At 33.6% G+C, this 53784-nt stretch overlaps 4 protein-coding genes and 1 pseudogene across 8 annotated transcripts; all 5 read right to left on the bottom strand.

Annotated features, from left to right (window-relative positions):
* Window positions 1-7150: 7150 nt before the first annotated feature.
* LOC108339135 (cysteine-rich receptor-like protein kinase 25) lies at window positions 7151-11385 on the bottom strand. The gene is made up of 8 exons (XM_052877928.1): window positions 10880-11385; window positions 9979-10267; window positions 9004-9120; window positions 8783-8916; window positions 8484-8697; window positions 7857-8094; window positions 7591-7741; window positions 7151-7511 (listed from the first exon to the last, which is right to left on the bottom strand). The coding sequence occupies exons 1-8, from the start codon at window positions 11345-11347 to the stop codon at window positions 7203-7205; spliced, it is 1920 nt and encodes a 639-aa protein (XP_052733888.1). The 5' UTR covers window positions 11348-11385; the 3' UTR covers window positions 7151-7202.
* A 3568-nt stretch (window positions 11386-14953) lies between these two features.
* LOC108339050 (putative disease resistance RPP13-like protein 1) lies at window positions 14954-20288 on the bottom strand. Of its 4 annotated transcripts, XM_017576203.2 has the most exons (3): window positions 16182-20287; window positions 15465-15542; window positions 14954-15279 (listed from the first exon to the last, which is right to left on the bottom strand). In XM_017576203.2, the coding sequence occupies exon 1, from the start codon at window positions 19750-19752 to the stop codon at window positions 16261-16263; it is 3492 nt and encodes a 1163-aa protein (XP_017431692.1). In that variant the 5' UTR covers window positions 19753-20287; the 3' UTR covers window positions 14954-15279; window positions 15465-15542; window positions 16182-16260. The 4 variants fall into 4 exon arrangements, with proteins under 4 accessions (XP_017431692.1, XP_052733885.1, XP_052733884.1 ...); XM_052877925.1 differs by having other exon boundaries at window positions 15465-20288; XM_052877924.1 differs by having other exon boundaries at window positions 14954-15994; window positions 16182-20288.
* Window positions 20289-21857: 1569 nt separating this feature from the next.
* Window positions 21858-25389, bottom strand: LOC108339044 (putative disease resistance protein At3g14460). Its single transcript, XM_052877927.1, has 2 exons — window positions 25289-25389; window positions 21858-25187 (listed from the first exon to the last, which is right to left on the bottom strand). Exons 1-2 carry the CDS (start codon window positions 25372-25374, stop codon window positions 22121-22123), a joined length of 3153 nt encoding a protein of 1050 aa, XP_052733887.1. The 5' UTR covers window positions 25375-25389; the 3' UTR covers window positions 21858-22120.
* Window positions 25390-25664: 275 nt separating this feature from the next.
* On the bottom strand, window positions 25665-41031 carry LOC108339957 (putative disease resistance RPP13-like protein 1). 2 transcript variants are annotated; one of them, XR_008248996.1, is made up of 2 exons: window positions 37279-41031; window positions 25665-26865 (listed from the first exon to the last, which is right to left on the bottom strand). XR_008248996.1 is itself a non-coding variant. In XM_052877926.1 (2 exons), exon 1 carries the CDS (start codon window positions 40929-40931, stop codon window positions 37473-37475), a length of 3459 nt encoding a protein of 1152 aa, XP_052733886.1. In that variant the 5' UTR covers window positions 40932-41031; the 3' UTR covers window positions 25665-26865; window positions 37454-37472. The 2 variants fall into 2 exon arrangements, 1 of the variants encoding a protein (XP_052733886.1); XM_052877926.1 differs by having other exon boundaries at window positions 37454-41031.
* Window positions 41032-47824: 6793 nt separating this feature from the next.
* On the bottom strand, window positions 47825-52552 carry LOC108339047 (putative disease resistance protein At3g14460; annotated as a pseudogene).
* Window positions 52553-53784: the final 1232 nt, after the last annotated feature.

Below are 53784 nucleotides of genomic sequence, written 5' to 3'. Positions count from 1 at the left end.
TTGAATATTAGCCTGATTAACTTATCCGACACGCGAGCAACTGTTTGATTATTGAAACCAGCATTCTTACGTTGGGAGAACATTTTTGTAATGAAAGTGTTTGAATTGAACATAAATATTAGGTAAGAAGAAAAGGTGTTTTACTTTAAAAGCAATAAAAATTGTCACTCGTCAACAAAAACATCACCAACATGCATTTTTTTAACACGGATCAGATCATTTAAATTCGCATGTTGATTTTATTAAATTGTTAAATTCTAGAACAATATAAAAAATCTTATTATTAAAGTGTAATGGAAATTTTAAAAAAATATAAAAAATAAGGATGATAAAAATATCCGAATATTTGTAGATAAAATTTGCGGGAATATTATATGTAAAAAATTAAAATAAAAATTTAATTTGTATTTTATTAAATTAAATTGAATTAAAACTTTTATATTTTATTATGTTAAATTTAATTAAAATTGAATTTTAATTATATGTATATATAAATAAATATTTTAATTTTATTTTCAAATTTTATAAAATATATTCTTTTAAATAACCATGAGTATCCAAGAATAACTGAATTTTAAAATTTCCATAGATATTTTTTAAATAGATACTCAGTAAATAATACGACAAGTAATGGGTGAATTTTTTTTATTATAAGTTAGGTAGCAAGTAGATACTAGCTAACTCATTGTCACCCTTAATAAAGTTGAAGATAAGAGAAAAAATCATAACATTCCACATAGAACATTATACATAAATTTTAGCTAAAATTTTTTAGAATGAGATGAATCTATGAATATTTATGTATACTATCATTTTTAATCATTTTTAGCTAAAAAGACCATGCCAAAGACTAAGACCCTAGGTTGGAACTAATGGATACGGACACTTCAAGACATTCAAAAATAATACTTAGAAGGATTCACATGAAGAAGCCGAACGCTTGTGAATACTTAGCTCGTTTGAGTTTAATATTAAGAAATTCGAATGTCAATCAATGGCCGAGCACTGTAGGGAGAACTCTATTGATTTTGGACGAACGCTATTTTCATCATATAGATTATAGAAAGAGAATGAGCGCTTGGTGTAAGACCGAGCACTACTTAGTAAGAGCGCTTGGTGTAAGACCGAGCACTACTAAACTTATATTAGAAAGCTTGATAAATATAATAAGATATTATTGAAGTAGTGTTTACGAATAAACGAAAATATACAAATACATATATATACATATACTTAAGTTTATAACCGAACGCCAATAACCAACTACGCTTGGCCGAACGCTCATGCACAGTATTTCGAAGTGAAGACGCTCGTTCTCAACTAGGATTCTTCCCGAATGAAAAAATCAAATTCTAACCAAGTTTACTATGAAAACCGAACGGTCAAGGACCGTCCAGTTACGAACGTACACTCTCATAGGGGAATTTCATACTTAGAAGTCATTTCTATCAATTCAATTTCTCAACATTTATCTATGTAAGTTCATACATTTATATCATATAAATTTCATATATTTCATACATCAGAACATAGCACAATCATATTTCATTTCCAATCATCAAATCAACGAACGTTCATGCAGCACAGTAAACATACAAATTAAATTAAATAAGCTTCTCTTACCTCTAAGTGTGAACGAACGTTCCTAGAGGCAGAATTTAGGTCCGTCTGACTAAAATTCCTTCTACCCTCAACGCTCAACAGTTCTTCAAAAACTAACCAAACAAAAAACCAACAATGGCTCAGACGAGATGAAATCATGCAACCAAAACTTGGTTTGCATGTACCAGATAATGAACGGCTAACGAGAAGAAGAACTTACCAGTTCAGAACCCGAAACCGTTCGGTTCAAACTAAAGGTCTGGACGCCGGAAGTGCTTCTACGGTGCCTGAACGGTGATCGGAGAAGAGAAAGGGTGAGTTTTGGTAGAGAGAAGGGAGCTTTTTTAGAGAGAAGAAAGAGAAATGAGAATTTCAGAGTTTGGAGAAGAAGGGTGCATGCAGAGAGTGTGACGTGAATTTTCAGAAAATCAGTTTTGCTTCCCACGTCAAAACGAACATGCGCTCATCTGCTGACACCTGCCTTCCACTATCTGATTTTTAGATTCTCGTCGCTTGACACCTGGCGTCCGTTCAGAGGAGTTTTTGGATGCGTTTTGAATGATTCTGACAATCAACAACTTACATAAAATTACAAAATATACTACTTTAAACTATGGCTAGTATTTTTACAATTTTCTCTATCACATGAAGTATTTCCCAGTCTCAAAATACTATCATATTTCTATATATTGACGTTTTGGTACCTTTTGTATTTCTAAATTTATAACGGTTGGTTCCACCATCTTTGCTAATTAAATTTATTATTTTTCATGTAAGAATTACATAAATTACCAAATTTTGTGTTTGGATTTTCATAAATTTTGTTGTCTATATTCGTCGTTGATAAATATTTACTATTTCTTATTTCATCCACTAATTAAATTTCATTGAGTTTGTTAATACCAAGTAATTAACTCTCATCAGCTTCATTATAGTTAAAAGTGATATTTGTGCATGACTTAGTTCACATTTACTTTTAGGAAGTAATTAAATTTAAATGTTTTAAACAATAAAACTTTTTCATATGTTATTTAGAATATTCACTGCAATGTTTGAAAGAACTTTCTCTTAATGAACAATAATTTAGTATGGTAAGCTCTTGTGATCAAAACTAAAATGCAACTACATGGTTTATAAAAGAAGCAACGAATTAGAGTTAAACAATAAATGCACAAATATTTTTATACTGGTTCACTCCAAATAAGCTACGTCCAGTGTTCTCTATCCTTAGAGGGTTCCACTATAATCTTCAACAATATTATAACTTAGTTTTCTCACCAATCCTGGTATTCTTAGACACTCCTGGTATCCCCGATACGTTGGCTGGTTGAGTTTCACTCACTCCTAGTTATGCAGTATTCTTCATCACTCTTGGTCTCTCCATAACTCTTGTTACCCTAGACTGATTGAGTTTCAGCACTCCTAGTACTAGACAATCCTAACACTCTCTGATACACTGTCTATATTTCCTTAACTTGCCTGAGTTACACAACAAGTGTTTTAATTCTCCTCAGAATTGAAATCAACTGATTGCTTACAAGTTGTTTAGACGATTACTCCCGTAGAGAGGATATGTGTTCAGGATAATATTCTCTTTTCTCTCTTCTTACAACAGTAAGTAGATATTACAACGAATTCAGAGAGTGTTGCTTAACTTTTTTCTTTCTTTTCTCAGATACTCTCTTTGAGCTTGAGCTTTTCTTTGCTTTTTTCCAAACGTTTTTCGTAGGATTGATATTTTCGTTGTAACCTATCCTCTGGATTCTTCCTTTTAATGATCTTCTATTTAAAGGCTCTTTCAAAAGATATTTGTTAGACTGAGCTCTTCACCTTGAATCTTGTGTCTTCTCTGTCATGCGTGTGAAGTAGTTGTTGGTTAAAGTCAACTTGTCAGAGTAGGCTTGCTTTTTCAGTACTTTGCTCGAAGTAGGTTGTACTATCTTTCAAACATGACTTCTTAAGAGGATAACATTCCACAAATGTCTTCTTTGTCTATAACGTCCACTTCTGATATATTTCAAATAAAGCAAGGGGATGCGTGTAGTAGGTTATCTGCATAAAATAGAGTAGATTGTGCATGCATCAAATATGTCTTATCTCTAAGCAATTTTGTTGTTTTTGAATGTTGAGCATTTAATGATATTTAATGTTTGTTCATAACAACAAAGTGCTTTTTACATTTTCTACCGTTGAGGTAGAGTTTATCATTTAAATTTTTCATTATTTTAAGCGTTGAGTAAGAACTTTATCATTGGACAAAGTAAAGGTTTTAGCTCATGGTATCGTCTAGTCTATTGTAAACGCTTTTTGGGATATTTCCTTTTTAGAGAAAGAGCATTTGAGTTTTGTTTTGTACATGTGTTTGAATCTTTATTTCATACTGTTAAAGGTTTTAGTCAGAGACATTGTCTCGACATCTTTTCACTTCTTGAGAGTTCAACTGATTACCATTAAGTACAATATAGTTTACGCGTTAGCATAACTCTTTTAGATGCTTGACTTGTAAGTCATTTAGCATTGTGTTTGGAAGTTTTAACTTAGATGTTTTGCTTTTCTTATAACCAAGTGTTTTCCTTAGGCTTTCGTATGTTGCTAGAAGATTGAGGGTTTTGAGCCTAACTTATATTTCTGCCTATCTTATTCTTCTAGTTAAGCATTTTAGATTCTCATATCGTTTAATGTTATTTGATTCTCATCTCGTTTAAACATGAAAGCGTGTAGACATATAAGTCTTATGGACGATTTTGTCTTAACACACTTGACACTCTTATTGATGATTTCATTAAATGTATGCTACAAATTATTCAACCGTTGTAATGGTAAAATTTACTACAACCTGTCATCGATCAAAAATATTATTCCCATCTCCACTAATTAATTTATATATATATATATATATATATATATATATATATATATATATATATATATCAAAATTTTAGTTTATTTTTTTTTTAGAATTCCAAATTAATTTACCTTTTATCTAAATCAAATCAAACTAAAACATAATGCAAATTTAAAATCATAATGAAACACTGAGTTCCAAAACTTACTCATAAATCCAAAAGTAATGTAAATAAAGTAAACATACAAATCACATATCACTAGACAAAAAACATCAATTGTTTATTCTAACTAATAAACATGACTCTAACACAAGTAAACACCAAGTTATTCAAGAATTAATTAAAAGCTTAGAATATGTCTTAAGAGAATGGTTGTTTCTTACTCGATTGTTATACACTAAGGTGCGTAATGATAGCCTAGTTTAACAAGGACAAAGCAATTTCCCTTTTTCTTGAAGCTGGGTTTATATACACTAGGACGAGAATATTTAAAATTATTTTTCTTGTAATTAGGTTTTTTTCTCATACATTTTGGGAGCTAGTTTGTCTTGTTTTGGCTGATAATGCCTTAGCCTTCTAGTACTACACTCTTTTTGATTGATATCTTCAATGAATATGTGTATGATAAAGTTTGGGAGGGAGATTTGTTTGCGCCTATGCTTTAGTTGTTGTTTGTACTCCATGCATGATTTTGGAAGCTTTTTGATAAAATTTTTTGAAACAACTCATCGGGTTGGACTATGTATTCTAATTTAATATATATCTTCAAGTAGCTTGTGGTTCTCATTAAAAAACATAAATTTCCTTGTCTTCTAGTGGTAGTAATTTCTAATGACTAACCTTTGCCTCACAATATATTTGACTATATTTGAGAATCATCGAATCTCAAATATCTTTGGCTTCCATATATATAGGAACAATACATATTAAACAAATCATTAGAAAATGCATTGAGCAAAGTGTGTTGGCTTACCTCATTCGAATGAATCAAATCTCAAATTTGTTTTGTACAAGTACTATATTCGAGTGTGGAGATTTTAAGAATAAAATCAACTCTATAAATGTCTAACAGAATAGACACACATTCTTGTTAATGTCGGTTTCAGAAAACAAGATAAGTTTCACATAAGAGAGCTACAAATTTTCTTGATCAAATATGAAAACAAGATAAGTTCACTTTTTTTTATAAGAATTTTAACGTTTTGAGGTACATGTACTATAGAATCAACGTGAATCTCAGTTTAATTGTGCTTGTGGGGATATACTTAGTTATCTCATATGATGTATGTGTAGGTAGTTAATTTCATTAGGTTAAAAAAATGAAGAAGGGAAAGGAAAGGAAAAAACAAGAAGAAGAAGCTAGATACTAAATTGGTAAGACAATTACATATTCACTTCTTGAAGACCTTAATGACATGGTATCAAAATAATTGACATTTCTATTACAAACAAAAAAAAGATTGTTAGATATATTAGATTATTAAATATCTTATCTTTATTTTATATCTTTAATTAGTTTGTTATTATTTCTTATTTGTATTTTGGACTTAACTCATATTTTTTCTATTATAAGTATGGTACGTTATGTGTATATTCAACACGTGGAGATTAATCTTCATACATAATTTTCACTATATTCAACATGGTATCTAGAAGCTAAAGTTCTTTTAGGAAAACATTTCCTCGCCTCTGCCACTACACTCATCGTCGGTGGCGTTGTCTGCCTTCATCACTATCAGAGTTCTAGTTTTGACCAACAACCACACGATTTTGATCATCTCAGCTAGGCGACTATTGTGCCTTCAACGGTGACTTCATCGGAGCTCCTCCACACTCTCAGCACCTTCGAAGTTGTGGGCCTACTCCATTTTCTGTCGTGCAGGGTGGTGCGTCCCGTCTCTTCTCAAGCAGCGATTCAGTACGTCGAGGTTGCTCTTTTTCCTCTTTCAAATCCGTCATGCGCGTCGTTGTCCTCTCTTATCCTCTCAAGAAGTTATTCAAAGAGTCGAGATCACTCTTTTTTCCTCTTCCAAAATCCTTGATTGAAGAATCTTGGATTTTTAGGGTTTCTCTCTCTTGTTTATCCATGGCTTCTTATTGTATCTTATGATCTCTCTTCTATCATAGGTGTATTTAACTCGTCCATATAAGGTTTTTCTCCAATGGTAATGATGACTTTTGTTAATTTGTTTATAGTCGTGGTGACTCTTAACCAATGACCTTTTTATCCACTGGTTGTCAACAATGCATTCCTCGACAACGATAAAGAGATTTATATGAAGCAACCTCCAAGATTTTTTGCTTAAGGAGAGTCTTCTGGGTTGGTATTTCTTCTTCTATATTGTTTTCGCAAATCATTAACAATTTGGTATCACTCGAGTGCAGAAGTAGATATCTTTTTTATGTCCTTTGATCATATTAGTGAAGAGCTTGAGACATACAATTTGTATGCACCAACTTGAGGGGAGTGTTAGATATATTATATTATTAGATATCTTATATAGATATCTTATCTTTATCTTTTATCTTTAGTTAGTTTGTTATTATTTTTTATTTATATATTGGACTTAGCCCATATTTCTTCTATTATGAATATAGTAGTGTATATTCAATACAAGCAAGATTAATCTCATATATAATTTTGACTATATTGAGCAAAGGTAATTCAAGATATGTTATTAATCTATATGTGTTATTAATGTTATAGTTTTATATAGAATGAATACATATTCCTCTAACAAAAAAAATTCCCCATTATCTTGCTAAAACGCTTGAGACTGTTACATCATTAATAGAAAGATTCTTGGAACTTCTTGAAGTTGATATTTCTTTATAGGTCAATTTTCCAACCGAAAATGCAGGGTGGTTAGGTTTTGGAAGGGCCATTGTTTCACTTCCTAGCATTAGAACAACTGTAGACATGGTTGGTCTATCTCCTGCATCTTGTTGAACACACAACAAACCAATGTGTAAGCACTTGACAACTTCACTTGCTCTAAAGGATTTTATCAGTGTTGGATCCATCAATTCCAAACATTTTCCTGCGCACCATATTCTCCAAGCCTGCATGTAATTGTGATTTGTGAATGTTCTTAATCTCTATGGTTCAATGACTCCTTGAACAATAGGAGAGAAAACTCACATATAAAAGAAGACTTTGACCATGTTCTGATAGATGGAATCCACTGTTCTTTCTTCCACAAATGATTTCTACGACAATAACTCCAAAGCTGAAAACATCCGATTTCACAGAAAGTAATCCTTCCATAGCATATTCTGGAGCCATGTATCCACTGCACGGAAGCAATACAACTTCATTATTCCTCTTATACATTGAATCATTAGTACATAACAAAAACTTCTTTTTTCAAATGCTTAAATGGTTAAAACTGGATTAGTATAACTCACTAGGTGCCCACAACTCGTTTTGTCGTAGCTTGGTTCTGTCCTATTTCAAAGGCCCTCGCCAATCCAAAATCTGATATCTTGGGATTCATCTCATGGTCTAATAGAACATTGCTAGCTTTGAGATCTCTATGAATTACTTTGAGTCGAGAGTCCTCATGAAGATATAAAATACCTTTTGCTATTCCATTGATAATGCTTAATCTTAGTTTCCAATCAAGTTGCTTTCTCTTCTCTTCGTCTGAGAGCATCAAAACAAAGAAGATAACTCAAAAAGTAAAAAAGAAACAGCAGCATGCGAAGAAAAAAAAAGCACTTAAGGACTCAATTTCACATTATGAATAGAAATGAACATAGCCCCACAACTTTCTCTGGGAATATTATTATTATGATCTTGATTTCTTGCTCTTGTTCTTAAAGAAAACTACATATCAAGATCATCTAGCACTTGTCATATAAGCTAATAAATAATATACCCTGTAATCAGTTTCACATCAATACTTTAAAGCCAATAGCACCTCTACTTGATTTGTTTCCGTAGGCCATGATTAATTTGGAGCTCAGAAAAAGCAATAAAAACTACAAACGCTCATGAAAAAGTTATTCACTAAAACTATATGTAAAACATACCACCAAAGAGATAAAAGTCGAGGCTTGAATTAGACATATACTCATATACAAGTATCTTCTCATTTTCCTCCAAACAGCACCCCAAAAGTCTCACAAGGTTACGATGTTGCAATTTAGCTATAAACATCACTTCATTCTTGAACTCTTCTGAACCCTGACCAGAAAATTGTGAGAGCCTTTTCACTGCGATTTGTCTTCCATCTGCTAAAGTTCCCTGATAAAAGCTTGCAATAAATTAGAACATATAGAAAGATGCCAAATATAAAGAATCTATATTACAAACTCCAAATCACTAATACCTTGTAAACAGGGCCAAATCCACCTTCCCCTAATTTAGATTCTTCTGAAAAGTTATTAGTACAATGTAGAACTGCGGTTAATGGGATTGTAGGTAGATCTCCATTCAATGATTCCTCAACAAACTGCATCGTATCTACAATGACAAGTTTTTGAGTTCAAATTTGAGTATGGCAAAACAATCTTTTTCAAAAACTAAGCAAGTGTTATTGCAGCAAATTACCTTTTCTGACTCTTTTCCTGTGCCAGAAGCAGTAGACACTTAATGATAGCAGAGCTACAAACCCCAACACACTAAAGGAAATTATCAACTTTATTTGCTTGCTAATACCTCCGTTGCCTACAACAGGATAAAACATGAAAACTTATAATTTTAATCATCTACACATTATTCAGATTCACATTATGCAAACAGAAAGAAAAGATAAACGTACTCAAAGCCTAAATAAAGTCAGTGTCACATGTTATGGATCAATATCACTTCCATTCTACTGATCAGGCCCTTTCATAAAAGTCCTTTTTGGATAATAATTTGTTAATTAAGTTTTTGTTTTTCACATGTCACCTTGAATCACAGGGAAAACAGAATCTAATTGTTGTAGGAAAAATGTAGCATCTTAAGGGTACCACCCAATGATACTTGTTCTTAGCATGGAGTAAAAGCTACAGTAATCAGTTGCTTCTCAGTAAAAGTTTTCCTAAAGTAGGCTTAACTTGGATTCCGTAAGATCTCAGGTTTCTCAGTAATCACTTTGGACTAAGATCTCATGATTTGTTTTTGGTATCACCCCATAAGGTCTCTTTCAAGATATGTATCTTATGTGTATATAAATTCATATCTATTTCATATTTTATATGATGTGGGATTTTGTTTGTACCCAACAACTCTAAAAATTCATAAACTCAAGGCTACACAGAAGAACACTAATAAATAGTCCTATCTACTCTACACTAAAATTCTATAGATAAAATGGAAAAATCTAAATGTGAAGAAGTTTCATTCTTTTAACTCAAAAAAAATTATGTATTTATTTTTCTTTATGTTTATGTTTTCAAAATTGGAATAAATCAAAGTATTTTGAACAACAGAAAACAACACAAAATTTCAGTAAAAAATCTAATTTCATATCAACTTATTTTAAATAGCATAAAGATAACATCAAAGATTCAACAGAGGACCCATATTATAAACGCTAACCTGAACTCGCGTAAAGATTTTGATCATCCATCCTCATGCTACAACTTGGACCAAAAATTGCCCACTGTACATTTGTAGAACAACACTGTGGAAATATGTCTAACAATGCATGCAAGCACTCACCGCACTGATCATTTTTAATACCTCTGTCACACTGCACCCACCCATATCTTTTCTCATTGTCAACCCAATCAAACTCATCCACTGCCCAATATGTCTTCGTCTCTACCGTTGCCTTTCTAATCAAACCATCCATACAATCCTCAGTTTTCTTAACTTCTGATGAGTCCTGTGTTTGGATCAAAATTTACGATAGAATATTGAATTTTAAGTGAACTAAAGAACATTCAAAAAACTAGAAAAACTTCAGTAGTTTTACTCTCATGGAATCACAGACTAGTATAATATGTTAATTTTTAGTATAACTTTCTTAAACATAGTAGTGAATGAAATTGTAAAACAAAGCCATAATAAAAGCATTTTTTTATTACAGAATATTTTAAAAAACAAAATAAGAAAATCTCAAATAAAAATGAATTAACTAACAACACATTATATGACATGCATATGTAAATGAAAAAATGTTCAGGTAACAACAGTATAAAAGGTTTTCATATTGTTATTCAATCCTGAACCATATATAGTAAACTTTGTTTAACATTTACTATAATAGTTATGTCATTTGTAGGAATGAAACTAGGCTTAAATCTCTCTTACTCAAAGTTTTAACATTGAATTTGGCAGATACAAAAACTTAACTAAAAGGAATAAAAGTTCGGAAAGTGAACAATCAGACTTCTTAACCTCAAGAACCCTTGCATACTTCACACTGATATCATGTTAAGAAAAAGAAAACATCCTTAAGCTATCTGAGTTTTCATGTTCCATACCGAAACATTACCTTGATTTTTCTGGTTCCGGTAGTATTCCATATTGGGGATAAACTAACTTGGCCACTGAAACTTTGGTTTGTGAAACGGATGATGCATATGTCATACCATATGATAGCTCCTACACTACTGGAACACCTTCGAGTGAGTTCACTGGAAGCACTGTTGATGCAGAACCGGCAAAAATACCCTGTGATGTCGTATCTGCAACTGTACAATCCATAAACAGCATCATCATTGTTGTGGTTGTTGCTATTTACAGAGGTGTAGTTGTATCCATCGCTTTCGTATGAGTCTGTGAGTAGCCATGAGAAAAGGGTGTCCACGTTGGCTTTGTATGAGGAGCTAACAAGAGTTGAGTTGTCACAGAAACTGTTCATGTAAATTGGTGTTTGAGCACTTGTTGTGATGAAAAGGAGGAGCATGAAGCTAAGACTAACCCTAATAGGGTTCATCAACATTTCTGTTTTGATCCCCATGAAGTTTTGGTGCTTCGTCAGAGAACCATTTCCATGGATTATGTCAGACAGTGGTAGGATTAATTTACAAGTCAATTTGCATGTCACATAAGTTGCTTATTATTCTTTTTATTATTATTTCTATTATTTGATGTGGATATGTTGTTGATCATTTGATAGAATAAGTTTGATTTTTTTCCTCTAATTTTGAAGACTGTTTTAGTTTTAGTGTAATTTATAACAGAAGTCAGCGTAATGTTATTAAAATAATCAATTTCTTTAATAAATTTGTAAATAATACAAGTCGTTAGTATTATATGCAACAAGACCTTTATAAAGGTTGAATATTAGCCTGATTAAACTAATTAACTTATCCGACACGAGCAACTGTTTGATTGTTGAAGCGAGCATTCTTACGTTGGGAGAACATTTTTGTAATGAAAGTGTTTGAATTGAACACAGATGTTCTGTAAGAAGAAAAGGTATTGGGTGTTTTACTTTTAAAAACAAAAATTGTCACTCGTCAAGAGCAACATCACCAACATGCATTTTCTTAACACGGATAAGATCATTCAAATTTGCCTGTTGATTTTATTAAAGAGTAAATTCTAGAATAATAAAAAAAACTTAAAATATAAGGGTAATGTAAATTTTAGAATAATATAAAAAATAAGAATGACAAAAATATTTGTGGAATTCACATATAAAATTTGTGATGAATAGTTAATTCTAGCAGTATTTATTATTGGTATCATTCGTGGTGAATAGTTAGTCCTACGAGTATTTATTATTGAACATAAATATTAGGTAAGAAGAAAAGGTGTTTTACTTTAAAAAACAATAAAAATGGTCACTCGTCAAGAAAAACATCACCAACATGCATTTTTTTAACACGGATCAGATCATTTAAATTCGCGTGTTGATTTTATTAAAGAGTTAAATTCTACAACAATATAAAAAAAAAGCTTAGCATATAAGTATTAAATGGAAATTTTAGAAAAATATAAAAATAAGATGACAAAAATATCCTTATTTACGAATATTTGTAGATAAAATTTGCGGAAGTATGATAGTAACCACGAATATTTATTATATGCAAAAAATTAAAATAAAAATTTAATTTATATTTTATTAAATTAAATTTAATTAAAATTAATTTATATTTTATTAAATTAAATTAAATTAAAATTAATTTATATTTTATTAGGTTAAATTTAATTAAAATTATTTTATATTATATATATATTTATTTATTTTTTAAAATTTTATTTATATTTTATTTTTAAATTTTATAAAACATATTCTTTTAGATAACCGTGAGTATTCAAGAATAACTGAGTTTTAAAATATTCATAAATATTTTTAAATAAATATCTAATAAATAATAATACGGTAATGGGTAAATTTTTTTTTGTTATAAGTAACAGTAGACATTATTCAACTCTAACTCGTTGTCACCGTTGATAGAAAAGTCTTAAGTTAAGAGAAAAAGCATAACATTCCACATACAACATAATAAATAAATTCTAGCTAAAATTTTATAGAATGAGACGAATATATGAATATTCATGTATAGTATCATTTTGAACCATGTCAACAACTTACATAAAATTACAAAATATACTACTTTAAACTATGACTAGTATGGTAAGATCTTGAAAATTTAATCCAAAAACCCACTTGTCAAATCTCATTAATTACACTATAGAAAATTGTCACATGTAACATTTCACATAGAAAATTGTACATAAATTCTTGGTAGAATTTTCTATAATGAGATGAAACATATAAATATATATGTACACTATCATTTACAACCGGGTTAAATATGTTTTTTGTCCCTTAAGTATCACACGATTTTGGTTTTAGTCCTCACTCGAAACTTTGATGATTTTTAGTCTCGTAGTTTTGAAACTATTAGTATTAGTCCTTAAAAATGGACGGCGTTAAGTTTTAGTAGATGTGGCAAACAGCGATGTCAAGTTTGATGCCAGCTGCGTTCTGCACTCTCTGCCACGTTGCTGAATGTGTTGAACTGTGTGCTTAGTCTGTGTTGCTATTGATTAGGGGCAATACAGTGTGATGGGAGCACAGTCGTGTATGGAGATTGTGGCGAAAGAGAATATGGTTACTGTTATGGACCACATGGAAGGGCGCAGGAGTGAGGAAATTGCAGAGGATCCACTAGTAATTCCTCGAAGGATCATGGATAAGTGTAGGCCTCAACTCATTGATGAACTTCTTGAGGCGTTTTGCGGCTTGTGAAATTGAATTCTCATCCTAATTACCATTTCGTTTTGAATTTATTTTTTATATGCTGCAACTGTAAACATATTTAAAATATGAAATTATTGCTGGTTTATTTTTCTTAATCTAGTTATGATAAGGAATACAAGAGTGGGGCTGTGGAATCCTCCAATAAACTCTACAAACAACCTATACCAAAAAAAAAATTGCAAACACCATTGCAAACAACAACGAAGTCAGTTAATGATGGATGGGATAAATGTGGAGTGGAATGGGAAGAATCGAACCGTGGTAGGAGATGACGATCTGAGAGTTGCAGTGGACTTAGCAGAGTTCCTAGAGAGAGATAGAGGCGAGGGAGCAATGTAGCGAAAACTTAGATTTTCGCTGTCGTCGTCGGCAATATGAGAAGCCATGACCTGAGCAAGGCGCTGAGCAGCGACTTTGGCAGCAACATTCTAAGTCCTTTTGACGGTTGAAATTCTAGTTGTAGTGAGGGTTAGGGAGGAAGAACGAGAATGGTTGTAGTGAGGGTGAGGGAGGAAGAACGAGAATGGCCACGTGAGTGTTAGATTCTTATTGGCCAGTAACGTGGCAAAGAGTGCAAAGCACAACTGGCATCAAACCTGACATCGCCATTTGCCACATCTACTAAAACTTAACGGCGTCCATTTTTAAGTACTAATACTAATAGTTTCAAAACTACGAGAACTAAAAACAATCAAAGTTTCCAGTAGAGACTAAAATCAAAATCGTGTGATACTTAAGGGACGAAAAACATATTTAACCCTTTACAGCCTGACAACAACATACACCAAATTATAAAATATATTACTTTAAACTACTATTTCCATATTTAACTATTTCTAGAATTTTCTCAATCACACTAAGTATTTTGGAGCCTGACAACAACATACACCAAATTATAAAATATATTACTTTAAACTACTATTTCCATATTTAACTATTTCTAGAATTTTCTCAATCACACTAAGTATTTTGGTACCTTTTGTATTTCTAAATTTTTATCTGTTGGTTCCACTGTCTTTGCTAATTAAATTTATTTATTTTCTATGTAAAAATTACATAAATTACCAAATTTTGTGTTTGGATTTTCATAAATTTTGTTGTCTATTTTTGTCTTTGATAAGGCTAAAGCTAACGATCTTAGTTGAACTCCTAGCAACTTGGATCATTAGACAATTCATTTCAAATCGTAACAAAGAAAACACTTTCCAACTTGCGTTCAGAACAAAAAATCCTATCAGAGATAATCAACAAGTAGATGCTTGGAGCACGGAATAATATATATATATATATATATATATATATATATATATATATATATATATATATATATATATATATATATATGTATCAAGAATCACAAAAAGTATAATGAGCTACATCCAATCCAAAAAAAGAGAGAAGTTTAGCCACTCATTTTCATGAGTCAACTCAGAAAAACAGAAGAACAACAACGAAGAAGTGACATTAGTTCTTTCCTGATCATTGGAATCGCCACCAAAATCTTCTACTTTGATTGGTTGAGTGAGAAAGAGTGAGATGGGTTTTCTCAGATTGTAGAGGGAGCCCAAAATCTGATTTCTTTTTTCCTATATATGGTGTGATTACTAAAACAGAGCATCCTTGCCACCATACATTGGCTCAAACATTGGTTCTGATGCTTCATAGTCTTCACAATCCTTTAAGGTGAAGAAACCAATTTTGAAAACATCTGACTTACACTCAATCAAGAAAAACAAAGAACAAATACATTAACATTTAGAAAATTCCATCATTTAAATTAATTAGAAAATTATTGGTTGTCTAAAACAAACTAATTATTGCACACAAATTAATATCTAAAACAAATTAGAAAAACACCTACTTTCAAGGATTTTCAGGGTTGAATATTTTCTGCGGAAAGAACATTGGAGTTTAATGCTCTCAACAATTTTGTTGTGTCCTGCTCATCAGCAAACATGAAAAACAAATCAGATAATGTATTTAGACAGAACTCAACTACAAGATGAAGCATAATGATAGTAGAATGAAATTGTTGTATGTAAACAGATTCGTGGAATGCTATCAAGAGAACATTAAACATGATTAGTTAAGAGAACCAACCAACCTCACAGTAAGCTGCGGTATGAGAAATACTAAGTTCATAATGCTTAGAATTATCTTATCAAGAAGATTGAATCCAATTGACTCCAAAATAAATCGTATCGCGAAAAAAAAAATCACATTTTTTGAGAAATATGGAAAGAAAAGGTATAATATTGAAAGAAAAAAAATCATATAATAAGTATGAACTAAGAAGAAGTTAGAAACAGAGTGGATAAGGAAACAAGTTTACACAACCAACAAGTGAATGGCAAACCTTTCAGACTTTCCCACGTTCATTTTCTATGTTCCCTGAATACAAGCATTAGTATTAAATTTCAAAAGTGGAAATCAATAATAGAAATTCTTGCACATAAAACAGAACATTTAAGAGACCAAAAGTCGATGCGTGAAGAAAGTGGTGAGCTAGAGATTAAAATATTTGAAGTGAATAAGATTGTATTTGAAATGCTGCAAAGATGTTGTGGAGAATTAGCACCTGTTGAAAATGTAGGCATATGAGAATTGGTGCCTTAGTAATTTCCAACTTGTGCTTCATCTTTTACGTTTACTTCTTCTTAATCAAAGTCTATGTATTTAATGTGAGCAATCTTTTCCCAGTCTTCACCTTCTTGTTTCTTGCACCGTTGTTTGAGCAACGGACAATTTTTAATTCGGAGTTCTGAAATGGATTTAGGCAGAGCCTGCTCTGACAAGCATTGGAGGCTGGGACAACTCAAAAGATCCAATTTCTCAAGAGAAGAGAGATGAGAGAGAGCGTTGCAGTCGAGTTTCTTAAGATTTGGACAATCATATATCGCTAGATTAGTAAGAGAGAGTGGGAGTAAACCTTCACAGGGGAAAAACTCCACATCCACTTCGCCAATATACAAGGATTTTAGAGAAGTGTTGGTTCCCCAAACCCCCTTTAGTGAGGCAACAAGTTTGGAGCAATTCTTCAGACGCATTTCTTTTAGATTTGTGGGCAAACATCCCTCAGATAACTCCACTTCTGGACAATTGCGTATTGACAAATAATTAAGGGATGGAAGGAGGACCGACATGCTTTTAGGCATTGATTTCAATTTCTCCAATCCTTCAATACGAAATCTCTCCAGCTTCTGTGCAAATAATCCTTCATTGGGAAATGATTCAAATTGAGAGCATTTTTCAATGCTCAGAGTCTTCAAATCATTATGACAGTGCTCCTGTGATATCATCTTTAGGTTATGACACTCGTCCAAACAAAGGTCGCATAGTTTTGGGAATATGTCTAGAGGGATGTTTGTGAGCGAGTCACAACATTGACTAATATCCAACTCTACAAGCAAAGAGTACCAATGGTTTGTGGGAATATTCATGCCCGGACATGAATAAATACTCAAGGATTCAAGAGGAGTATCAAATGAAGATGGCTCCATCTTCACACCTTCAATTTCTATGGCCTTGGGAATCGAAGCCACAAGTTGTTTGCATTGACCAATAGTTAGCTGTTTTAAGCGAGAAAGTTGCACAGGCAAGTTCCCTTTCAGTTTGGGACAATTCATCACAGAAAGACAATGAAGACTTGGAAAAGCACCCGTCATGCATTGCCATTCTTCCCATTCCTTCATATCATTAAAGCTCAACGTTTCCAAGGATGCAAATGCGAAAGAGCTATTCCCGTAAAAGTCAGCATCTATACTGACTATGCAATCAAGGCCATGAATTGTCAAGTGCTTGAGAAATGTCAAAAGTCCTAGGGAAGGCAACAATTGGCAATGTCTACAGTTATTCAAGGTTAAGGACTCCACATTCAATAGAGAATTATCAGATAACCAACGTGGAAATTGCGTGCCACCATAGCCATCGATTAACAAATGCTTCAAATGTCTGGAAGGTTGCAGATTCTCAAGTACTTCTCTTTCTATTATTGAGTAGTCATTGTTCCGCTTCAAACTCCATTCTAGATTTAGCCCCACAAGATGTTTTTTATTTTTCAAATTTGCCGCCAATGCATCATAGGGATTGACAATATTTTCAAGACTTCTAATTGACAATTGTCCGTGAAGCTCAAATTCTCCAAGTTGAACATTGGACTGACTACTTTTGCCGACCTCAAACCTACCCATCCATACTCGAAGATTCTTTAATTTTCCTAAATGAACTGGAGCCTTTCTTAAAGTAGTTCCCACAAGTTCAAGGCGGCGCAAACTAGTGAGTTGATGCAAATTCGAGGGCAGCTCCTGTAAATTGAAACACTTGTTCAGCTTCAATACTTGCAAGTTACAGAGTGAACAAGTTGAGTCAGGAAGTTTAGTTATGCCTGTGTTTGAAAGGTCTAATGAACGGAGATGCTTAAGATCGCCTATAGTGTCAGACACCTCCTTCACTTTAAAGCAATGCAAAGACAAGACCCGTAAGAACTTAAAGTTGGAAATCAACTCTTGTATTGAAATCTCACAGTCCGCCCAAAAGGATATAAATGTCCGTAGCCCTTTAGCATCACATAAACTCTTACGATATTCAATAGGATTGATTACAGTTGAAAAGTGACGGGTTGTCTTTGGTACTCTTTCTGCTTTATCAACTCCCAACCTGAAGCATATTTCACCAGAAACATATTTTGCCAAATCATTGAGAAGGTCATGCATGAGAAAACATGTTTCGTTGTCTTTGATTGATTGTTGAAAGAATGACCTTGATAACAGATCATTGAAGTATAGTTCACCTACTTCTTCTGGACACTTGCTTTGCTGAGAGCATTGTAGAAAATTTTCAGCCATCCATAAGAGAATTAAGGTCTCCTTGTCAAACTTATGATCTTTGGGAAATAACGCACAGTAAGCGAAACATCTCTTGAGATGAGAAGGAAGATGGTAATAACTCAACAGCAAAGCAGGGATGATTTTACTATCTTCTATGGATAAGTCCCATATCTCGCTTGTCAATACACCTTCCCACTCTGAAACAGATGACTTTGTGTGTAAAAGACATCCCAGCGTTTCAAGGGCTAGAGGCAACCCTTTGCACTTTTCAACTATCTTCATACCAATCTCCTCCAACTCACAATTCAACATAGAGTTATCATCTTGCAATGCATTTTTAGCAAATACTTGCCAACTGTAATGTTTTTGTAATTGCTTTAGTTGGTGTACGTAGCTTGACTGCATGATAGAAGCCACTTTGTTACTGCGTGTTGTGAGAAGAATTTTACTTCCTTTAGCTCCATATCGAAGAGGAGTTTGGAATGTTTTCCATAGGTTTCTGTCTTCGTTCCAAACATCATCTAGAACCAGAAGAAACTTCCTTCCTGTCAATTTTTCTTTTAATTTTCCATGAACCATTTCTATGTCTTCACTATCATCTTTTGATTTAGTCAGAGCCCCAATAATGGCTTTTGATACTTTCAAAACGTCAAATTCATCAGAAACACAAACCCAAGCTTTTTCATCAAATCCAGCTTCCTTCATCTTTGGGTCATTGTATACATGTTGGGCAAGTGTGGTCTTACCTATCCCACCCATACCCACAATAGCAAGTATTGACAGCTGGTTAAGATTGCCATTGCCTGAAGTCAGCCAATTAAGGATAATTTCTTTGTCCTCGTCTCTGCCACAAATAATATGTTCAGCCACCAATGATGAGGATTCATTTTTTCTCTCTAACACCTTATTACCCAATTCGTATCCGACACCACCAGCATTTTTCAGACCTAGATCATCCTTTTGGTTCAAAAGAAATTCAAGGTCATCAAGGACTTCTTTCAGCTTGGATTCAAAAGTGTGTACCTTGCTAGCACTTCTCTGGTATTCAAGTTCTATTTCATCCAGCAGATCCTCTGTGTCAAGCAACACGTCTCTGACATCATCAAGCCACGTTTTAACATATTCATTTCTAAACTGCTTTAGTTCTGCATGATCAACCACAGCATTCATGGACACCAACTTCCTCCTCAAAATTTTCAGAAGCTTCTCATCGAGCTTTCTCCCACGAAAGTAGTCTAGAACTTGATGAGAATCCAGCTTTTGAAATAGTACCTGAAGAACAGCACCAAAAAGAGCACCACCAAGTGTTTCTAGGACTGGCATGGTTAGAAAGGAAGTGACCAAATCAATGAAAAGAAAGGATTGTGAAAATTGGAGTGAAGGTAGAGAGAGTTAAGGTGAGATCTATTTTCTTCGCAATGGCTTTACTTCATAGCTGTTGGGACTCTTGAGCACACAAATAAGATTACGTGCATAATTGAGTTCAGTTTATACAGTGTTCACGATGACTTATCTGAACTTGTTATATTAAATCCAAGGAGCCTAATATCTTAACTCTTCTTATATTTATAGACATTTAATAAAACAAATTAGACAAATCAACAAAATCATACTAAACTCTGATCAAACTAATTAAACAACTTAAAAGATTACTAAGAAAAACCACCTCAGATCAATTTCTTTCCTTCCTTTCCAAAGTTTCAATCCCAGTTTTACATTTTTATTTTTCTCAGTTTACAATTTCTTCTTCCTTCGATTTTTCAAACTTTTGTTTACCTGTCTCCTAATTTCTATTTCTTTTTTTGTTTAGACAGTGACAGTGTTGAATGAGTCCATATTCTATAGTCTTCTATACTCTTCTAGCTCGCCCAAATTTATTTAGAAAGGTTAAGCATATTATAAAAATAATAAAGCAATAAAGATCTTAGATATGCTAAAATCAAAATTTCTTATCGCATAGTTAAAGTTACAATAAAATATTGACGGAATTTATTTAAGGACCAAAAAATTTAAAGCATCAATACAATTTCTTTTCTCTTTTAATATATATAATTGAATTTTATCATATAAAAGATGTTCAATGGTTTCTCGTTTTACATAGATTAAAGGTGCTTGTATAAAACAATAATTGATTATTTTTCTATAAGAAACCAAACAAACTTAAAATGAATTAACTCAAAATTTGATAATAAAAAACTCTCAAAAAAAGAAAGAGACAATAGTCTTTCTATCTAACCTTTGGACTTTCTAACCTTTCTTTCACATCAAAACAAACCACTCTGCTTTATCACTTTGACTTCTTGAAAAGACATATATGAGCTATAAAAAAAATTGGGTGACACCTCATGCTTATGGCTTTCACTACTAATGAAGATAATATTGTCCCTGAATTAAATCATGATAATAAACAAAAATATAACACAATGTATTCACAGACCCTACATTCTCCCTTGCTGCCCTCTATTAATTCTTTCCCGCTTTCTTGTTTTCCCTTTCTTATTGTTACACCCAGTAAATTTTAGAATAATTTACTGAACCCAAAAAGAATTAAAAAATTAATAAATCAAAAGCAATTAGGGAATAAAAATAACAGTAAGAACGGTTAGGTACAAACAAAGTCTCACATCACATAAAATTAGAGATAGACATGAGTTTATATATACATAAGATACCTCCATTAATAAGAGGTTTTTTGGAATGATATCAAAAACAAATCCTAAAAGACTTAACCCAAAGCGGACAATATCTTATCAGTATGGAGATCTATGTATGTGGACATTAGGTCCAGTATCGATAACTAACCTAAAAGGTTATCAGATAAGATAGGCGGTTTTGCAAGAAAAAAATTAAAACAAAGAAACGTGTATTGCCTCAACTTTGCACTTGACATTTGTCTTCCCCCATCATTCCTTGCAATTGACTAGATCTACAGATGAAATCTGTACAACTTGAAGTAGGTATCCATCAAGGAATTTTTAAATTGTGATGTTGCAGTGTTGGGGAAACATCCCACCTCTACTACCTCCAATCCTTTAGGTTATGTCGCCTAAGTTTGGTTAGGTATCTCTCTGCAATCTCTTTCGGTTAATTCTAGTCCACCTAGAATTCCAATTTATGCAGATATCTACTTATCCTATGGAGGATTAGCATTATTGTGAGAAGAATGATGTATATAAGAAATATGTTGTAATAAGAATACTAAAAAAAGTCTAAATTGATAAGACATGATTTCGGAGTAGGGATGGTTAAGCTGCAATGTCTATTTTTCATTTCCACTGAAATATTGATTTTAAAAATGTCAATTACATTTTATTTCTTCTTTTCCTGTCTTTTTTATTTGTACATAAAATATCTCTTTTATTTTGTTTTATTTTTCATCTATTTTCATTGATTCTCTTTATGTAATCATTGTATTTTATGTAATTCATGAAACATTTTAAGCTGAAAATAGTACACACAAGGTATCCTGGACTGATCTTTAACCATAACTCTGTTTCTTAAGGATAAACATTGGTAACCAACTACAAAAGAGAATAACGGTAATCAAAAAGACAAAAATTTGATGCGTGAAGAGAAGTGGTGAATTGGATATTAAAATATTTGTACTAAATAAGAGTGTATTTGAAATGCTTCAAAGATGGTGAGGAAAACCTGACGAACCAGACGACAAATGTACGCATCGTCTTTCGACTTATATGTTTACTTCTTTGTTATCAACAATTATGGATTTAATGTGAGTAATCTTTTCCCAGTCTTCACCTTCTTGTTTCTTGCACCGCTGTTTGAGCAATGGACAGTCTTCAATTATGAGTGTTGAGATGGATTTGGGCAGACCTTCCTCTGGCATGCCTTGGAGTATTGGACAATTATCGAGAGTTAACTTCTTAAGAGAAGAGAGGTGACAAAGACCCCTGTAGTCGAGTTTCTTAAGATTTGGACAATCTCTTATGAATAGCTCAGGAAGAGAGAATGGGAGTAAACCTTCACCCGGAAAACACTCCAAATCCACATTGCCAATATTTAAGACTTTTAAGGAAGGGTTGGTTCCCCAAGCGCCCTTTAGAGAGGCCACAAGTTTGGAGCAATACCGGAGACGCATTGTTTTTACATTTGATGGCAAACATCCCTCGGAAAACTCCACCACTGGACAATTGCGTATGTACAGATCATTAAGAGATGGAAGAAGGGCAGACATGCATTTAGGCATTAACTTCAATTTCTCCAATCCTTCAATAAAAAATGTCTCTAGCTGACTTGCAGATAATCCTTCATTGGGAAATGATTCAAATTCAGAGCATTTTTCAATGCTCAATCTCTTCAAATGATTGTGAGGGTGCCCCTGGGATATCATCTGTAGGTTACAACACTCGACTAAACTAAGCTTGCCGAGTTTTGGGAACAAATCTAGAGGAAAGGTAGTGAGAGAGTCACAACCATTGATATACAATTCTACAAGAGAGTAGTACCAATGGTTAATGATATCAGATATGTGGGGCAGCCAAGTCATATCAAATGAAGATGGCTCCATCTTCACACATTGACTCTCAACGGCCCTGGGAATCGGAGCCCCAAATTTGCCGCAGTTCTTTACAGTTAGTTTCTTTAAATGACAAAGTTTGTCTGGCAATTCTTTCAGCTTGGGACAATTTGTCAGAGAAAGACTTTGAAGACTTGGAAAAGCACCGGTCATGCATTGCCATTCTTCCCATTCTTTCATATCAGTAAACCTCAATGTTTCTAAGGATGCAAATGCAGAACAGCTATTCCCGTAAAATTCAGCATCTATCTTCACTATTTGATCAAGTCCGTCTATTGTCAAGTGCTTGAGAAATGTCAAAAGTCCAAGGGAAGGCAAAAATAGGCAATATTTACAATTCTTCAAGGTTAAGGACAAAACATTTGTTAGAGAATTATCAGATAGCCAACGGGGAAATTTTGTACCACCATAGCAATAGATTACCAACTGCTTCAAATGTCTAGAAGGTTGCAAATTCTCAAGTACTTCTCTTTGTTTCATTGAATCGGCATTGTTCCGCTTTAAATTCCATTGTAAACTCAGCCACACAATATGTGTTTTATTCTTCAAATTCGTCTCATAGGGGTTTGTGATGTTTTCAAGATTTTTAATTGACAGCTCTCCATGAAGATCAAGTTCTCCTAACTGTTGAATACTGAACTCACGACTTTTGCCAACCTCAAACTTGTCCATCCACACGTGAAGGTTCTTCATCTTTCCTAAATGGAGTGGAGCCTTCGTTAGAGTAGTTCCCTTAAGTTCAAGGCGGCGCAAATTGGTGAGCTCATGCAAAGTCAAAGGCAGCTCCTTCAACTTGACACAATTGTTTAGCTTCAATTCTTGCAAGTTAAAGAGTGAACAGGTTGAGTCAGGAAGTTTCTCTATGTCAGTACCTGAAAGGTCTAACGAACGGAGATGTATAAGATCGCCTATACTGTCAGGAACCTTAATACACCAACGCCAAGCTAAGACCCGTAAGAACTTAAAGTTGGAGATTAACTCTTCTATTGACATCTCACGCCACCGAAAGGTTATAAAAGTCCGTAACCCTTTAGCATCACATAAACTCGTACAATATGGAATAGGACCACTTACATATGATAAGTGACGGGTTTTCCTTGATACTCTTTTTTCACCATCAACACCTAACCTGTAGCAGATTTCACCTGAAACATATTTTGCTAAATCATTGAGAAGGTCGTGCATGACAAAATATGTTTTGTTGTACCAAATTATTTGCTTAAAGAATGACCTTGATACTAGATCATTGAAGTAGTTTTCAACTACTTCTTCTGGAGATTTGCTTTGTTGAGAGCAATCTAGAAAATTTTGAGCCATCCATAAGAAAATTAAGCTTTCCTTGTCAAACCTATGGTCTTTGGGGAATAATGCACAATAAGCGAAACATCTCTTGAGCTGTGAAGGAAGATGGTAATAGCTCAACAACAAAGTAGGGACGATTTTACTATCTTCTATTGGTAAGTCCCATATCTCGCTTGTCAATACACCTTCCCACTCTGAAACAGATGACTTTGACTGTAAAAGACATCCTATTGTTTCCAGGGCCAGAGGCAATCCTTGGCACTTTTCAACTATCTTTATGCCAATCTCCTTTAACTCAGAATTCAACTTAGGGTTTTCATCTTGGAAAGCATGTTTAGCAAATATTTGCCAGCTGCGATCTTCATCTAATTGCTTTAGTTGGTGTATGTAGGTTGACTGCATGATAGAAGCAACTTTGTGACTGCGTGTTGTGACTAGAATTTTACTTCCTTTAGCTCCAAACGTAAGAGGAGTTTGTAATGCTTTCCATTGGTTTCGGTCTTCGTTCCAAACATCATCCAGAACAAGAAGAAACTTCCTTTCGGACAACTTTTTTTTCAATTTTCCATGAACCATTTCTAGGTCTCCACTGTCATCTCTTGAGTTAGTGAAAGCTCCAATAATTGCTTTGGATACTCTCAAAGCATCAAATGCATCAGAAACGCAAACCCAAGCTTTTTCATCAAAGTTAACTTCCTCTGTCTTTGGATCATTGTATACATGTTGAGCAAGTGTGGTCTTACCCATCCCACCCATACCCACAATAGAAAGTATTGACAGCTTATTATCATTAGTGTCAGATGTCAGCCAACTAAAGATCATTTCTTTGTCCTTGTCTCTGCCATAAATAACAGCATCTTTAGCCATCAAGGATGAAGATTCAACTTTTTTCGCCGACACTTTATTACCAAACCCAGATCTAACACCAGTAGAAATTTTAAAATCATGAACAACCTTTTGACTTAAGAGAGATTCTAGATCATCTAGGACTTCTATCATCTTGGATTCAAAGTTGCGTACCTTGCTAGCACTGGCGTGCAACTCAGCTTCCGACTCACTTTTGAAGAACTCATAGTGTATTTGCTCCAGCAGATCTTCTGCATCATACAAGACGTCTCTAACCTCATCAAGCCATTCTTTGACCAATGAATTACTGAACTGCTTTTGTTCTGCATCATCAATCACAGAATTGACGTCCATCAGCTTCCTCTTCAACTTTTTCAGTAGCTTGTCATCGAGATTTCTCCCACGAAAGAAGTCCAGAACTTGATGAGAATCCAGCTTGTCAAATAGCACCTGAAGAACAGCACCAAAAAGAGCACCGCCAAGTGTTTCAAGGACGGGCATGGTTGGAAGGAAAATGGCCGAATCAAAGAGAAGAAAGGATTGTGAAAATTTGGAGTTCTAATCATGAACAGAAGTAAGAATTCTAAAATTTTCATAATTTATCATTTTGAGATTGTTTTGTTCTAATCATAAAAGTTAGATCTACCTTTAAACGATAGATGATTAATTATATTTTGATTTAAATATTATTTTATTTTTTATTTTCGTCTATTTTCATCAATATAATTTATTTTAATTAAATTTCTATTTTGATGAATTTTTTACAATTTTATTTTATTTTATTTTTTTTTTTTTTGAACTTATATGGCCGTTAGAACTACCAGTGCGACCGCCCACGTTGGTCATCAGTAAGGCTTCCATGCGAAAATCCAAATAGGACAAGCATTAATGAATTAAATTGTTCCAAGGTTGTACTTCTACAAACAATTAAGAATAAAATATATAATTGATTATCACTTATCATAATTAATTAAGTTAAAATTAAAATGTCTTTATAAACAGTTTTTGAGATTGTCTGTACAATAAATATTTTCAATAGCTTATACACTTTGAGATATTCATAAATATTGTCAATTAAAGCTCTAAAAATATATTTTTTTACAATTCATTGAAAAACATAGTTGGTAGTTATATTCTTTATCTTAGATTTTGTTTCGGTTGTAGGGATTGAGTCGTCTAATATCTTCACGTTTTCCTCTTCCAGTCTATCGGTTGTCCGGTCTCGCTTCTTACTCTTTATTTCACTCCTCTGCGTGCGGGTGGGAAAAACCTGCGAAAGATTCTCCCATGCCAAAGTTAATGTGAAAGTAATGGCATTTTCAATACAACAGTGATAAATGTGCAATAAATGTTGCCTCCTACCACTCACCTTTAACCTGTATTTATAGTTTTTGTTATGGGCTTGGGATTAGTGAAAAGTTAATCACGGCCCAACTTTGACCCAATAGCTTTTAGCAGCTACTTACTTTACCTTAATCTTAATCCTAATCTGGTCAACTGGCAGTAGAGTCGGTCGGCCTCCTGATATTTGGTCTTACAGTCGGCCAGCTCATGAGTTGTTGTTCGTCCGGACGACCCGCGGCAAGGTTGCGTGATTGGATAATCATGGTCATACAGACGTCTGGCCTATACGTTGCCCGACCCCTCCGAATAACGAGTAACGAAGTCGCGTAATTAAGTAGTCATTGGCCATACGGACGTCCGGTCTATACGCTGCCCGGTCCCTACTGGTACAGATTTGAATATAGAGCCTTAACAAAAAAATTATCAATTTCAACAAATAGTTAGATAGAGTATAGTTTATCCTATATTATAAACAACAACGAAAACTAACGATACAATAATACATGAACATTTATTCACCATACAAGAATGTAGTAGATTAACTTTTGTTCACTATCCGAGAACCACAGAACATGTTTAAAAAATAGTACATGTTTAAGATAACACATGACATCAAGTATCAACAATTTTAGGTCATGTTTTCATTGATTAGCCCACACATTCTAATGTGAACAATTAGATAAACATATGACATAAGGTATCAACACTTAACCAACCGTTGTTGCTGGTAGTTCCTAAGTCACATCTATATGTTTAAGAAACACTTATATATCCATGTGGTCTAGCATTGCTTAAACTAAAAAAATTGTGCATTAGGGAGATTTTGGGCACATTTTTTGATGGGTCCACACATTTGGTTAAGTCATTCTTAACACGAACACTTATATTTCAATATTGTATTATCTTTTTCTTAATTTTTATTATTATACTTTCTATCCATGATGTTTTTTCTTTTTTCATGATTTTATCCATTTGATACACAAGTTACGAGAGAACTTGTTGTTATTCATGATTAAGATTTGGAATGGAAGATGATCTCATGTGGTAACTTCTACCACATACTAGAGGAGGAAATCCTTGGAGATATAATGGGACTTTAGAGTATTTGAAGTTGATACTACTATTATTCCTCTGTATATTTTCTTACCAGACACATTGGAGGTTGTTGAAGAACCTCCATGTCAAAACATTTCAGTTATACATTTATGAGTCTTGTAAGTCATATTATGTGGTGTATGTTTTACAAATTATAATTATATTTAAATTTTAATTTACTGTGACTAAAATAAAGAAAATAAAAAGTACATGAATTATATTGAGCTTCAACCCTTCTACAATCTAGGAATACAAAGGTTCAGATCAAATAATATTTACATTGAATAATTAGTTTTCTAACATGTATTTTTTCAAACTATCCTAAGAATTACATAATAGTGTGCTTTTATTCACTTCAACCAAAATCTAGCCACATGAAAAACTTGTTACTAAGGTATAGATTAATAAAAAAATTGTAATTAATCAGAATTTCACATCTCTTAAATTTGAAAGATATTTGGTCAACATTTATATAAAGGAATCATGCGCTCTATTAAAAAAAGATTTTTTTTCTACATTTTATCATTCACTTAATATATAAATCAATTTGTAAGAATTTTATTCTCAGTTAACGTTAACATTAAGAATGAATATGATAATTGTATTTCTTTTTATATCTCAAAAACGGATTTGATGATCTCTTTTATTTTATAAAGAACCAAATATTATTTTTAAGAAAATATATATTTACGTTTAAAAGATTATATCAAGTCTATATTGTTGTTTATTTTATTTTTGTAAGTCGTTAAAAAGTTGTTTCAACAGAGGATTTGGATCCACGCGAAATAGCATAAAAAATTTGTAGTTTTGGAAAAAGATTGTTGTTAGATTATTTTTGAGAGGCAGAAATTTAACCATGAATGAGAAAATGCTTTACTATAAACGAAGTTTTTAATGAAAATTATTCTAATGAAGGGCCCACTAAAAGTAATGGGCATTGTGCTTGCACGTCCGGATTGTGCGCCTTTGCCTCCCATATTTCTTTCCACGCGTCCTCCACGTGTCCATTTTTTATTATTCCCTAGACTCACACGTGGGTCAACCTCCTGAGCCTTTGGTCTTTGTTCGTTACAAAGCCACCAACATGAGGATTCGTTTTTTCTCTCTAACACTTTATTTAGAAAAGGTTAAGCATATTATAAAAATAATAAACAAATAAAAATCTAAGATATGCTAATTTTATTAAATGGACATAACTCGATTCAATCCAATTTAAAACTATTTTATTAAATTAAACTACAATCTTAAAATTCAAAACATTTATTCTAGTATTTTGTGTATATATTTAAACCTTCATGTATTATTTAACTTACAATAGTAAACAAGGTTGTTGTATGAAAACAGCGAAAACAAATAAAGTTAAAATAAATAAAAAAATAACCAGAAAAAAGAATACAAAAATTTCCGCATAAGCATTTTATAAGTACAACAACAAAAAAATTATTTATAAATTTATCTACAAAATTTCAAATAAGGTGATTATTGAACCTAATTCTAGATTTTCATTCGTATAATCCACGTCTAAGCTTTGAATTTACAAATTGTTCATGCACATGTACAAAGTAAAATTGGATAGATTGTGCACTTCAACAAAATTACATAGAGATTATCCCGTTTTACCTTAATGAAGTAAATATCATCACTTTAATATTGAAATGGAAATTGATTAACTTCGGCGAGTATTGTGTAAGCAATGTGAAAATGAATGTTTATTCGGGATTTAAGAAACTAGTAGTTCGGCCGAGTAATATCATTACACTACTAGTGCAATTAGAGAAAACGACAATCGTTATTTTCGCCTATAGACAGCGGTTTCTAAGCCGAGACGTATACAGGTGAGGCAAAAAGTCTACCCTTTTATGTCTCGGTTCAGAACCGAAGCATAAAAGGATAGGATTTTGTCTCGATTCAAAGGTAATCGAAGTAGTAGGGTTTTTGTTTTTATTTTTTTTTTCGCATGACTTTACACCTCGGTTTCTTCTGAACCGATGCAGTATGTCGGTCTCTACTGCCTCGGTTAGGACCTGAACCGAGGTAGTAGAGTGTTTTTTATTTTTTCTTTTTCGCCAAACTTCCTACCTCGGTTGTGACCTTAACCGATGTCATAGGAGGGCTTTCTGCCTCGATTATGGTCACAACCGAGGCGTATTCCCCTGTTTTTTTAAGAATATGTATGTTTTTGCAACATTCCCAATTGCAGAAACAGACCTGCATATAATTTTACCGCCACAACAGTCCAGAACAATTTAGAAGCATATATTTTTAATAAAAATTATATTAAAACATAAATGCATTCAATGTAATCATAAATCAACTTCTTAGAAGCATAAATCAATTCAATGTAATCATAAATCAACTTTAAAGCATAAATCAATCTAATGTACAAAGTTAAACTAATAATAATGTACAAAAACATAAAATAACTTAGAAGCACAAACTTATAACTTACTATATCCTAATATCTACTACATACTATTATATAGTTGAATTAGATATTTAGTTAGTGTTTTCCTCACGAGTTTAAGTGACTTCTCTAGAATTGGAGTAGTCATATTGAATCTTTACATAAAACACAATGATTTCAATTAGTGTATATGAAATCTGTAACACCCGGAATTTGGGCGTTACAATTTATGTTCCATAAAATACATATAATTTTTTTTTCTAAATTTAATTTCAACATCAACAAAATATTAAGTTCTTTATTACAGCACAAGTCTTCTGAAAATAAAAGTCCACACAGTTCATAAACTTCTGAAATTTAAAATTTCACACAGTTCGGAAATTCAAACATAGATCTATTTTAGAAATTCCCCATGTCTCCTTTTCCCCGCAGATCTCTCATCTTCTAAGCATTTTCAGAACCATCTGCTAATTCATCTGAAATAGTTTCTGCTCCCGTATAATATCACACATTATACGATCATTGCATTCACATACACAAACACAGACAATAGGGTGAGCTAACCGATTCAAGAAATATACATCATCCACAATCTTACTAACATCACAAGTGTGGCAATCAGTCAAATACATGCATCTCAAACATACTCAAAAACCAACTATTACACTGATACTTTATAATATTTCTCCAGTTAAAATCATCAGTCGATTCACTAGAGTCAATACAACATATTATTAATCTGCCTACTTACCAAAGCACAGCAGTTAACAATCCTTCTGTCTACTTACCAAAGTAGTATAACCATGATATACTGATTACTTACCAAAGTAATCTAACGAGGTGATCTACTTACCAAAGTAGTATAACCATGTGATACTGACTACTTACCAAAGTAATCTAATGAGGTGATCTACTTACCAAAGTAGTATAACAAGGTGATATTGTCTACTTACCAAAGTAGCACAATAATGTAATATTATCTACTTACCAAAGTAGCATAGCGTGGAACACTCCGCCCACTTACCAAAGCAGTGCGGTTTATGTCAAGTTCACCTCTCATTTTTCCACCTACTTACCAAAGTAGTGTCCGACTTCAAACCTCTCCTCTCCCGACTTACCAAAGTCGTAGGAAAATAAATAAAAATTCAGATTTACAATTATGGCAATAATGTCTATACCACCCATCCAAATTTACCATCAACTTATTTACAATTCATGATTTAACTCAAATAATTATTACAACTCACAATATTCAATATAATTTAATTTTCTAATATAGAATATATTATATAACTCATCCTCTAATCTCCAAAATACAACTACACATACAATTTAAGAATATAATTATCCAAGTTTTTACCCAATACAAATAAATTTACTATTTCGTGAAAATATTACTCTTCACTCATATCATTAATTATAGATCTGAACCAATCAAACTAATAAACAACATGTTTAACTCATATGGTAAAATTTTCAGTCCAATCCAACGGTTAATGAGGCGGAAATCATAATTTATGTATAAATGATCCAAAAACATAAATTAAGCAATATTAAGATCCCTGAGAAGATACGAAATTAATATCTCTAAATCTGTAATTCCGATCTAAAATCCGAACGGTCGAAGTATGCCACTATCTCTTAGGAACAACATACTAAAAGTTCAGATTAATCTAACGGTTATCTAAGTAGATATGGAGATTTTACCGAGGTAACTCAGAGACAGAAATTTAAGTGGTTCTCGGTTAAACTCAAAATGCGGAATGAATTCCTCTAAGCACAGACATCTAATTCCAAATCTGAACGGTCAAGATCACTTATTATGTCTTATGAACTACATACTAAAGTTTGGGCTCAATCTAACGGTAGATGAAATATATACGAAATTTGTACCATGATAGCTTAAGAACAGCAATACAGTGTTCATCCGATTGTTTCACACTTTCGAAATTTCTTTCTCTAAACATAGAACTTCAATTACAAATCCGATCGGTCAAATTGTATTAATATGTCCTAAGAATCATATATCAAATTTTGAGGTTGATCTATCGGTTAAATAGGTCAAAATCTATATTTTTACCGAGACAACTTAGTAACAGAACTACAGGGTAACTAATTTACTCAAACTTGTAGTATTTACTTCTCCAAGTACAGACTTCTATTTTCAAATCCTAACGGTCAAAGTTTAGTAATAGGTCTTAGGATTCACATACTAAAATGTTAGCTAAATCCAACGGTGAAAACCATTAATAGAAATTTTTCACCACAGTAACTCGAAAATAAGAAATTATAATCAAGAAAACCAAATTTTACACAAGTCAATATATAACTACCATTACCAAATTTTAACACATTCATACTCATATTCATGATCATAATCAAGAAAGGATTAGCTCCCCTACCTCTTCTCCTTGCAAGAAATTCTTCACTCTTGATACCTCTAGACCACCACCTTTGCTTGTTTTCACTTTCAATTTCAAAGAAAATTCTAACTTAAATCTCTCTTCTTCAAAGAGAGCAATTCCTCTCCTCCTTGCTAGACCAAGTCAGTCTCCACACTTAGAACACTTAGGATTTTCGTTCACCTCCCACCAAGGACCTCTCTACTCTCTCCCAAAACTCCAAATCTGATTTGGAATTAAAAGAAGATGCCTTAGACAACAAAGGACCTATGCACTTGGTACTTAGCAATAATAAACAACCAATGAACCATCCTAAACCATTTTTTTTCAGCCCTAAAACATGGTAGGAAAGTCTCCAAAGGTTCCAAAATGTTCTCCTAGTTCAGAACACAACCTACCCACTCCAAAAAAAATCGCAACTTGTAAAAATGTACCCAAAATTAAGGTTGGACGCTAGCCCCTGGACAGCAACACTGTCACGTTTTCCCCAGCTCAATTAGACCCCTTCCCGAAGTCCAAAATATGCGTATGAGTAGTCAAATTGAAGCTCTTTGAGTCTAGTTTCCAATGAAACAAGAATCAACTCAATTGGAGTTCGGTAGAGAGAGTAATCAGCAAAACAGTCATCATAGGTCAAAACTGAACATACCTGAGCGTGATTAACGTTTCCGAGTTTTAATAATTTTACTGCAGCTAGCCCGGTAGTCCAAAAATTTATGTTTATATGTCAAATTAAAGATATTTGAGTCTAGTTTCCAATAAAACAAGAATCAACTCAATTGATATTTTCTACAAAAAGTTATAATTAAAATAGTAAACCATGTCAAACCTGACAGCATTCCATTTTATATTATAACTTGAACTTTTTACAACTTGGTAAATTCTTGAGGTTCTAGGGTCTTACAAAATCTAAACTATAGAGAAAATAAAATTCAAACCTAAATATTACCATTTCCCACCCACTGGTATAATGTGCACGGATAGTGGTCATCATCCAATACATGACGTAGTAACCACGCTCATATGACCCATTTTGTCTATTACACTACAATATATCATCATAATTATAAAATCGTAAGTAACATCAATGAAATGGTAAAAAATGTAACAAAGTATGAACAAAAATACCAAACCTTAAGGATCCTCCTACAAGGTTTTTAGCTATAGTAGTAGATCTCCCAGACAACATCATATGTTCTGCAAGGGAACTATTAACAAAATTGCTTTAGCATACATTTATATAACAAAGAAATTTGAAACATTGAGGTTCTTACCAATCTATTACTTGTCTAAGAGGGCTGGGAGGAGACTTGTGCAATGAACAAAACCAGACAGTAGTGTTCTCTAGTATAAAGATCACAAAACCAGACAATAGTGCTCTCTAGTATAAAGATCACAAGTAGCTACCAATGACGCCTGAAATTGGTAATAACTTAATTATCATATACCAAAATTCATAAATGAAACTTTAAAGTTAACAAACTTCACTTACCCAAGTATATAAGGGAGAAAATACATATCCTTCCCAATTGCAAAGTAGGTGGTGATGTATGCTTGGACTTCATCAAATTTATTTCTTTCATGAGTCATATAGGGGTCAATGAATCCATATACAACATTGAACCCCATCTTGTTACTGACACCAAACATATACCTTAAATTTGATAGAATGAATACTAAGAGTCTAAGGATTTAAATTGTTTAAATTTACCTTCTACTGAATAAGCTTCTAGTAAATAAGCTTTTAGGTTCTTTACCTTAAGTGTTTAAATTGTTTTCACTTACGTTAATATTATGTGAATATCTAAAATAAGGGAATCAAAAGTAACATTTGCCCTATAATAATCCATCTTAATTTCAGTTTTTTAACTCATATAGTAATCCATCTTAATTATATGAAAAACATTACTCTAACACTAGTTTTTTAATCTATATCTAATTTAATTAGATTCTAATGTCAAAAATAATGTTGAATCAATATATAATTATCTAACTTTTCTTATACACATCAAATAATACATATAATGTTAATCCAATTTCAATCAAATACTACATCAAACAAATACCATATATCAATCACACATAAATGAAAATGCAAAGGGTTTTAAGAACTTACTGTGGCGACAACGGACGACAGCAAAGGCAGCAGAGCGGCGACGGAGCAACGGGGACGATGGCGGAAGCAGCGCTTGAAGAAAATGCTCATGCAGTTCGAGCGACTGATAGAGCTACCCAACTTGGACAACACTTCGTCGGAGACAATGGAGGCGTCGATGGTGGATGAACTATGGCGGCGCGACTTTTGACGCAACGAAAGAAACGCGACAAAAAACAAAATGGAGACCGCGAGAGAAAGAAGAAGAAGGAGTGACAAAGCAAGTGCGAGCGCGTGACGGAGGCACAGCGAGAAGCGGCGGGGGAGGCGCGACAAGCAGGCGGTAGCAATGGAGGAGATTCGTAGAGGAAGAGGAAAGTTCGCGTGAGAAGAAAATTGTTTCGTGAATCTGGCTATGTAAAAACTATATTACCTCGGTTTTTAGTGAAACTGATGCCTAAAGCACTAAGTAAATTTAAATTTTAAAATTATTTTAACACTATAGGCATCGGTTGACCGCCTACCCGAAGCATAAACAAAGTATGGCATCGGTTAAGCTGAACCGATGCAGTATGATATGACTTTTCATTAATTTGGAACGTTCTCTGGCAGAGGTGTGCAGGTTGCTGACAGGAGATACCTCCTCGGTTCTATGGCTAACCGAGGCAGTATGCCTATTGACAGAGGTATTTGAAGGGATGGCAAAGCGTTTGGCAGGGATGACAAACTTATATGTTTCGGTTCCCCATCCCAACCGAGGCAGTATCTCTGCTACCAAAAAGGTGCCAATTGAAATGTATGAGTTTGGTGTAACAACTGTAGGGTTTATGCTTCGGTTGTTCATTTAACTGAGGCAGTATGCCTTTTAGGCATCAGTTCCTTGATAACCGAGACATATAGTGTGGTGAAAATAATGAAACTGCCACCGTGTTTTGATACGCTTCGGTTTCTCTGAAATCGAAGCGTAATCTAAAAGTTAAAAACACGATTTTTTACTAGTGGAGTCAATTACTCTTCATTTTAAGCATTGTTTGCTTTGAAAAGTAAAAAAAGAAATGAATATTTAAATTACCTTAAGCCTCTAACTCTTAAACAATATGAAATTGTTGCTTATTTGATTATTAGCTGTGTTGTTATAATAATTTCATACTGAAAATCTAATATTGAAGTTTAGTAAGAATCAAATAATTAATTTTTATTGAAGTTTTGAAGTGTTTACAAAATTAACTTAATTACTTAAAGACCTAGTTGCTATTATTAAAACTAGCAAGCGAATAAAGTACAATTATTATAAAATATTCAAGGACCAAGTTTTAAAAAAATAATTAAAGACCGGTTTGCAATTATTGGAAAATATTTTTGGGTCAAATTATAATTTCAAGAAACTTCAAGGATTTTGACGCAATTATAAAAGAATAATTTTAGGGTTAGAAAATTGTCAATTTTGTTCTTAAATATGTAAACTAAATTTTTAAGTAAAAATGAAAGCTAAAGATAAATAATAGTTAATATTACTTTTTCCATATTATGCAGAGGGTGTTTCATGGGTCTCTGGCAATTTGTGCCATGCGCAGGGAGTTGGAACTTGGAGAGACACTCTAGATCCAGTAGTCACCCAAGCAAACTATGACAATGTTTTCTTCATCGGACAAGAGACAAGGACAATAGTCACCTCACAAGGATATACTTCTTTGGTCGCCTCTACTCAGAAGAAGAACTCCCTCCTCATTTCACATTGTACCTTCCAATGCAGGTTACAAGTCTGCATAAGTACAACTACTTTTTTCATACATTTCAAATTATTCCTATAATAACTTTTGCAATTGCTTTAAATATAAAACATGTCAGCTTTAAGATTAGAACTGTTTGAAATTCCACCAGATGTGGACAGTTACACACCAACAAAGACATGGATATTGAATCATCTCTTATGTCCAAACCAATTTTAAAATCTTGAATACACTGCTCCTGATTGGCTACTCTTTCAATCTAATTCCATAGAAACACTTTTCAAAAGTTAGATGACAATTATGCACATCAGAAGACTTTAAGGATCTACTAAACATAAGCATTGTCATCCAACATCAAAAGAGAATAATAAGACTTTAAAAATTAAAAGCTGATGCCTGAAGAAAGTGGTGAACTAGAGATTAAATTTCATCTCCAAAGTCCAAATCACTTTTAAAATTTTGTACCATCACACCTCCTTATTAAATATATGACTCAGAATGTATCCTGAACTACAACTCAGAATCTTGTAAGTACATTGGTTAGCATTACTCTCTTCAGATGTCCATCTATCAATTGGATTGGTTGAATTGAATGTGTCTGCAAAAGCAAAGTTCAAGGAATTTTAAGTAATTTTAAAATATATTTTTCTGCAAACCAAGAACTAATTTCTTAATAGAAAAATCTGATGGTTTTGCGTTATGTATGTCGGTAAAATGTAAAGAATGCAAATCAGAAACTTGTCAGTAATTCGTATATGACAGTTTCTTATAGCTATATAAGTATGAGCAATGAAGGAGGAAACAGAGCAGGTGAGTAAAAAGCTTTACCCAACAACTGAATGATTGAAACAATGGCCACTCCCAACTACTGAGAACAAAATTGGCGTAAGAAATTTCATACTTTTCCCCCTTCACCATGTTCCTCGTTCCCTAAATATAAGCATTGTCATTAAACTACAAAAGAGAATATCGACAATAAGCATGGAAAGACGAAAAGTTGACGTGTGAAGAAAGTGGTAAACTAGATACTAAATTATTTGCACTAAATAAGAATGTATTTGAAATGCATCAAAGATATTATGGAGAGTTGGCACCTGAGGAAAATGTAGGCATACGGAGAATTGGTGACTTAGTAATTTCCAACGTGTGCTTTGTCTTATATCAATACTCGTACACTATCAATATGATGAACCAGTATTTTCTATTTTTCATCGGCATTAATATCAACCAGTATAGTTTTAATGTGAGCAATCTTTTCCCAGTCTTTACCTTCTTGTTTCTTGCAGCGCTATTTGAGCAACGGACAATCCTCAATTACGAGTAGTGAGATGGATTTGGGCAGACCCTCCTCTGGCAAGTATTGGAGTATAGGACAGTCAAGAAGAGTCAAATTCTGAAGAGAGGAGAGGTGACAGAGTCCCCTGAAGTCGAGTTTCTTAAGATTTGGACAATCAGATATCTCTAGATAACTAAGAGAAAGTGGGAGCAAACCTTCACCCGGAAAACACTCCACATCCACATTGCCAATATCCAAGACTTTTAAGGAATGGTTGGTTCCCCAAGCCCCCTTTAGGGAGGCCACAAGTTTGGAGCAATGCAGAAGCGACATTTTTTTTACATTTGATGGCAAACATCCCTCGGACAATTCCACCACTGGACAACTGTGTATGTACAGCTGATTAAGAGATGGAAGAAGGGCAGACATGCATTTAGGCATTGACTTCAATTTCTCCAATCCTTTGATAAAAAATGTCTCTAGCTGAGGTGCAAATAATCCATCATTGGGAAATGATTCAAATTGAGGACACTTTTTAATTTCCAAACTCTTCAAATGACCATGAGTGTGTCCCTGCGATATCATCTGTAGGTTATGACACCTGTTTAACGAAAGGTGGGAGAGCTTTGGAAACAAGTCCAAGGAAAAGTTCGTGAGAGAGTCACAACATTTCTTGATATTTAAATCTACAAGGAAATAGTAGCAATGGTTTATGGGAATATTCCTACCCGGACAAAAATCAATATACAAGAATTCAAGCGGAGTATCAGACACGAGGGGCCCTATCATATCAAATGAAGATGGCTCCATCTTCACACCTTCCATTTCTATTGCCAGGGGAATCGAAGCCCCAAGTTGTTCACAACGTCTAATAGACAGTCTCTTTAGAAGAGAAAGTTGTTCTGGCAAGTTTCCTTTCAGCTTGGGACAATTCATCAGAGAAAGACTTTGAAGACATGGAAAAGCACCCTTCATGCATTGCCATTCTTCCCATTCTTTCATATTAGTAAAGCTCAATATTTCTAAGGATGGAAATGCAGAAGAGCTATTCCCGTAAAAATCAGCATCTATCCTCAGTATTTGATCAAGGCCATCTATTGCCAAGTGCTTGAGAAATGTCAATAGTCCGAGGGAAGGCAACAGTAGGCAATATTTACAGTGCTTCAAGGTTAAGGACACAACATTCGATAGAGAATTATCATATAGCCAACGGGGAAATTGTGTGCCACCATAGCCATCGATTGACAAGTACTTCAAATGTCTAGAAGGTTGCAAATTCTCAAGTACTTCTCTTTGTTTCATTGAATCGGCATTGTTCTCCTTCAAATTCCATTGTAAACTCAGCCTCACAATATGTCTTTTATTCTTCAAATTCATCTCGTAGGGATTTGCGATATTTTGAAGACTTTTAATTGACAGCCTTCCATGAAGATCAAGTTCTCCTAATTGTCGAATACTGAACTCACTATTTTTGCCAACCTCAAACATGCCCATCCACACGTGAAGATTCTTCAACTTTCCTAAATGGGGTAGAGCCTTTATTAAAGTATTTCCCATCAGTTCAAGGCGGCGCAAATTGGTGAGCTCATGCAAAGTCAAGGGCAGCTCCTTCAAACGCATGCAATCGTTTAGCTTCAACTCTTGCAAGTTATAGAGTGAACAGGTTGAGTCAGGAAGTCTCTTTATGTCGGAATTTGAAAGGTCTAATAAGCGGAGGTGTATAAGATCGCCTATACTATCAGGCACCGTAAAACACCAATGCAATGATAAGACTCGTAAGAACTTACAGTTGGAGATTAACTCTTCTATTGAAATCTTACGATCGCAGGACAAGGTTATAAATGTCCGTAACCCTTTAGCATCACATAAACTCGTATCACATTGAATAGGACCGCTTTCATATGATAAGTGACGGGTCTTCCTTGATACTCTTTTTTCATCATCAACGCCTAACCTGTAGCAGATTTCACCTGAAACATATTTTGCTAAATCATTGAGAAGGTCGTGCATGACAAAATATGTTTTCTTGTTCCCAATTATTTGTTTAAAGAATGACCTTGATACTAGATCATTGAAGTAGTTTTCACCTACTTCTTCTAGAGACTTACTTTGTTGAGAGCAATATAGAAAATTTTGAGCCATCCATAAGAGAATTAAACTCTCCTTGTCAAACCTATAGTCTTTGGGGAATATTGCACAATAAGCGAAACATCTCTTGAGATGAGAAGGAAGATGGTAATAGCTCAGCAACAAAGTAGGGACGATTTTACTATCTTCTATTGGTAAGTCCCATATCTCGCTTGTCAATACACCTTCCCACTCTGAAACAGATGACTTTGACTGTAAAAGACATCCTATTGTTTCAAGGGCCAGAGGCAATCCTTGGCACTTTTCAACTATCTTCATGCCAATCTCCTTTAACTCCGAATTCAACTTAGAGTTTTCATCTTGGAATGCATGTTTAGCAAAAGTTTCCCAGCTGTGATCTTCATCTAATTGCTTTAGTTGGAGTATGTAGGTTGACTGCATGATAGAAGCAACTTTGTGACTGCGTGTTGTGACTAAAATTTTACTTCCTTTAGCTCCAAACGTAAGAGGCGTTTGTAATGCTTTCCATTGGTTTCGGTCTTCGTTCCAAACATCATCCAGAACAAGAAGAAACTTCTTTCCGGGCAACCATGTTTTCAATTTTCCATGAACCATTTCTAGGTCTCCACTGCCATATATTGAGTTAGTGAAAGCTCCAATAATTGTTTTGGATACTCTCAAAGCATCAAATGCATCAGAAACGCAAACCCAAGCTTTTTCATCAAAGTTAGCTTCCTCTGTCTTTGGATCATTGTATACATGTTGAGCAAGTGTGGTCTTACCCATCCCACCCATACCCACAATAGAAAGTATTGACAGCTTATTATCATTAGTGTCAGATGTCAGCCAGCTAAAGATAATTTCTTTGTCCTTATCTCTGCCATAAATAACCTCTTCAGCCACCAACGACGTTGATTCAACTTTTTTCTCCGACACCTTATTACCATACCCAGATCTATCGCCACTGTAAACTTTGAGATTTTTAACAATCTTTTGGTTCAAAAGATATTCTAGATCATCTATGAGTGCTATGATCTTGGATTCAAAACTGTGGACCTTGCTAGAACTGGTCTGGAATTCAGCTTTCAACTTAGTCTTGGAGAATTCATAGTCTATTTGCTCCAGCAGATCTTCTGCATCATACAAGACGTCTCTAACCTCATCAACCCATTCTTTGACCAATGAATTACTGAACTGCTTTTGTTCTGCATCATCTATCACAGCATTGATGTCCATCAAATTCCTCTTCAACTTCTTCAGTAGCTTCTCGTCGAGATTTCTCCCTCGAAAGTAGTGCAAAACTTGATGAGAATCCAGCTTGTCAAATAACACCTGAAGAACAGCACCAAAAAGAGCACCACCAAGTGTTTCAAGGACAGGCATGGTTGGAAAGGAAGTGGCAAAATTGAGGAGAAGAAAGGATTGAGAAAATGGGAAGTGCAGCTAAGTTACGTGAATGAAGGACTGACAAAAGATAATGAGTGAATATTGTGAAAATTGGAAGCATTTACTTCAATAAAGGAATGTGGCGGGGAAGCAATTGCTGTTGACTATTTCCGACAGCACAACGTGGGTTTGGTAACATGTGGAATATCAACTTTGCTTTATTTTCTTTTTTCCTTTACTTTAACGAAATTTCTACCAACTTTGGTGAATAAGTCTATTTCGGTGGCTTGCTTTATTAAATAAAGAAAACCGAAGTACTTATATCTTACATGAGAAGAAAGGATTGTGAAAATTGGAGTGAAGGTAATGCAGAGTTAGGTTGAGATCTATTTTCTTCATAATATCTTTACTTCAATATCTGTTATTGACTCTTGTTGACCACACAAATTGAAGTTTCAATACCTGTTTTACATTTTTATATTTCTCGAGTTAGCTCAAATTTATTTAAAAAGATTAAGCAATTAACAAGATAATAAGTGTTGTCAAATGGGTTGTAATATGCGAGACAACCCAACCCAGTTTATCATGGGTTTGAGTTGAGTTGGATTTGAAAAAAATGTAATTTTTTTTATGTTGGTTAGCTCATTTAGAACGTGGCTCATCTGGGTTGACTCATCAACCCACCTAATTTAATTTAATTATTTATCATTTTATGTTTCAATATTATTAGTTAGTATTTTTTTATTATACTATGTAGATGAGGATAAAAAAAACTAGGTTTCAAGAGAGAAAAATATTATAAATTTATCTATTCAATACTCAAATATTATAAATGGACAAGTGATACAAAAATTATCAATATTAAAACCTTATTTGTTCACTTTTTGTGTTTGTTTTTTTTATTGCGCTTGGATTGTATGATATTTTTTTTTTATTTTGAATTGTTTTTGGAGTTTAACATCATTTTAGAATGAAATTTATTTATTTGAATAAAAAAGTTACAATTTTTTTTTAATTTTGAAAAAAAACTTATAATTAAGTGTGAACCAACCTGTTTACCCACTCATTCGTATTGTTATACATAAATTCATATTCAAATAATGACGGAAGATAACATTTAAAACATTAGTACGATAATTTCATTTTAATATATTTTATATAAATGAATTTATTCATAAAGTGTAATAAGGTGTTGGAATGAGACACTTTTAGAAATGATATATTTTATAAAGAAATTAAGATGTTTTATGTAACATTCCAAAAATTATATTATGAACTACATTAATGACATCACATAACAATAAGATAGAACAAGTATTGGGAAAATAATAGTTACTTACAGTTATCCTAAAATAACCATAAATTTAAAACTTTACAAAATATAATTAATTCAGATACAAAACATAAGAACAAACCGAACAGTCATACAAGCAATGTATAAATCGAACGGTCCTAAACTAAGAGGTTGGAGGTTCCTTGCTCGACACCTGCTCCCGACAACACTCTTCACACTCTACTCACACCCACAGGGTAATCATTGCAAAGGAAAACCGAACAGACAAACAAGACATGACATAAAAGAAGGGTAAACTAGTGTAATTTAATTAATCATGTTAACATGCAATTCAGACAAACATACAATACAAATACACACATACAAATATCATATAAGCATGTTATGACCGACCACTTTACTCTGACTGTCCGGACAAGTATGAATATGAGTTATGACCGTTCGTGCACTCGTGGGAGGTAACCTGGAAATCTCACAATTACCATAGCTGAAAACCCAAGCTGTTACACGAGGTTAGCCCTTCATCCCTCATTGTAGCTGGAAACCCAAGTTACCACATGAGTTTAGTCCGTGAGTTGAAAACCCAAGCTACCACGCGACCAGGCCTCCTATTATTCTCACCACATGCCTATCATTCTCTACTTGAGACTCGGTGACCATTAGAATGTCAGGATGAACGCCAAGACTAAGCTTCCCTTATTCATACTTTTACCACATTGAAACCAACATCCGAGACATTCCTCCTTGAAATTCTCTTTCACATCCATATTATAAATATCACATCATACTTTTCACTTTGACACCATTATGTTAATGCGTACATAAGCCATTAAAGCAACTGAAATAAATATAAATATATGCCAAACAAAAATCACCAAACACATATAAACAATACCGAAACACCCTATGAATGTTGAAGACCGAACGATCCATAACATGTACGACTGAAGAGATGGCCAAACGCTATTTAAAAACCGACCACTATAAGATACCGAGTACACAACATGACCGAATACTACAACCAGACCAAGAACTAAGTTAGATCTAACGCTTATGGCTTAGACCGAACACCTATAGTTTAAGCCGAACACCTATAGCTTAGGTCGAACACCCATAGCTTAGGACGAACACTAGGATATAACCGAACGGTCATTAATGGGTAAGACCCATAAGAGGCCGAACATAATTAAGACTGATTACCAGTATGAGACCGAATATTACGAAGAGACCGAGTGCTAGTATAAGATCGAACACCACTGAAACTGAGTGATAGTATAACCGAGCGATCATTAACAGGTATGGATTATAACGGACCGAACACAATTAAGACCGAACGCTATGACTAGACTGGGCGCTAAAATCAATTGAATATTGGCACAACATCGATCGTTCATTAACTGAAGATCCACAATAGCAGAACTCAGTTAAGACCGAACACCAGAGAAAGTCGAACGGTCAATGAAGGACCCTCAGCAAACGCTCAATTTTTCTGCATAATTCTGCAGAACTTCTACAAAATTATGAACAAGCTAGATTTTACCAAAATAAACAATTTCCCTAACTTCTAATCCTCCAAACATGAATCCTACACACCTTTACACCTATCCAAGGTTACCTAAATCTTTCTAACATCTTTCCAAAGAGTCTCATACCAGATTTCACTCCAAAATCTGCATAATCAACAACTCAAGGACAAAAAAATCAGATTTCTTACTTTTGGTACAGTTTTGAGTGACTTAAGGGTTCTAACAGGTCCTAAAAAATTCATCTAGACTCTCCCCACTGACCAATTTCACACCAAATCAAAATTCCCCATTTTCACTACTCCACTTCCTCACAACTCACTCAACGCAGTAACATAAATCTGCAGAAGTTAAAAACAACATGATCATAGACATTAACAATTCATTAGGCATTCCCAATCATCACCGAACACAATTTCATACACATGCAAACCTCAAACAACATTCACAGTATCAAAATCAGAATAATATCATAAATTAAATTAACTAGCTTTCCTTACTTCTTTGACCGAACAGAACAACGTTTATCTTCTCCAGAAATTGCTTTCACACCAGAAAATCCTAGAAACACCTATAGATCACCATTTGGTGAGGAAAGACCAAACATAAGACTAGAATTGAAGTTAGAAACAAGAAAAGAAAGTTGATGAACACATGCAATTCGAGATTTGGCTTGCATGTGACAGCAACCAGAATTTTTGAGAGGAAGATGAACTTACCAATTTAAAGATTGTTTTTGATCGGTGAAGAAAGAAGCTTTTGACATCAGGAAAGCTCAAGCACGACCTGATTGATGATCCATGAAGAAATAGTTGAGAATTTATAGAGAGAATTTGTAGAGAGAAGGAGGAGAAAAGAGAATTCAGAAATTTGGAAAGAAGAAGTGCATACAGAGAATGAACAAAAATTTTGAACTTTCTACTTATATACTACCACCGAAACCGTGCGGTCAAATCAGCTGCCTACACCTCACTTCCACTTTCTTTGAATTTCTCAATCCTTACATTTTATAACAATTTAAATTTGAATGTATAAGAATGAATTTCATTATTTATAATGATAGAACTTCAGAATTTATATAAAAAGTAAGAATTTTAAAATTTTCATAATTCATCATTTTGACATTGTTAGTTTTAATCATGAAAGTTAAATCTTCTTTCACACAGTAGTTGATTAATTATATTATTTTATTATTGTATATTAAGATTTAATACAATTTTCTCACAATAAACTTCTATTCAGAGTTTCCTTCTTCTTTTTATGATTTTCAATTTTGCAATAGACTAAAGATACCTGTTTAAGACATTGTTTCATTATTTCAATGACAAACAAACATAAAATAAATAAACGGCGAGGGTTAAAAGTTGATAATATTAACTCTAAGAAACACGAAGAACATAGTAGAACATTAAAGAAAAAAAAAACTGAAACTAGAAAGATGTGAGGGAATTTTTATTAATTTTATCTTTTTTCTTTTCTCAAATATGCTCAAATCATTATAAAAATTATATATGATAGGAAAAGTTTTTTCTTGCCAGTTAAGGAAACCTTGATAATTGTCAGACAACTTTAAGTTTGACAATGCCACGTGGTTATCGTCTATTAGTTTTTCAATTTAAATTTTAGAATTGGGGAATGTAACGTTGGGGTATTTTTCGAAGGGAAAGACAGAGGGAGAAAAGCCCAATTGCTTTTCGCGGTTTCCCAACTCTTGCATTCGCGGTTTTGCTTGAAGTCTTTCTCCTGTTCCCTGTCATCTTCCCTTTTTTTGTTCGTCTCTGGCGGTGACCACTGTATCTCTTACGACCAAAGTGCATGCACTATTGTTGTTCGTCTTTACCGTTCTCCTTTTACTCGTAAAATACAGTAAACTTGAGGATAAAACAAGATTTAAGATACAAAAAAGTTGATTTATTTATGACAATAGACACACAAAAGCAGGTAAAAACGAATGTTATCACGAACTATCCTACACACGACATTGAGTTGGCTATAGTGGTGTTTTTTCTAAAATATGGATGCATTATCTTGATAGGGACACGTTTCCATTTCTTCAGTGACCATAAAAGTCTAAAGTACTTGTTTGATTAAAAAGAGTTAAATATGCATAAAAGTATATGGATGGAGTACCAGAACGACTGTTACTTTGAGTTGTAATAACATCCAGGTAATATAAATGTCGTTGCAGATGCTCTTCGTGGAAAGAAAGTTCAAATGGCTGCTATGATGGTGAAAGAATTCAAGTTGATCGAGAAATTGTGAAACATGAACAATGGGTTTACAAGTGAATAAAGACCATATATGAAATAGTCATTTGGCTATCATGAGTGACTTCTTAAAGCATATAAAGGTAAAACAGATGGCCGGTTAGGAGTTGCAACACATTTTTGATTTTTTGGGTACCGATCAGGCCAAGCATTTCGTTCTAGGGGTCGATGGTATTCTTATTTTCAAGAGTAGAGTGTGTTCCAGCAAAATCAGAGTTGAGAAAGATGATTTTAGAAGAGAACCACAAGAGTCGTCTTAGCATACATCCTATGACTAAGATGTATAAAGATTTAAAAGATTCATATATGCACTCACAGGACAAGTTGTGTTGCTTGGAGGAGTCGGTAACAGCACATGCATTCTTTTTTTTATTTCTAAATTTGATTTTTGTTCCATTCATTGTTCTATCCTTTTTTATTTCTTGGACCTTCAATTTCTATGTCTTTTAAAAAACGAAAAAATCTGATTTAGTCCCTGAATGTGTGAAAAATGCAAATTCATTCCTCAATAATATTATAGCTTCACTACAAAATTGTCCAACAAAGCTATTAGAATCTTATGACTGCATACTCTGTTTCGTGGTTTGCATACTCATGTTGTTGTTCTGTCTAAACGGTGGTTTTATCTCTTATTTCAGTATGGAGTTTCTTCTTGTTATATAAAAATGTTCTCTTCTTTTTTCTCTTTTTCAAGTCTTCTTCTTCCGCTGCTTTACATCAAGAATTCCTTTTTGCTCATTCTTCTTATCTTCCTTATACTTTCTACACAACTATAAGCTTCTTGTCATAAGGGTAAAAAATCTTCTTATTACTTTGTTCTTACTAAGGATAACGAAAATTTAGTTGAAAATCTTTCTAAAATTTTAAAATAAAATAAAAGAATCGAAAATTAGTAAGAATTATGGTTGAGATATTTGTAGTTATAATAAAATTCATACTGAAAATCTAATTTAAAACAAAGTTCATGGTAAATTTATTAGTTGTAAATCAAATGATTAATTTTTATTGATGTTTTAATAGTTGGTACTTGGAGAGACGCTCTAGATCCGGTAGTCACCGAAGCATTCTGTGACAATGGCTTGACAATGTTTTCTTCATCGGACAAGAGACAAGAACAACAATAGGTTGGGATCTAAGGTCAAGAGAGAATATATTTTAGATTTCTTATTCACGACACTCTAAGGTTATCACACATATATATAGATTTTTTAGATTAACCTGAGATAGAGAAAAAGGGTAGGAAACAGGTAAAAGACAGCTTTAGGATCCTAGGTACAAATAGGAACAACTCAACCACTTTTTAATAAAAACTTGTTCTAAGCCTATTCTAACAGTCATCTGAGGTATACGACAGTACATAAAAAAAGAAGATTGGGAATATTGTGACATTTTTTCTGAAGTGGTCTTAATATTTTTGGTGAAATATACAACCAATATGATACAAATTATTTCATGCCTTACAATTGCGTTATTCCGCTCAGTTCAAATTGTACCTTCCAATGCAGGTTAGAGAGTCTGCACAAGTACAACTATTTTTTCATATTTATCTTTTCTGGTCACCAGGAATCTCTCTCATTTTTCTATTTTTTTACTTTCTCTTTTTTGATAAGATTTCACTGTGTTCTTGTCATGAATATAATAACACTATAAGATTGGACTTTATTCTAAAATTTGTAAATATGTTGTGTTATATCCTATAATACCTGTTGCAACTGTTTGTTTTTCCGGACACTTTCGTAGGATGTTTTGACATTCTTATCGCTTATGTTGGAACTTAATTTTGTATTGTGCTTTGCTTGAATAATGCATTGCTTTAATATTTATATATATATATTACGAAGCACTTGGGACCCGTTTACAAAAGATATGTACATAGATTTTCCTCTTAGATCCCCCTACTTCTCTATGGTACCTATATCTTCAAAAAAAATCTCTCATATACCTTGAAACTTAACCCTCTACATGGCATATATTAAGCAAATAAATCATTGAGAAGTAAAAGATATCCTTAATTGTGGCACAGCTACAATGAATTTGTATGTTTCCTCCTATGACAACAGTCTCAACTTTGCACTTGACATTTGTCTTCCACATCACTCCTTGTACTTGACTTGATCTGCAGATGAGTGTATACAACTTGAAGTAGGTATGTACTCCAACAAGGAATTTTTGAACAGTGATGTTGTAGCGTTGGGGAAACATCCCACCTCTTCTACCTGCAGGAAGCAAGCCTCTAGACTATGTTGCCTAAGTTTGGTTAGGTATCTCTCTGCAATCTCTTTCAGTTAATTCAGTTCGTCCACCTAGAATTCCAATTTGTCCTGATATTTGCTTATCCTATGAAGGATTTGCATTATTGTGAGAAGAATGATGTATATAAGAAATATGGAGTAATGAGTATACTAAAAACAGTCTAAATTGATAAGACATGATTTGGTAGTAGGGATGTTTAAGCTGAAATGTCTAATTTTCATTTCCACTGCCCATTGCTGACTCTTAGATATGTTATGCCAGGCAAACACATCGTAGCAATAAGTTAATTGTGGTAGTATTGACCATACTTAGTTAAAGCAACAGGCGTCAATATTATACAATTTTATAACCATAACTCTGTTTCTTAAATATAAACATTGCTAACCAACTTCAAAAGAGAATAACGATAATAAGACCTTAAAAAGACAAAAATTTGATGCGTGAAGAAAATGGTGAATTCGATATTAAAATATTTGTACTAAATAAGACTGTAAATGCTTCAAAGATAGTGAGGAGAAGCTGACGAACCAGACGCCAAATGTACGCATATGAGAACTGCTGCATTGGTATACTTGTCTTTCGACTTATATGTTTACTTTTTTGTCATAAACAATTATGGATTTAATGTGAGCAATCTTTTCCCAGTCTTCTCCTCCTTTTTTTTTGCACCGCTGTTCGAGTAACGGACAACCTTCAATTCTGAGTTTTGAGATGGATTTGGGCAGACCCTCCTCTGGCAAGCATTGGAGTATAGGAAGGTTACACAGATTCACAAACTGAAGAGAGGAGAGGTGACAGAGACCCCTGTAGTCGAGTTTCTTAAGATTTGGACAATCATATATCGCTAGATGACCAAGAGAAAGTGGGAGCAAACCTTCACCGGGAAAACACTCTACGTCCACATTGCCAATATAAAAGAGTTTTAAGGAACGGTTGTTTCCCCAAGAGCCCTTTAGAGAGGCCACAAGTTTGAAGCAATTCAGGAGAAACATTTCTTTTACATTTGATGGCAAACATCCCTCGGACAACTCAACCACTGGACAGTTGCTTATGTACAGATGTTGAAGAGATGGAAGAAGGGCAGACATACATTTAGGCATTAACTTTAATTTCTCCAATCCTTCAATCAAAAACATCCCTAGTGATGTGCAAATAATCCTTCATTGGGAAATGATTCAAATTTAGAGCATTGTTCAATTTTCAAATACTTCAAATGATTGTGAGGGTGCCCCTGCGATATCATCTGTAGGTTACAACACTCGACTAAATTAAGGTTGCCGAGTTTTGGGAACAAATCTAGGGGAAAAGTAGTGAGAGAGTCACACCCATTTCTGATATTCAATTCTACAAGGGAATGGTACCAATGGTTAATGGGAATATTCATGCCTGGACAAGAATCAATAACCAAGTATTCAAGAGTATTAGATATGTGGGGTGGGACAGTCATATCAAATGAAGATGGCCTCATATTCACATATTCAATCTCTACGCCCATGGGAATCGAAGCCCCAAGTTGGCCGCATTCCTTAATGGTTAATTTCTTTAAACGACAAAGTTTGTCTGGCAATTGCCCTTTCAGCTTGGGACAATTCGTCAGAGAAAGACTTTGAAGACTTGGAAAAGCTCCGGTCATGCACTGCCATTCTTCCCATTCCTTCATATCTTTAAATGTCAACGTTTCCAAGGATACAAATGCAGAAGAGCTATTTGCGTAGAAATCAGCATCTATTCTTCCCATCCAATCAAGGCCATCAATTGTCAACTCTTTCAGAAATGTCAAAAGTCCAAGGGAAGGCAACCATAGGCAATGTTTACAGTTATTCAAGATTAAGGACACCACATTCGATAGAGAATTATTTGATAACCAATGGGGAAATCGTGTGCCACCATAGCCATCGATTGACAAGTGCTTCAAATGTCTAGGAGGTTGCAGATTCTCAAGTACTTCTCTTTCTTGTATTGAATCGGCATGGTTACAAATCAAATTCCATTGTAAACTTAGCCACACAATATGTGTTTTAATCAAATTCGTCTCATAGGTATTTGCAATATTTTCAAGATTTTTAATTGACAGCTTTCCATGAAGATCAAGCTCTCCTAATTGTTGAATACTGAACTCACTACTTTTGCCAACCTCAAACTTGTCTATCCACACGTGAAGATTCTTCAACTTTCCTAATCGAAGTGGAGCCTTTGTTAAAGTAGTTCTCATAAGTTCAAGGCGGCGCAAATTGGTGAGGGCATGCAAAGTCAAGGGCAGCTCCTTCAAATTGACACAATTGTTTAGCTTCAATTCTTGCAAGTTATAAAGTGAACAGGTTGAGTCAGGAAGTCTTCCTATCTTTGCATATGAAAGGTCTAATGAACGGAGATGTATAAGATCGCCTATAGAGTCAGGCACCTTAATACAGCAATGCATTGATAAGACACGTAAGAACTTAAAGTTGGAGATGAACTCTTCTGTTGACATCTGAGAAGTCAAAAAGTTTATAAATGTCCGTAACCCCTTAGCATCACATAAACTCGTATAATCTTGATTAGGACCTGTTACATATGACAAGTGACGGGTTTTCCTTGATACTCTTTTTTCACCATCAACACCTAACCTGTAGCAGATTTCACCTGAAACATATTTTGCTAAATCATTGAGAAGGTCGTGCATGACAAAATATGTTTTGTCGTACCCAATTATTTGTTTAAAGAATGACCTTGATACTAGATCATTGAAGTAGTTTTCACCTACTTCTTCAGGAGACTTGCTTTCTTGAGAGCAATGTAGAAAATTTTGAGCCATCCATAAGAGAATTAAGTTCTCCTTGTCAAACATATAGTCTTTGGGGAATAATGCACAATAAGCGAAACATCTCTTGAGATGAGAAGGAAGATGGTAATAGCTCAACAACAAAGTAGGGACAATTTTACTATCTTCTATTGGTAAGTCCCATATCTCGCTTGTCAATACACCTTCCCACTCTGAAACAGATGACTTTGACTGTAAAAGACATCCTATTGTTTCAAGGGCCAGAGGCAATCCTTGGCACTTTTCAACTATCTTCATGCCAATCTCCTTTAACTCAGAATTCAACTTAGAGTTTTCATCTTGGAATGCATGTTTAGCAAAAGTTTGCCAGCTGTGATCTTCATCTAATTGCTTTAGTTGGAGTATGTAGGTTGACTGCATGATAGAAGCAACTTTGTGACTGCGTGTTGTCACTAGAATTTTACTTCCTTTAGCTCCAAACGTAAGAGGAGTTTGTAATGCTTTCCATTGGTTTCGGTCTTCGTTCCAAACATCATCCAGAACAAGAAGAAACTTCTTTCCAAGCAACCTTGTTTTCAATTTTCCATGAACCATTTCTAGGTCTCCACTGTCATCTCTTGAGTTAGTGAAAGCTCCAATAATTGCTTTGGATACTCTCAAAGCATCAAATGCATCAGAAACGCAAACCCAAGCTTTTTCATCAAATTTAGCTTCCTTTATCTTTGGATCATTGTATACATGTTGAGCAACTGTGGTCTTACCTATCCCACCCATACCCAATAAAGAAATTATTGACAGCTTATTATCATTAGTGTCAGATGTCAGCCAACTAAAGATCATTTCTTTGTTCTCATCTCTGCCATAAATAACCTCTTCAGCCACCAACGACGTTGATTCAACCTTTTTCTCTGACACCTTATTACCCAACCCAGATCTAACGCCACTATAAATTTTGTAATCTTTAACAATCTTTTGGTTCAAAAGAGATTCTAGATCATCAAGGAGTGCTATGATCTTGGATTCAAAATTGTGTACCTTGCTAGAACTGGTCTGGAATTCACCTTCCAACTTCGCTTTGGAGAATTCATAGTCTATTTGCTCCAGCAGATCCTCTGCATCATACAAGACGTCTCTAACCTCATCAAGCCATTCTTTGACCAATGAATTACTGAACTGTTTTTGTTCTGCATCATCTATCACAGCATTGATGTCCATCAAATTCCTCTTCAACTTTTTCAGTAGCTTCTCGTCGAGATTTCTCCCTCGAAAGTAGTGCAGAACTTGATGAGAATCCAGCTTGTCAAATAGCAGCTGAAGAACAGCACCAAAAAGAGCACCACCAAGTGTTTCAAGGACAGGCATGGTTGGAAAGGAAGTGGCCAAATTGAGAGGAAAGGATTGAGAAAATTGGAAATGCAGCTAAGTTATGTGAATGAAGGACTAACAAAAGATAATGAGTGAGTATTGTGAAAATTGGAAGCATTTACTTCAATAATGGAATGATGGCGAGGAAGCAATCGCTGTTGATTATTTCCGACAGCACAACGTGGGTTTGATAACATGTGGATCATATGAACTTTGCTTTACTTGCTTTTTTCTTTTACTTTAACGAAATTTCTACCAACTTTAGAGAATCAGTCTTTTTCGGTGACTTATATCTTAGATGAGAAGAAAGGATTGTGAAAACTCTAAAAAACACGAAGAATATAGTTAAACTCTAATATATATGAATCGAGTGTAGGGATGGTTAAACTGCAATCTCAATACATCACTTCCACTACCATTGGCTAACTATTAAATATGTTATTAATTACAGGCAAAACCATAATGTGGTTCGTATAAAGCTCATTCCATTTTATTTTTTTAGTAATTTATAAAAATTGCACTATCATTCATAGGAATGTTAGGTTATAGGTCCTTTACACGTTAAAGAATTGTTTCTGAAGTCAATTTTTAATTATTGGTTATTTATTCTTCCTCGTAGATTAATAGTTTTCCATTTAAATCAGATAGTTTAACATAAATATTGATATTGACTTTTGAAAATATTTATATTTTTGTTTGTCCTTTCCTGATGTCTCTTTTATTTGTAAATCAAATCTTTTTTTTCAGCTAATTTTATTGGCTATTTATTTATTATTTTTATCAATTGTTTTTCATATTTTCTTTTAACTTAACAAATTAAACTTGAAGTATCGTTTAACCCATCTCAAGTGTGTAAACTTAACAAAGTTATTTATGGTATCAAGTAGGTCCCTAGATCTTGGTTCCGAAAACTCAATAGTATTGGTTTTTGAGCAATAAAGGCGAGCTTTAATTTTTTTTTTGTGTTGAGAGTAGAAGACGTCTAGTGCTATTATTTTCATATTTAATAAAGTTGTAAATTTATTTTTGGTAGTGCGTTTTTAATTTGATATATTTTAAGTTTTTTTTACCCTTCCATTTACTCTTATTTTATTGTTTTTAGACCTAATTTTAGTATTGTCCAATCTTGCATTTTTAATTTCCAAGTTTTAGCTACCTTTAATGTGTTACTATTTTTTGTATCACTAAAAACGATCAAAATATAGTTTTTGCATTCAATCAATGAATTTAAATGATAATGTTCTTTGCACTAACCTAAGTTAATCTGTATAATACATTAGTTAATGGAGAAACTTAGTTTTATTTGATGTTTTATTAAATATTAAAACATAAGAAAAGCTTGTATATGAAACAATTGTAAAACTATTTGATATTTTATTAAATAAAT

This window comes from Vigna angularis, chromosome 5 (assembly GCF_016808095.1).
Source record: "Vigna angularis cultivar LongXiaoDou No.4 chromosome 5, ASM1680809v1, whole genome shotgun sequence".
Classification (NCBI taxonomy): domain Eukaryota; kingdom Viridiplantae; phylum Streptophyta; class Magnoliopsida; order Fabales; family Fabaceae; genus Vigna; species Vigna angularis.
This window is presented reverse-complemented; position numbering and strand designations above follow the sequence as displayed.

Excerpts from the sequence above, each read along its gene's own strand:
- LOC108339044 (XM_052877927.1), bottom strand. The coding sequence starts at position 25,374 with ATGATGCAGAAGATCTGCTGGAGCAAATACACTATGAGTTCTTCAAAA. Across the intron at positions 25,188-25,288 it reads TGCACGCCAGTGCTAGCAAG|ATCTGGGTTTGGTAATAAAG; the intron begins GTACGCAACTTT and ends TACTGGTGTTAG.
- LOC108339135 (XM_052877928.1), bottom strand. The coding sequence starts at position 11,347 with ATGGGGATCAAAACAGAAATGTTGATGAACCCTATTAGGGTTAGTCTT. Across the intron at positions 8,917-9,003 it reads CAGGAAAAGAGTCAGAAAAG|ATACGATGCAGTTTGTTGAG; the intron begins GTAATTTGCTGC and ends TTGTCATTGTAG. Across the intron at positions 7,742-7,856 it reads AAACGAGTTGTGGGCACCTA|TGGATACATGGCTCCAGAAT; the intron begins GTGAGTTATACT and ends GCTTCCGTGCAG.
- LOC108339957 (XM_052877926.1), bottom strand. The coding sequence starts at position 40,931 with ATGCCTGTCCTTGAAACACTTGGTGGTGCTCTTTTTGGTGCTGTTCTT.
- LOC108339050 (XM_052877925.1), bottom strand. The coding sequence starts at position 19,752 with ATGCCAGTCCTAGAAACACTTGGTGGTGCTCTTTTTGGTGCTGTTCTT.